Source organism: Numida meleagris, chromosome 2 (genome assembly GCF_002078875.1).
Source record: "Numida meleagris isolate 19003 breed g44 Domestic line chromosome 2, NumMel1.0, whole genome shotgun sequence".
Classification (NCBI taxonomy): Eukaryota; Metazoa; Chordata; class Aves; order Galliformes; family Numididae; genus Numida; species Numida meleagris.
In genome coordinates, this window is record NC_034410.1 from 110,522,694 (window position 1) to 110,576,153 (window position 53,460).

General features: G+C 39.6%; 1 protein-coding gene and 2 long non-coding RNA genes across 3 annotated transcripts; 1 reads left to right on the top strand and 2 right to left on the bottom strand.

The window, feature by feature from the left end:
• On the bottom strand, positions 18,846–21,436 carry LOC110393780. The gene is made up of 2 exons (XR_002435195.1): positions 21,297–21,436; positions 18,846–21,210 (listed from the first exon to the last, which is right to left on the bottom strand). It is a non-coding gene; the product is annotated as an uncharacterized LOC110393780 (long non-coding RNA).
• On the top strand, positions 21,470–38,327 carry UBXN2B (UBX domain protein 2B). Its single transcript, XM_021387063.1, has 9 exons — positions 21,470–21,800; positions 22,696–22,787; positions 25,190–25,261; positions 25,442–25,601; positions 27,377–27,454; positions 31,246–31,355; positions 31,803–31,940; positions 33,251–33,412; positions 36,672–38,327. The coding sequence occupies exons 1-9, from the start codon at positions 21,501–21,503 to the stop codon at positions 36,832–36,834; spliced, it is 1,275 nt and encodes a 424-aa protein (XP_021242738.1). The 5' UTR covers positions 21,470–21,500; the 3' UTR covers positions 36,835–38,327.
• On the bottom strand, positions 44,145–46,555 carry LOC110393782. Its single transcript, XR_002435196.1, has 2 exons — positions 45,958–46,555; positions 44,145–45,851 (listed from the first exon to the last, which is right to left on the bottom strand). It is a non-coding gene; the product is annotated as an uncharacterized LOC110393782 (long non-coding RNA).

Below are 53,460 nucleotides of genomic sequence, written 5' to 3' on the forward strand. Positions count from 1 at the left end.
TGGTTCATTTCTCATGCAATATTTGGTAAATCACTGAAAGCTGCTGTTACATGGCTTACAGCATCAAAAATCACTAGCCATAGCATTTTCTATGTTCTTCAGAAAAAAAAAAAAAAAAGGCTAGTATTTAATGGACTCATAGGAAAGCATGTATCATAGTATCAACATAAATCAACAATACAGCTGTCAGCATCGAGTACCATTAAACAAAAAGGCACCATGAATGGACAGAGGATAAGTATTCCTTAGAGCATGCATTTAGTTTGTGCTACCTCCTGTATTAACACAATGCCCTTCAAAAATCAGATGAAGAGTTACAATGTAATTTTAGAGAGCTAAAAAGAAAATTAAGTCTTACTGGGAACAAGGAGCTGGAGAACACCGTGGTCTTTTATCTAATGAAGTCATTAAAATGAAACCATTTTTTACCCCTGGTAATGGAGGATGTATATTGACACAGTCTTACAAATCTCTCTGATTGATGAAATTAATCAAAAACAATGAGAGCTGCCCTCTTTGCACAGAGTAAGAGCCTGCAAAAAGCAGGCGAACTAACTTTGGACAGGACAAGGGATATAATTTTCAAATGTTGTGTCAGAGAAGTCAAAGCTAAAGTCCATCCTCAGGAAAAAGAAGCTATTGGCCTGAAACTCCTGGCAAAAGTTTATCATGGAAAGACTTGTCTTTGATGACCACTATACACTGTGAGAGACATTCATAACCCATGAAACACGCATGAGATGTTGTTAGCTTCACCCTTTCATACAAAGCATAATAAGACCAACAAAAGAGTGTCCTATTTCAGACTCTTCTGGGATGCTCTGAGGGTGATGAATCCATGTGAATTTATCAAATCTGGGAGTCTGCTCCAAGCTGGCTTGAAAGACAAAGCACACAGGAAAAGAGGAAATTCATCCCATCATTTCCTTTAGGATTTTAGAGGCTCAGATTTTCATGGGAAAACTTTCTTTTCGAATTAAACTCATCTACACTACATCCCACAAACACAGGACTGTTTCCTAAGAAATTTCTCTCAGACCAGCTTGGGGCCAGTGCATTTTACATGTTTGCCATCTGATCCATTGCCCAACAAGTCATTAAAGCACTGTCTTTCAGCCACATATAAACACATTACAGCAAGAATGGTAATGAGAACAGTAATGATTCAAAGCTCTTAAGTATTCCATGTATTTTCAGCTGTAGTAAATATTTCAGAAAAACTAGAATCTTGGTTTCTCATGTTTATTGAGTTATGGGGATACTGGTTCACACTGAAGCATGCAGTTACTGCAGGTATTAAAGCATTGGGCAGCATCAGACATATGCTTAAGTCAGACTTCAGTCATGGACCATGCTTTTAGTTCATCAGACTGTCATTGCATCTGTCGAATGTGAAAGAAAAATACTCTTCCCAGCAGAAGAGTACTTGCATTACAGAGCACTTGCAGCATTACATTTCAGTGTGATTTTCCTTTTGCTCTGTGCAGTATCTGGTGTTACGTATGTCCTCTTTATTCCCTTGCACTATTCACCCCACAACAAATAGAATGTTTCAGGACATGCTACCTATACAATTTTGAATATATTTTCCATACAGTAAGGATGTACGCTCTGCACACCTCAGCCTTATTCAGAATGATTTATGGTCATTAAAAAACACCAGCACTATGCTTCTTGCAACACAGTTCTCTAGGGTTCACAAGGAAATCAACAAAGTTAGAACCAAGGGACATGCAGAGACCAGATTGTTTTTCTTCTCTCAAGGACAGCAATATAGATTTTTTTTTTCACAGAATCATAGAATTTCCTAAGTTGGAATGGACCCACAATGATCAAGTCCAACTCCTGGCTTCACCTAAGACCACCCAAAACCCAAACCCTATGATGTCTGAGAGTGTCATCCAAATGCTTCTTGAATGCTGGGAGCTCAGGGCCGTACCCACGGCCGTGGGCAGCCTGTTCCATGCCCACCGCCCCCTGGTGCAGACCCTGTCCCTAACCCCACCTGCCCCTCCCCTGACACAGCTCCATGCCGTTCCCTCGGGCCCTGTCGCTGCCACAGAGAGCAGAGCTCAGCGCTGCCCCTCTGCTCCCTGTGGGGAGCTGCAGCCGCCATGAGGCCTCCCCTCAGCTCCTGTGCTCTGAACTGAACAAACCAATAGTTTCTCTAATAGTTTCATGGCCTTCTTATATTGTGGCACCCAAAACTGTACACTGTATCTAGTTCTACTTTTATTTATTTGTTTTAACAGAAAATATCATTTTAGATTTAAAAAAAAAAAATCTACTTAGTTTAGAATAGATTTGTTATCTCTATTTTAAAACAACAAAAACAACACATTTTATTTATGTACAGATAAGAACAAGTCAGTTTTTCTTAAATCTTGAGAAGAAAATGAATGTGGTTTAAAGTTCCTTCAGGTTGTCAGAAGAGTGTTTGAGTACCAGTGTAAACGAGAAGCAGGTCCTATGAGAATCTGGTACTCACAAATTCTGTGGATATTCACAAAAAAGGGACCAGAAAAGAATATAGACATGAATTGGTACCTGAAAAATATTGATTTCTTAGGCATTAGGTTAGGGAGGCAGTATGAATCCTTTCTTAACCACGTCTTCAAATGCAAAATTTGAAAATTCACTGTAATGCATTTCATGTGAACTAACAGTATGAGAATGAAATCAGTGTAGATGATACCAATGATCATCATTTCAAGTGCCATGCCAATTATTTAATGCAGATGTTTTCCCATAGCGTTAATCAGGAAATGTACACTAACATTAAAATAATATTTCTAAGTTAAAACTACGGTTGTACTGTGAAGTTTCCTAGAGGCTAATCAGATTGAAATTATTCACTCTGCATCTGTTGACATCAGTTGAAGATAAATATTAGGCATTTGGTCCTTCATGCAAGCCAGGAAACATGAGAATTTACTGAGAAGGAAGCAAGAGAAGAGAATGGAAGCATAGAAGTGAATTTAGACCCTAGACCGCTGGTACCTGCATTAATTCATTGTCACTCTGTTTTGTACATTTTTAAGGATATTTCTCCAGGAAAATTCTGTTCTAGTGAAGCCAAATGTTAAACACTACCAGAAACAAGAAAGTCAGTGCCACTTGGCCTCTTTTCTATAGAGGTTTACATGTAACTCCTGCTATATCCGTAACTCGAAGTGTCTTGCATGGAGAGTCACGGGAACCTGAGTGCCTGAGTTGTTTGATGCCTACATTATTGCCCAGTGTTACATGGATTTTACCATGCGGGGCAAGGCGCAGCCCAGGCATACTGTAACATGCAGTGACACATCACAAGTCACTGCCTGGTACCATGTAGCCACGGTGCTCTCATTATCGGAGAGTGAGGATCCTCTTCTGTTACTATAGAAATCTTGAGGATTCTTTTGAAACATTAGTCTTCCTAGCAATATCTAGCAATATCTTGATATTTTGTTTCAATTCCACTGCTGAATTTTCTATGATGTACATTCAGTGCTGCTTAGAAAAATCCCATGATATCATTTCCTTTAATCAAAAATTTTTATCTCTTAGTTTGGAGGAATAGTAGGGGATAAGTCTGATACTTCTTTCCCTGTAGAAGTTGTAGCACTTGCGCTCTTTGCTGGTTCTGTCTTCAATAACTGCACTGATATTTTTGGACACAAAATGTAATGAAGTCGTGACTGGCAAGTAGTGATTTAATCATATTGGCTTCCTCAAGTGTTTTCTGTCTCCTAATGTTGTTTGCCTGCTGAGCTAATGATAACATTTTCTCCAGTCATCTCAGCTAAGTCTGCTCTATTGCACACAGGCCTGTTCAATATGTAGCCACATGACATATTCTTGGAACAGCATAGAATGGGCTGTTGTATAGGCTTTTATGGCTTTGCTGCCTTTGGTGAATACAAATATAAATGTTTATGAAATAAGAGGGAAAAAAAGTTATCTATTCTCTTCATCATTTTTTTAACATAATAAAAATAACCATACTATCCTTAAGCTCATAAAATAGAATATTTACATTTTTTCAAGGTTTAGTCCTACCTTGACCATAGCCTTAAAAACAAATATTTGACTCCTGATATAAATAACCATAATACTCACAAAATAAATCCAAGTAATACATAACAATATCGTCACTTACAGCAGCAAGGTTCATTTGGTGCTTCATGGAACAAATTCCTCAGGCCTACCACATTTCATAAAGGAAACACAGGGAAGATATCTAGATGAAGCACTCTCAGATGAAATATTTATGGACCATATGTATATGCAGAAAAGTGAAACTGCAGGCGTTTCTTCTCCATAGGCATTTGCATGGCCTAATACCTACAGTTACATCAACAGAAAGCATTGCAGGAAGCCTCAGACTGGAATCCAACCAGTGTAGCTGACAAGACTGGCCCACCTGAAATGTTCCATTGTGGTGTTTTAAAAGCTGTAATATTTACAATGTAGGTAGGATATTCCAATCCTTCTTCAAGAATAATGTTTATCTCCAGTGGCTAGGACTTTCAAAGGCAGCTAAGGGACTCGGGCCTGCTGCTGAGAGCTTGCAAGATAGTAGATCCAAAATCCCTTGATGATTAGAAGATGTTGGCCAATCTACATCACCCAGACATATCTTTTTCTTGAATGTAGCCCAGACAACACAGATCTGGCATTTCTTTGGATTTTCTCTCTGGCACCTGTTTATTGCTTCAGCTTCACCAATTCCTACTGCCTCAGAGATAATTCCAGTTCTCCTATTTTAAGAAAAAAAAAATCCTCCTTCATTCCTTTTCTATGTATCAGTTCCTTCTAAAAAGAAGAGCCTCACATCCCTATGCAATATCCTGAATCCTTCTGTGTTTAAAAACCTTCTTCCACACACAGGAAAACCCACAATTCCTTCTCTTTCCCAAGCCCCATAGCCCATAGTACCAAGCTGTATGTTTCTGGAGCACGCCTGGGTGCCACTGTTTCAGATGGCCCATTTTGATTGCAGTGGTATGTGGATGCAAGGTTTTTAACTAGCACTTACAGTATAGAGAACTCTTATTGCTGCTGCTGGTGCTATTGAGAGTAAGAGGATATAGGGCTGTAAAACTGCCCATTTTGTTCAATCGGAAAAGCAAATGAGAAATCAGCATTTGGCTGCTACCAGCACCAGATGGAGATTAGAGAGAAGACAATAAGCAAAACAGCACAGATGCACCAGCATAGTCAGGAGAGGTTGATGAAGTGCCGCCTTCTTCTCCATGATTTCCTGAAGGTGTAGTCACACAGGACTTACACAATTCTCTTGTTAAATTTAAAGGGCCTCAGGTCAAGTCTGTTGTAGTGTTGAGTGCCTTTCCCCTCTTTCTGGCAAATAAATCATGCCACTTTTTGACATTTTCCCTGCTTGATAAGCAGTTGCTGTGTCTTACAGAGTGATGTGGGGCTTGTCAGATACTTGCAGTCTGAATTAAAGAGCAATTTGAACACAAATGCCAGCTTTCTGCAAAAGCCTTCCTTCAAGAAAGACTTGTTCCCTTTACATTCTCTGCCACTTCAAGGGGGCCTGTTCATGTAGTGCAATACTTATGGATTATGGAAGGTCCTGTTCTTTGGATTTAAATGTTTTATTTTTACACTCCAGAATTATTTAAGCAATTTCATGGTTTCATATCTTTAAACAACATAGACTGGTCTTTCGAAGTCTGGTGGGAACCACACTTATGGTTTTCTCAGAACAAAAGAGAGGCAGATGCACAGCATTTTTCCAGACTTATTTTGTATTCTACAGCCCACGTATGTTGTCTGGATGAAGGCATAAATGTCCAATAAAGTCAGCATTGCAGAAAAACACACCAAGCTTCCACAGTTTCTTCCTTTCTTACATAAGCTTGCCTAGGATTAATTTCTTTAATTAGAGCATAACTACCCAAGTGACACATATATTGCACATTCTTATTTTTTCTCAGATGCTCCTCTTCTGCAGAAATATCTTTCTTATCAAGTGAATTCTGGAACTCCTTCCTACTCATTCAAATTAAATTGTAAAATGAAATGTCGGAAATGAACTAAATGTAATTTAAGTATATTCATCACTAAGTCACAGAGGTTCCAAAGTATTTGTGGTGTCCCCAGAGGTCTCTTTCCCTTCCTGATTTTCCATGAGGTAGTCACCTAAACTTCTTTATGGATCCATGCCTTTTAATAAATGTATCCCGTGGTCTATACTCTTTTTAATTAAAGGTTTTCTTCTCCTTTCCACATGTTACATTTATTCATCCCTAACTTTATTTGCTGCTAAATCTAAAGTATCTTAGTTTTATTGTTAATAAAGAGAATTTGTATTTTAGATTCTTTAAATGTTCTGTCCAAATTTCCACATGGTAAAACATGCTGTGAACTTGGTAATTTCTGCCCATCCCCAAATTTATTAGAGTTGTACATTTTGATCAGCCAAGCACATTAAAAATAGTCTGTGTTGATTTGACCAGAAGTATTAATGTATCATGTACAAATTAATTCACTGTGTTTCACAACATTGCATGCAAATAAATAACTTAATGTTTGTCTTAATAAAACAAATATATTGTAGAATTTTCAAAAAATAATGTTTTATTTTCCTTTTAAATTGATTTCTTGTGCACTACATTGGAGCCATCATTTCACTTTCATTTTAGATCATTTTGTCTGTGACCAGTGGCTCAGAAAATTCTACTTTCTTTCAGCAGAAATATTCACCTCCAAATTGTACCATAATACAGCCTTCCAGATGCACACTGAGGGTAAGAAAACTGTTAATGTACTCTACTTCCTAACTTATTTCAGAAATTGTCTTGGCATCAAATATGTAATTTGCAGAAATAAGCATGAGTTCTGCTGTTCTCTGATTGATTTCTTGAACTTCTGAACATCTCTTAGGAACACAGTGACCTGTTTAAAGTCATAAGAGTACCTCCTCAGCTTTCCCTACTTCCTGTACATGTTCACAATTTGGAGATTTTTTTTTTAATTTAAACTTTCTCTGTATATTTGCACATCTCTCAGCCAATCTGTTGACCTACCTGGAACTCTCACAGTCAGGCACACCAGTTAAAGACTCTCCAGGCAATGAGTAACAGCCTCAACTGCCCAGGTGTCTGGGGTCTCAGACAGAGGAAAATGCCTTATTTTGGAGAAAAAAAAAATCCAATGGAAACAGTACAATTTTTCTGAAATGACATTTTTTACACCATTTACCTCTTTCCAGAACACTCCTGTGCTCTGTTCAAAGTCAGAAAACAAACTTTCTTTGTAAGTGTTGCTATTTCCACAGTCAGAAAAATCTACCTGGGGACAGGAAAAGCCTGTTCAGTCTTGCTGAAGCCATCTCTGCCACAACCTTGGTCTGAAAGCTGAGGACACTGGCCTGGTGGGATGCGAGTAAGTGCTAGCTAGCAGCTGCAAGGTGGAACCTCTGTCATTCCCTGGGATGCATGTCCTGGTGGCAGGACTCAGTGGTGGTGATCTGCTCATGCTACACATGCACACATGCCTGACACTTACTGATACTCACAGGAGTAAAAGCCCTATTGGCATGTAACTCTCCCATAGAGGTGCAAGTGGTCTTGACAAACACATTGGTACTGTGATGGCTCACCTGTCTGTGCAACGTTGGAACTCCTGGAGCTAAACTTGAAAAAAAAGAAATATGAAGAAGATACTTCTTGTTTCATCCTTGGAATCTGCAAATGCTTCTGCTTGGCACTAAAATGCTGAGACTGAGCATGAGCCTCACGGGTGCTTACATATCACAGTTTGCATGAATGTTGTATTGCTAAACTAACGCTAAAATACTCTTCTAGTGACTCTAATAAATGTTAAGCATTTCCAAAGGAAAAGCTGTTGATAACAGCATCATGTGAGATGGGAGGCTAGACACTAAGTCCTGCAGTATCAAATGTAGATCTGTATTGTATAACATTAAAAAAAAAGTTTCAATATCCAGTAGTGTTTTAGTGTTTACTCTGTCAAAGCCAATCCTACGTACAGCAGACAAAAATATTCATTAACTTTGTCTCATCTTTTCCTGAAAGGAAGTTGCTTACTCTCAGATAATCATGTAGTGTTCAAAATGACAAAAGAGACTTTAGTCTGGAGGAAATCAACAGATTTTCTGTAAAGTATTTTAATATCTCTTTGGTAGAACTGAAAAGTTTGTCTTCCCTGAAACTGGAACAGCATGTAAGAAACTCCAGAATAGTAAAGCACGATGAAACAAAAAGTCATTTCTAAATGTTTGGCCTTCACTTATATTTTTGGGACAAAGCATTTCACAGAATTTGCACTCTGAGTTCAAGTTATAAATAGAGCATTTTGTGTCATTTTAACATCTTGCACAAGTCTCAGCAGACAGACTCTATAATCCAACAATCACAATCAATGCCTTGTTATATTGTCGAACAGAAAGGGGTTCTTTGACAAGATGATTCGGTGTTATACATGCTAATGTGAGCCATAGCATCTGCAGAATAGCTCATGAATGCCCCAAATACTGTTCAGCACTCCAGTCAGAGTTGTGTTTTACTTAGCTATAGTGCCAAGATGCAGTTTCGTTAACCTTATTTCTCTTTCTTTTCTGTAAGGAATTATTCTGTTGTAGCTTAGACTCACCAGGAAACAACGTCATGGATACCAAGTAGAGTAAATAGTATTAACATAATATGCACAGCCTCTGCTTCCAATTTCCACGCTTCACACAGGAAGATGTGTAACGACTAGAATCTGACAGTTTAATTTATTCAGCCCTATTACACTGGTGTGTTAAAAAAAAAAAAGAGAAAACACAACAAACCTTCAATTCCAGATTCATTTTCCTTTTCTTAAGCCATGAAGAAGAAAGTAATGTGCTTCCATGCTGCCTTAATTTTTAACTGACCTGTAGTGCATACAGTTAATGGAAGAGAACAAATTTTTAAATGTCAACAGGGACAAAGTCTCTAGACTATACTTAAAATGTATTTAAAATTCTGACCACTACTTGATATTGACTTCATCCCACGGTTGCTCAAAGTCAAAGAACAAATGGGTTAAATGTATATTCAGAAAATGAACAAAATTAGAAATATTTTATTAGATATGAGTTTCTAGGATGCAGTGAGGTTGTTTGTAATAACAGGAAGTTGTTTCACCTTCAGTTTTAGCAAAGTTAGAAAACAAAGCAAAACAAAAGAGAATCTATAGTATGTCAGAAGTTGATGGAAATAAATTCATTTCAAAAATTGGCGTATGTTAGTATGTGCTTCTGGAACTGAACTTTTTCAAAGAGACCAAACCTAAAACTTCAGATTAAGTCTCCATCACAGGTTCACTCTGTAATCCTAGGCAAATCACTTATGGACAGAATCTTTAAAGTAATTAGACACCAGATCCCATTAGGCATTTTGCTGCGCCTGTAGATACTTAAATAAATTTGGAAAAAAATAAATCATTCTCCCTGTGTCATGAAGTTCATTCCTAATGCAGGGCAGACAGATACGCTGACTTTGCTCAGGGGTGTTAAGTACATTAGATACTGGAGTAACAAATAACTTTGGCAAATCAAAACACAAATAAAGGAAGTTTCCTTGTAAATCTCAACTTTCCAAAATTCATGGAGCTCAGATTTTGAATTTCAATTGTGCAGTCAATTTCTAGAAAACTATTCCATTAGTCATAACAAAAAAGTACTAGAATTATGTCAGAATACCTAAAATGTACAGATCTACAGGGTTTGTCTACATGAGAAATGGCTTTGGAAGTGCTACCAGGATAATTATTCTGATGACTGAATCAAGGCTGTTACACTGTACTTCTTGCAACACTCTTATGTTTAGTCCCTTCTGAAGTATCACAACCTAAATCAAAATCTTCAGCTTTCTTACTCAAACAGTTTGTCAGTTTAAAATATTCACGTAAAGATGGGTTTTCTAAGTTATGATACTTTTATTTTGTCACACTAAGAGCATGCACAAATGGTTATCAACGCATGGCTAATGAGTAGTAACTCAGCTAGTCACAGATCACAATCTGAAATCCTGAAATCTGTGCTTCACTTTAAATTTGCATAAACTTTTCATGCAGTCAAACCTCTACACTCCAACACAAATTCAGCATAGTGGACTCCTCACTTAGCATCGAAAGCACCTTCTGGTGAGTAAAATGATCCAGAAGTTTGATTGTGCAACCCAATATTACATTCAGAAAATTCAGGGGATACTTAGACATGGAAAATTGAGTTTCATGTCATTGCTAGCAGGAGAAACACAGAAAAGCCCCTCAATGGCCAACAATATACTCATTTTGAATTACTGAATGCAGCAATATTCTGTTGGGTAATTCAGCATGTTTTTCTCAACAAAAATTTGTTTATCTATTTCTTAATACAAATGTAACAGCTAATTGCTTCACAGACATGCTGTGCCAGTGGAATGACTGCAGAAGAAATCTCTGTTGATCAAAGCTCTCTGTCTTGTTATTGTTTCCCACCTGGAAATGGCATCCTGTCACTGCTCACCCTCAGCACTTGCTCTGGCTTTGATAGTCCAGTGTCTAATGGTGATGCAGCTTGCTAATGTCTCTCATTCCTGGGCCTTGGTGAAGCAACTAAGCTATCCATGTTGAATGAAATTCCACAGCCATAAGTATAGAGATACGTAAAAGCATTGCTTAATAAATCAACAGCTTCTAACTGTGCACAAATAGAATGAAAATCCAAGAAAATAAGAAGCTATACCATGTCATACCAAGTGGTTTCAAAGAAGGCAGAGGATGCCTACAACCACTGACTACTTGCACAGCTACACATAAGATTTGGACTATGTAAAATATTTCATGAGGAAGAGTCCTTCCAGAGAGTTTGGCTCCATCACAACTGCATTACCTGTATGTCTGTCCAGGGAAGGCTTTGTCTGGGCTGGTGCTCAAAATGTAGCACCAGTAAGGCACTGGGGAAATTATGAACGTTCAGCATCTCTGTTATAAAGTGCTTTTCACTTAAATGCAAAACAAATCAGAGAGGGGAATCAAAGTCTGTGTAAACACTAGAAGGAACTCCTCCAAATCTGTTTTTGGAAGACAGGCTGCCCTGTGAACTGCTCATAACTCCTAAATGACTGATTGGAATAAAAGCATGAGCTGATTCTTCAGAAATTTTTTCAGTAATCAAAGACTTGCTAATGCTTCTTGCCAGACCTGTAGCAGGCAGCAGCTCTCCTGGGGTAAGTGGTGAATGAGAGGCTGTCCAGCTTGACACATCTCCCAACTTAGAACCATTTTACCATAGTCTTTTATCAGCTAAACCACAAGTTAATGGATGAATTTGACAAGAATATGATTTCATATTGGATGAACTGAAATGTAGTGCTACAACATGACAGATAAGCAGACAGTCCTCACTCAGAGGTGGGCTTCTAGGTGGATGCGGTGCACCTCAAGAGTATTTGCACAGTCACCTGAGGGGAAGAAGAACGATGAAGCAGAACTGGCCAGTTCTACCCTGCTATAAATACAGTTGTGCAGAAATTCCTCACTCAAGAGATTTTTTGACTGCAAAATCCCAGATAGTCAAAACTGCCAAGTTAGTGAAGAAAGGGCTTTGATTTCAACAAATATTTGCTCCTGGAAACATTTTTAGGGAAAACAAAACAGAACAAAACAACAACAACAACAAAAACCAACCAACCAACAAACAAATAAAATGCTCAACATTTTGAGCCTGTCAGAATATCCAATAGCATCATTATTGCCTGGGGAGATTCCAACTTTCCTTTTCTAAGTGACTTACTCCAAAATTCAAGCCACTTCAAGCTTTCCAAACTAACCAAACAAAAAAAAAAAAAACCGAAGGATCTCTAATTTTGTTCATGAGCGCTTTTCAAGATTTTAATTTTTCATCCTTATTTGAGAAAGGGCCAAAACTGACATTAGAAGAGGAGGCAACTTAATTCAAAAAAAGTGAGTCACAGTTGACTCCCTGCTGCGCAGATCTACAGAAATCTGCAAGCACAAATCCACCAGCTTATGCCTTACCAAGTGAACTTCCTTGCTAATCCTGTACTTTTGTTTTGTACAGGACACTTCAAAGGCTCACTGGAGAGATTTATTTTCCCAGGAATCTTTCTTTATGGAAATGTTTAGGTGATGTCCTTTTCCAAAGTTCACATATCCTGTAACAACCCAGGTGGTGTTCATCATCTCCCAACTTGCAAGGTGTGGCAGGTTCTATGACCCTACTGTGGGTTGCCCTACTAATGTAGATTAATGGGAGGGAGATTTGTAGATTTGTGGGTTTCTGTCATTTGTCTGCAAGTGCCTAGAAGATAGTGTCTGGGCTATAAGAGTAGCAGTCAACAGCTGCCTCTTGTTATTCACCTCCTTTAATTCTTCTTTCCCTCCTCATTGTTTCCACTTACTGATTCAGTAGTGAGGGAAGATTAAAGAACTGCCAAAGATGAGAAACACAACATGTAGAAATGAAAGGAAAGGTTGCACGGACAGGGTGCCTATAGATGACATTCTAGACCTTGTGCTGAAGGGAAGGGCAGAAGTTTAAGTGGATGTGGATGAAGTATTGTTCGTGTTCCCTGGTGCACTCTAATTTCACCCACTAGAAGAACAGAAAGATCAGGTCAAACTGTATTCCAACAAACAAGATGTAATAAAACAAAAGAAAAAAACTCAAAAGGAATAAGCATCCCTAGAAGACTAAGATACGGCTGAAATGGTTTATTTCTGGTTGTGTCTCTTTGAGTTACTCTACAACAAAGATTTTTATTAAAAAAACAAAGATAATAATTCACTTGTTTCCAAAAGAACTCAAGGTTTAATAAAACTTTGTAACACTCAATGCAAACAATGTGAGAGTAGCATGAGAACTCTGTATAATTCTACTTACTAGTGACAGGAATTTAACAAATTCATCCTTAGCAATTACCTCTAGTAAATTAAAGAAAAAATTATTATTATCTGGGACTAAATTCCTTGTGATGTGTTGCTTGTACTTCAAAGTTGTATTCCCGAACAACTTACCTTAACCCATAGTAGAGCTATATGCTGACAGACAGGAAAAAGAGGCTGAAGGACATATGGTGGTTTCCACAATTGGGTAACAGATAGTTGCATTAAGAGCATTTTGCAGGAAATATACCTAGAGTGCTCTGAATGTAACACCTCCTATTTAATTCCATGGAAAGTACAACAGATATAAAGTGCACAATAACAAGACTTGATAGAGAAAATTCTCAGCTACAAAACACTTTTTCAACACAGGCACCACCATTAGCTATGTATTTTCACCAGCAATGGATAGAGCCTGCATGTTGCGCTCATAAAAATCTGCACCGGCGGAGGTGAGCGGTTTCACAGCTGCTGTGACAACGTTGTTCCTTGAAAAATGTGCATGCAGTCCATCTTTCATCAGCCCCAACAGACAGAAGTCAGAAGGCACAAAATCCAGACTATACAGTGAGTGTGGTAGGTCAGTCCAGCCAAGATTGGTGTGGGGGCCTGGCATTATTGTGTTTCAAGAGAAAGGTTGTCGTCTTCTCTGGCCTGACTCTGGAAGTTTGAGCCTTCAGTTTAGTCAGTAGTGGTCAGAGTTGTTGCTTTGTCTGGGTTCCAGGAAATCCAGAAGGATTTCCTTTCCTTTCCCAAAAGACTGTGCATATCACTCTACCTGCTGAGAGCTACATCTTGAACTTTTTCTTTGATGGTGAATTAATATGTCACCACCCTATGGTCTGCCATTTTGACTCTGGCAGGTAGTGGTGACACCACATCTTGTCATCAGTAATGATGTAATCCAGGAAGCTGTCACTTTCAGCCTTATGTTGGTTCAACAGGTCAAGACAAACTTGCATACACTGTTCTTCCTGTTTCTGGGTGATCATTTGTGACACTCATGTGGCACAAACTTTGCAATATTCCCACATTGTTACCAACATTTGCAACACATTGAAGCCGATATTCAGCTCCATACACAGTTCCCTGGTCATAATCTGCCAGTTCGCGTGGATGAGCTGATGGAGATGCTCTTCATTTCATGGTGTGACAGCTGTGCATGGCCATCCGGAACGTGGCTTGTGTTTTGTGTCACTGTTGCCACTGCTGAAACACACCACCCACAGCCTCACTGTGCTCACATCCACTGTTTGACCTCCATGTTCAGCAAGTGTCGATGAATGTAAATGAATGCCATTTTTTTTCTGCATGGAGGAATTCAATTGCACATCTTTTCTTCATACGCACTTTCATGTCAGACACCATCTTCTCAGACTGCCCCTCTGCTGCCACCTGCCACACGGCAACAAAATGTAATGGAATATTGGTGAGAAGGTTCGACCTCCACTGCCATCCCACCAACCCCACCTCTGATGCTGTGGGCCATTGTAATAAAATAGGAGGCACCGGTTTCAGAGGAGCCCTTATACTATGCTTTGAATAATGATTCAAAGGTAATGATTCAAAGCATTAGGGTTGGTGTTCTATGCAGAGAATTATTTCTCCACAAATTCCTTTTTAAGTGCCTGCTGTATAATTTAATTCAAGTTCCAAGCATGTCTCTTCGTGTATGTGGTAACAGAGAAGTATTCCTATAGGTGTGCACTATATCAAAGGGAAAGAAACCACCTCAACCTGGCCTTCAGATCATCGGCAACATTTCGTTAAAGCTTCTGAGAATTCCCATGACTGCTACGTAACTCATTGCTATCCTGCTTGCTTGAACTAGTGGGGGAACAAAATATTACAAATTGTCTATTTCTTCCATATGTTCTGTATAGAAATCAGTACTGCATTGCCTCAGTACATAGCGACAGCTCTTAGCCCCCACAGCAACAAGAGAAAATAATATTTAAAATTAGAAAATGCTGAAGTAATGGTATCATTTGGGGAAAAAAAAAAAACCTGAACCATTGCCATTCAAGCCAAACCTGCAGTCCCTGCTGCCTGTTGTGTCAGCACCACCTGCTGCTGCTTCTTTGCAACGCTGTTGGGAAACCTTAGCTTGACATTGTATTTCATCTCTAAAAATACATGGGAGACATTAGAAGTTTCTCATTTCTTATATGCTTCTGAGATCGCACAGAACAGTTTGTGCTGATGCTTTTTGTTGTACAGGTAGTACAATAAGGGACTGATCAAAATCTTACATCCTGATTTAGGCAAAGCTTGCTCTGAAACTAGCAAAGACATCTGAAGAGCTGACTTATGGTTTCCAAATTTTTTTGCAAGTAATCTTGTTCATCACATTTTCCAAATAAAAGCAAATTGGATTCCGGCATGGTGAATGATCCTGGAAAGATCTGTAGACAGATTTCGTTTCACCTGTTGAGACTGTGAATAGTCCCAGCATTTCAGAGAGAGGATTCATCTCACCTAACATAATCATGTCCAAGATCATGTCCTCCATCAGCTGAGTGTGCCTGACCAGACAGGACTCTCTCAGCTTGTCCCTTCTTTCTATTCTTAGAGCAGTACAGTACAAGTCACACAGAAGTTGATGTGCCTCTGCTTTACCAAAGGCAAATTAATAGATACCAAGAAGGGGCATTAACTGAGTGCCAAATGCTGGATTAATGATCCTCCTGAGGTCCCTCTGTTGATTTCAGTAGGAGCTCAACCAAACTGACTGCTAGCATGAAATGCAAAGTCAAGCCCAAGCATCATGTGGCTGTATCTAGAGGAAGTTTATATATCTATACATTTTACACACATTAAATTACAGACAGTTACAAGTTATTTTCCTGAAGGGATTACCAGGGTGTGTCATGAAAATTTACTAGTGTCAAAAACATTGCTAGGGACAAAGTTACTGGTAATTACCAGAGGGACTGGAAGGATGGGAAGGACCTTAAGGAGCACGATCGAAGAGGAGAGCCCAATATTTGATACATGGATGTGACTAAGGAATTGTAGGGAGATACAGTGAGAAAGGAGAAAGGAGAAATAGGCAATGCAGTACACAGATTTGAGGAAATCTGGCTTCCTGAGTTGTGTGGACCAATTTGTCTAATATTTTCATTACTGCAGCTTCCCCCTACTGAAGACTCTTGAATCTGTTTTGGAGCACCTGCTGCACTACAGACCATCAGATCTCTGAAACCTTTGTCTTTCTCTGTACTTTGCCTCCAAAACCATTTGTTGGCAAGGAGATAGCTACTAGAGCACTAGATGAATAAGCATTAGCACTGGAAAGATTAATTCAACCGTCCTGATTTACAAAACCGTAACTGGAAGCAGTTCGGTTCTGCTCTTGAGTGCTGCAACTAGAGCTGTAACTTTTTGGGTTTTCTTTTTTTTTCTCAACTGTATTCTCTATTCTTCATCTTTCATTTTATCCTGTTGCTGTTTTCTTAAAAAGCTTTACACATGTAATTATTGTCAAACAAAAGGCAAACACCTATGGGTCCAAAATTGAATACTACATTACTAAATCTTTTCAATACTGTAGATAAATATAACCAGCAAAAGAAGAAATAAATAAAAGTAGCCAGTAATGACAAGTTTGGAGACAACAAAACAGCAATGGAAAAACAGACAATGGCATGTTGCTGTTTTGCAATTTTTCTTTTTTTGCAAAATTCAGTGTAAGTTGAGAGTTAAAGAAATTCTAGATGGAAAAAGCAGAACATTATACAGCAAAAATAAATTCCTCTTATGTATTTTAACATAATGAATTTGAGAATTGTAGACCTTTAGAAATTAGTAATACCGATACATTTTTAATGAACTGTGTTCTGTTTGTTAAAGGGGTACTTTTTTTTTTAATTTATTTTAAATAGAAATGCGAATCTCTTAGCCCCTAAGAAATTTCCTTTGGTTTATCACACAATGTTATCAGTTGCAAAACAGCTGGTACACTGTAACCATAGGCCATGACAACCCATTGTGTTCACCCCAACCCATTTCTCATTCCTATGTTATTTTCCTATGGGAAATTTCCCTCTAACACAGTTTGCTTCACATCCACAAAGCACAGAGGTCCTCCTCCCTGCTCCACTCCTCTCTTTCTAGGGCAAGGGCCATGGGACTGTAGCTCCTGGAGAAGCAACAATACCTGCTGACCAGTACTCATAAAACCTCTCCTACAGGACTTCGCATTTTTAGCAGAAAACATATAAATTGATTTAAATAAAAATGTTATGTCAGCACTAATTAATTTGATGTTTGAGTATGAAAGGTACAAGCTTTCTAAACACAAAGATATTATACTTCACTGTGACTTCAGAAATGCCTTGAAAAGTTCTTGTTACATATCTCCATACTCCAATAATTCTCACATTTTTCAAAACATTTCTTCCAGCTGTCCCAGTTACCAGATTTCCACATTTGACACTTCCCAGTTCCAGCGATGAACTTGTGCCTTCTCATAATAGTGACAAAGTGCATACCATGGCAGTATTTACCTCTAGCTTTACCTTGTTGCTGGGAATCCAGTGCTGGCCAGTCCCAGGTCAGACAGGATCTCTCACTGTTTTGGTAAGTGATATCTGAACTAAGGCTAAATCTAAAGAAAATGGTGTTCCTTATATAAGTCTTAGCCTCATCATAGTACAACCTCAGCAAACTGTAGCAGTCCAGTTCAAGTTTTAGGAACTCCCATAAAAACCAATCAAAGTATCAACAGCTGTTCTGGCTCTGCTGAAGACACCTTCATTTCAACCCTTTTTATGTAGGAACATTGTTGATAGACCTTTCTGAAAACTCTTTATTCAGTTCCGAAGACAAAAGGCTTTTCCTCAAAGAGCAGAAATAGCTGCTTGGTGAGTAAACAATCCACACCGTTATTCTCTGTCTTCTCCAAGAAAAAGGTAGCAGATTGTATAAAAGATTCTAGACTGGATGCAGCTAACGCTCTGCCCGTTGAACTACGTTTAGTTAAGGAATGTACCATGACTCAGTAAATTAGTTAAATTCTCAGATCTTTCCATCTCTCTACATATACCATAGAATCATAGAATTATAGAAACATAATATCACACAATGATAGTATCACAGAATGGTTTAGATATCATCCAGTTCCAAGCCCCCTGCTATGGGCAGGGTTGCCATCCACTACTTTTGTTGCTATATAAAAAACTCAGAAGTTTTTCAATTTAAATATATACTTCTTATTCATTATTTAGCATATACACATTCCTGTTTTGTAGATTATTGAAAAAAAAATCCAGATTTATGTGCTGCCTAGCAGATAAAAAGGTGTCCTTTATGTTTCTGAGATTCATGGTAATCTCAGTGTGTTGATGTGTAACAGTTTTGTATCTTAGAGTTTTTCTGTTGATTTTTTGTAGACGGTAAATATAATTTGGCATCACCAGTCCTTGAAGTTCAAAGACCAGACTCTACAATGCCAGTAGTATTTTGATCTTAGTCCAAAAAGTATTTACTCATGTTAAGTCTCAGCTCTCTATCTCAGCCTCCAAGCCCAGTAGCGTAGTTGTTCCTTACAGTTTATAGGTCCTTTAGGTTTATAACCTAAAAATATAAATTTTTCCTATCCCTATCCTGATCACTTTTTAAAGTTTCTCCAATATTTTTATTTTAAATATCTTCCTAGGGAGATTGCTGTTAATCTTTTGTCCATTATAATTTTAATCTTCTTACCTTTTCTTCTTTGTTCTTATGTTACATCCAAAAATCAAAGAGGGGCTTGTTTAACTACCATTTTTCAATATTTTGTACTTGCTTTTCAATTATATATTTATTTCTGGACAGCAGCAACTGCAGTGAGATTTTGAAAATAAAAGACTCGTTGTCCATTACCTGAGTTATCCCCAAACAGAAGACTGTAAAATTATGTTAGTTTTATTAACCAGGAGAAAAATATCTCGGATAATTGAGGAGTATTTAAGACATAAAGAAAAATACAGAACCAACTTTATTTAAGGAACTAGAGCCAACAGATTGTAATTAGTTGTTTTCAATCTATAACTGTGCAAGAAAACACTGGTAACAATAACAATGTTATACAAATAAAAATGACTGCTTGGGATAGGCAGATTTAAATTTCCAGATGTCTGAGATTACATAAATTTCACTGAGAAAAAACATGATGTGCCAATCTATATTCAGGTGATCTCTGAAAACATTGCTGGCAGCCTTAACCAAAGAGGAGGAAATCACAGGAAAAGACATATGGAAATAATGCCAAAGTTTAGGGTAGATAGGCCTGTCAAAATATGAGACACTTCTTATTTATAAAAAAAAAGAACTGATTTAATAATAGAGTAATTTGTTTTTTTAAAGCAATTATAGTTTAGACATCATCTTTGCTAATTCTGTCTGTATCACCACAGGATACTCTTTCTTAGACAACAGCTGCACACTACTCATGAATCCAGGGAAGGCTGAATGGAACCGCACATGAGTGCCTTTTTATTCTTGACATATTCATACGAAGGCTTCAAGTGCAGGAGTCAGCTGAAGTTGAATCTTATTTCTACTCACTTTTTTCCCTAAATAAGGACAAAAGTTCTTTGCAAGCACGCATGATTGGCATGTAGAGTTGAGAATGTGAGAGCTACGTGAAATGTATTATATATGCAACCTTCAGTTGTGCTGCTCTTCTTTGTCAAACACCTGAAAGGATTCTGCAGGAAAAAGCAATCACCTGCACCTATGGTTTCACTCAGAACAACACTGTCACCACCTGTATAGCAGGTAGTATTGACCTATGAGAGTGATCTGCATGCTGGAGCGTAGTTTTTCCTTGCTGTTGATCAGCTGAAGCAGATCCTCCAGTCTGCATACTCACCAAGGACTCGGCTTACTAAGAAGACACAAGCACAAGTGCACAGTTCAACAACCTGCCTTAAAAGGTTCTTTGTGACCCCAGCTCCGCTAACCACAGCCTGCAGCGTTTCTGAAGTATCAGCTACGATAAGCAGGGTCTAGACAGACTCACTAGAGAAAGCGGTAGGTCTTTTGTCTGAATAGCATTGAAAACAAATGTTCGCTGGCTATTTCAACAGAGCGTGAATCACATCCAGCTGTCCGCTTCAGAAATATCTCAGCTTAGCATACAGGTCACCATCACGTGCTAAGGAAAGTTTCCCCTTCATTTCAGTTGAGGATTAATAGAGCATTTTGTGTGAATGGTGGATAATTAGTAATGTTAGCTGTCAATTCACAATTTCAGATGAAATTCCAAGTAGCCAACTGCACATTGCAATCGCTTGCACATTCACTAATTTGCATTACAAAACTCTTCAACTGCCAGTCATCTCAGCTGGCCTCACAGAGATTTATTTGTGTGCATATACAATGGATCTATTTCTTAACAAAATATCTAATAGGAACCAGTCTAATGATTTCTACTTGTATATTACCAATACTTGCTTTCCATTATATATAAAACATATTAATTACATATGTAATCTTTTATTCCTTCTTTCCTTTTTTTTCTTACGTTCATTCTTGGGAAACTGAATACAAGCACTTTCGAACATTACTTGTTCTTCATTAGTTGTATTTAGGGTCATTCCAAGTCTTACCTCTCACACTACATTATTTCAGTACAGATTAGGTCACGAAATGTTCAACCAAAATTTCAGGGGCTTATTGTACTGGATCTGTCTGAGATGGAATTAATACTCTTCATAGCAGCCCCTGGATGCGGTGTTTGCATTGGGACTAAAGCAGTGTTCATAACACAAGAGAGCTGTGGCCCTCTCTAAGCAGTGCTTTCACAGCATGGAGGTTTTCTTCCTCCCACTCTGCCCTGTTGGCAAGGAGGCTGTGGTGGGCAAGAAGGTAGGGGGGGAACACAGCCAGGACAGCTGACTTCAATCACCTGAAGGAATATCTCATACCATACAACACTGTGTGCAATGCTTAAAGCAATGCTTAAAGGAAGGCGGACATTTGCGGTTATGGCATTTGTCTTCCTAAGGAACCTTTGAATATGATGAAGCAGTGGTTTCCTGGAAATAGCCAAACCTCTGCCCACCAATGGGAAGATGTGAATGAAGAACTTATTTTGCTTTGCTTATGCATGCAGCTTTGCTTTGCCTCTGCAGGGAGTCGCTGTGGATCTTTACCTTGACCCATGAGTTTTTGGCTTTTGCTCTTCTGAATGGTGGAGGGTGAATGAGTAGCTGGGTGGGTGCTTGGTTCCTGGTCAGCCACAACATTACACGTCACTACAATCTTCAAGTTTTGACTTTTGTAAGTTTCTAGTTTCAGTTTCTGGCACATGACATCGTCAAGTTTGATACTCGACTGCAAAATAGCAAGATTAGAGAGACAAACTCAATTTCCATATTTTGAAAAAGCTTTTAATCAAGAGTCATAAACAAAAATCTCACCCTTTTCAAATGAACCTCTCATTTCGGCAGCCACGAGCCACCACGTGGAGCACTCGGACACGGCACTGCTCTGCTAACATCCCTTTCGCCTCCACGTTTGCTTAAGCGTTTCAGCGCGATGAAGACGAGGGGGAAGAGACTGAAGAGTCACTGTCAGCGCCCACTGGCAGGGATGTGGCAGCCACCGCCCGAGAGGACACGGACATGCCCACGGGCACGCATCCCGCCGCCCGGGCCGTCTCCGGTGGCGGTGGGCCTCCAGCCATCTCCATGGAAACAGCCCAGTGGGCGGGGCCACCCCGTTGCCATGGCAGCCGGAAGTGCCGCGCGGCGCTGGCCCCGCCCCCGGCGACCCGCGGGAGGGGTTGCCGCCCTCAGAAGATGGCGGACGGCGGGGCAGCTCCCGCGGAGCAGGAAGGGGAAATGTCGGCGGCCGGCCACGGCCTCCGGAGGGATCGGCAGCATCGCGGTAGCGGCCGCCCGCCCAGCGCACGGGATTTGCAGGTGAGAGGGCGGGGTGGGGCGTCCCGGTTCCTCGGCGGGGCGGAGCGTTGTCTCAGGGGCGCCCCCGGTCCTGCCCTGCCGTGAGGGGAGCGGCCGCAGCGCCGGGCGCCTCGTCAGGCCGTACCCCTCAGGGCCGGGCCTCTGAGCGGAGAGGTGTACCTGAAGTTATTTGATAGTCACTCTTTCCTGGCTTCTCCTCAGCGTCTGCTTAGGGACCCTGCATCTGTGAATTTATCTCGTTTATTTCGTGTATTAAATTGAGGGAAATTGTTGAAGCAGTGTAGAATGTTATTCAGGGCAGAAGTAGGTCGCTAAAAATGGTGTGTTAGATGTGCCTCCCACCATTTCCTGAAAAAGAACTTTCCATCGATATGGCAGCTTCTGGTGAGCCCTTGGGGAGAAGTTTCTTATCAATTATCATTGCAAATATTTTTAGAAATCAAGCCAGACAGCTGAGTTTGTATCTTAATCCTAGTACATACTTACTCCAGTTGCATTTTTTTCTTTCCGTTTCTGTGTCATATAGCTGTAAAATTTATTTACTTCCCAGTTTTATCAGAGGGATGCTTAGCAACTTTATTTCAATTTATTAGCATTGAAGAGATTATGTGTAATATATATGTGTGCGTATTCTGAAGCTTTAATATAGGCTGAGGGTAGCTAATGAAACTGTGTGGATCGAGTGCAAGTATCACATCACTCTGACATGAGCATATTGAATATTTCCTGCTTTTTTTCGTTCATAAGGTAGAAAGGAAGCTGAATTTAGAGAATTAGTTGAGTTCTCATGTTGATGTCTCTGATTTTCTGATGATGTGCACATTTAGCATTAGTGTGTCTTATTTCTGTTCCATATGTATCTCTAGACTTCTAAAAAGAGTACTGTTTCCAACAGTTGGCCTTGGCAGAGTTATATGAAGATGAAGCTAAGAGGCAGTCATTGCGTCCTGACAAACCAACAGCTACAAAGATGAGTAACTCAAAGGGGTAAGGCATGCTTTGCACTTCCAGAATGTGTCAGATGTACTGTATTAGCTAACAAAATGTTGTCATCATAGTTGCTTCATCTTCCTTTTGTACAGAAAGCGCTCTACGACAGTTCATAATCTGAAGTTTGGGATCCCTGTAATAATGCATAGTCTGTGTCTTCTCAAAATGGCTTTTTTAATCGTACTTATTTGGGAGCCTTTGTGTTACGTGCTGTTCCAGTGCACCTTAAACACACTTCACGTAAGATGAGATTAAGATGCTCCAAGTGAAGTGCAGTGTTGCTTGTTCTTTTCCACAGAGATAGAATTCAGGTAATTGCTGTGTCAGCAAAATGCTGCTTTTCTCTCCTTCTTCAAAATTCAGAAAATCGGTAGTTTGTGTGCAACTTGATGAGAACTGCTCTCAGTGTTGTATTTAGGTCAGTACTACTTAAGTAACTAGCCGGATAATTGAGTAGTGGCTTCATAGGAGGTGAGAGAAATGAGGATGACTTTGTGATAAAGTTGTTTTATGGAGTTGGGTGGATAGAAGACACGTTTCTAAGTATAAAGCCAGGTTTTGCTGTCCTGTAGTGTTTGCAGTTCACACAGGGTTTCAAGATTCAATATAGCTTTAAAATTTTTATAAAGAAACCTTGCCAGTTCTTAATTAATTGTTCTTTAAATTGTTCTAAAGAAGTCTTTAAATCATCGCTGTCAATGAGGCCATAACAAGGATTGTATTTGGCTTGTCTTTCATTCACTGCTGCCAATATGAATCTCCATTTCAAAAGAGGTCAAATAGCAGGAAAATGTGCTTAGTCAGCAGCACTTTACCTCAAGCAGATTTGCAAATGCAGATCCGTAGGAAGAGGGGATTTAGCGCCAGATGAGAATAATTGCAGAATAATAGTTTGGGTTTGGTTTGTTTTTTTTTTTTTTTGGATAAAACCGCCTGAGATCAGCTACATAGAACAGAATTTATAAACAAATTAAACAAACAGCTCCACTTACCAATGTCTATCATGATGTTACAGCTTCCTATTCCAGCTGAAGAAAAAGCTGCAATACAGTGTCTCAAATACTTAGCGTGACAGCTATTGGCAAGCGCTCGCTCTTCGTTGGCAATCATGCTGGAATTTGAGAATGAAAAGATGGCTGCAGTTATGCTATGTGCATGATATCCAAAGTGAGATTTTTTTTTTTAATTGACTTTAGTTTCCTTTTAAATGAGCAGTATTAATTATAAGGAAGCATAGCGCTGCTCTTGAAGTCATCCATTTGTCTTTCACAGTTGCAGGTATAGAGAATGTCTGTGGGCACCACTGGAGCAAGTGCCTTTATGTTTCGTAATCTCTAGCATCTTCACCAAATTTAGGACAGTTGGCATAAAAGTACAAGCCCCACAAAACCCACATTGTGTCAAAGAAAGAAAATAGAGGAGATTAAGAATAGAAGAATAATACCATAGAAGAAGCTTTTAGTGCCCATGACCTAAGTCTGTAACAATACATTATTTTTCTGAGAAGAAAATAAAAAGCAGATCCTCCTTGGAGCTGTAGACTCCCCTAGTTTTAACACCAGTACTTAAAAAAGTGATGTCCTGCTCCACTATATTTTGATTTGAAATGTGTTGTAGTGAAACATTGTGTAAGCCTGAACTAGCAAACTGCCATGGAGCATTGTGTGTGTGTTCTTACTCTGCTTCACGTAGTTCTTGCATCGATGAGCTTTATTGTGAAATACTTCAGGATGAGGGTTTAGATCAGTATAGCCTTTCCTGGCATATTGCAAACTAACAACTTTGTCTTCTGGTGGCTTACCAACTGGTCCTTGTTCTAAGATAGAATTAAAATGGCATTTAATCATCTTTTGAAAGTCTTTGCAGTGATGCCATTCAATGTGTTTTTAAAATCAGGTATGGTCAAAGAGAAAACTACTCCTTCTTAGTTTCTGGGAAACTCATAGACAGGAACTCCAGGACATCAAAGAAAATGGCAACAATGACTTCACTAGGCAACAAAATCAGCTAAAATGTTGCATGAAGAATTTGAAGTGAAGTTAATGCTGGTAGACAGGATTCTGCAATAGTTGGTCAGCTTGTAATGTTACCTTTGTTACCTGTGAGACTGCCAGCAGAATTCCACTTCAGACTTGTTCAGTATTAAGTGTCTGTGTACTTCGAACAAAAAACTAGAATGAGAAGACAAACTATCATCAAGGTGGATTTTCTGGAGCATTTTGTCTGGCTTAGAAATAAAATCGTTGTGTTTAAAAAATGGTAAAAAACAAAAAATGTCCTTCATTTTTAAAAATAAGTGGTTTCAGAAGTTGGATGTGAAGAACTTAGAACCTCTTATAACATAATGGAGAGTATGCACTCGTCATCTTCATAAATGTTCTTTCATTTTTTCTCAACAGTCTTAAAATAGATTCTTTCAGAAGTTTGAGAAAACCAGAGAGAAGCATGAGTGATGACAAAGAAAACCAAAGGTATTTTAAAAACAAAAAACTAATTTAACAATTGTGAAAGTAATTGTTATTTTTCCTGACATTGCTCCACCCTGTTTTTGAAAATGCATTTGTCCATTAACTTACTTTTGTTAATGAGAAGAGGAAAATGATGCTTATCATTTTAAGGCATTGTTGCTTATGAATGTTACTATTCTAAAGATTTTATTCAGGTGACTCAGAATATAGAGGATTACAAATTTCTGGGGCTTCTAACAATCCGAGTAAAATTGTTGCTGAACTCTTCAAAGAAGCAAAAGAACATGGGGCTGTACCGCTAGATGAAGCCTCAAGAACATCTGGTGACTTCAGTAAACCTAAGGTAAAAGTCAAAAGGTCTTTTGATCTGTATTTACATCAGACTCTTCAAAACTTGCGTAATCACATGAGAGCACGTGTGTCTTTCTGTGGTTTGCACATAGCAGAGGATTTGATCAATGCAGTTGTGTATTATATGTGCTCGGTAGCTTGTTCTAGAAAATAAAGTGATGGGATACCAGGCGATTTCAGGGAATCATAGAATCACCAAAGTTGAAAAAGACCTCCAAGATCACCCAGTCCAACCTTCCAACTACCACAAAAATTTCCCCACTAAACCATGTCCCTTAGTACATCTAAATTTTCCTGAGCGTTTCCAGGGATGGTCACTCCACCAGCTCCCTGGGCAGCCCGTTCCAGCACCTGACCACTCTTTCTGAGAAGAAATTGTTCCTAATATTCAACCTGAATCTCCCCTCGTGCAACTTGAGGCCATCCCCTCTAGTCCTGTCACTAGTTACACAGGAGAAGAGGCCAACCCCCACCTCACCACAACCTCCTTTCAGGGGGTTGTAGAGAGTGAGAAGGTCTTCCCTGAGCCTCCTCTTCTCCAGACTGAACAATCCCAGCTGCTCCTCATAAGACTTGTGCTCCAGACCCTTCACAGCTTCGTTGCCTTTCTCTGGACGCACTCCAGGGCCACAGTGTCTTTCTTGTAGTGAGGGGCCCAAAACTGAACACAGTACTCGAGGTGCCGCCTCAGCAGGGCTGAGTACAGAGGGATGATCACCTCCCTGCTCCTGCTGGTAATGCTATTTCTGACGCAGTCCAGGATGCCACTGGCCTTCTTAGCCACCTGGGCACACTGCTGGCTTATGTTTAGCTGAGCATCAGCCAACACCCCCAGGTTCATTTCTTCCACACAGCTTTTCAGCCACTCAACCCCAAGCCTGTAGTGTTGCCTGGGGCTGTTGCAGCCAAAGTTCAGGACCCGGCACTTGGTCGTGTTGAAGTTCATCCCGTTGGCCTCAGCCCAGTGATCCAGCCTGTCCAGATCCCTCTGCAGGGCCTTCCTACCCTCAGGCAGATGAACACTTCCTTCCAACTTGCTGTCATCTGCAATCTTACTGAGGGTGCACTCAATCCCCTTGTCTAGGTCATCAGTAAAGATATTGCACAGGACAGGCCCCAGTACTGACCCTTGGGGAACACCGCTTGTTACTGGTCACCAGCTGGATTTAACTCCATTCACCACTGCTCTCTGGGCCCAACCATCCAGCATGTTCTTTACCCAGCAAAGTTCTGTACTTATCCAAGCCATGGGTTGCCAGCTTCTCCAGGAGAATACTGTGGAGAGACAGTGTTGAAGGCTTTGCTGAAGTCTAGGTAGGTCGCATCAGCAGCCTTTCCCTCATCCACCAGGCGGGTCACTCGATCGTAGAAGGAGATCAGGTTGGTCAAGCAAGACCTGCCCTTCAGGAATCTGTGCTGGCTGCGCCTGATCCCCTGGTTGTCCCACATATGCCGTGTGGGAAGAATTGTTAGGAATCAGTTTGACCTGGGATTATTTGCTTCATTTTTAATTAAGTTGATTTTTAAAATCCCAGTCAAAGACTTGTGTTGAATTACTAATGCTTGAAAAAGTGTACAGACTAGAAGCTAAAATTCATCCTATAAAAATTACTAGATAAAATTTTCTGCTCAGAAAGTATGCAAGTTACAATTGTTTGCTTTTTACCATGGAAACAAGCTTGCTGTTGTTTTTAATTGTACCTTGATAAATTTAATAAACTATTTCAGATGTTTTTTTCAATAAGCTTTACTTTGTGTATTTTTCAGTCATTTTCTGGTGGTGGATATAGATTGGGTGACTCGTCTCAAAAGCACTCTGAATATATATATGGAGAAAATCAAGATGTAAGTATAATTCTGAATAGCCATAAACAGTGTCTCTGACCATTGCCTGCCTTTACTATGTTTACAGCTTAAAATGCCAGTACAACTTAAAATGCCAGTATTACTGTAGTTGTCTGTGGAGAAAGACAAATATCTTAAGATTAGAAATATATTTAATGGATACCATTAATGGCTGTGTTATGGATCTGTTGGTCAAGAGGACTGGATGACCAGATGCAACTTTGGAAACTTGAGTTGCTGGGAGCGTTCTGATCTCTTGACCTGAGTTGTGAGGCAGAGGTTAGAATTAAAAGCTTCATTTGATACAGAGAAGAGATGCAACAGCTATTAAGACCTGTAGGCATTCACAGAACTGATTTGGATTAATTAAAATCCCTTGGTAATTAGTGATTTCTGTTTAATTTTTTTTGCCATGTACACATAGTGGAAGTGACAGTTACTCACTAGTAAATACCTACCACCTGAATATCTTTACCATGCTTGGTTAAAAAAAAATAGTAAGTTAAAAGAATGATTTTGTGTAGTTCATAATTTAGAAAAGCAAGTCATCTGTATGTTAAATGATACCACAACTTTATTTTGCCAGTTACCTTTTTCTTAGTGTTAAGACCATGCAGATAGTTGAAATGTAGGAAAGCCAGAGAAATGAAGGATTTCCTCAGAAATGTGGGGAGAGACTGCCTTGATTATGACTGGGATGCAATTAGCGGGTACTTATCCAGGATTTCACAGAATAGGTGAGATTGGGAAGGTCTTTGTTCTGGTCCTATTCTTCTGCTCAAGGAGGGACACCTAGAGCCTGTTGCTGAGGATGCCATGTTCAGGCAGCTTCTGAAGATCTCCAAGGAGAAGACTCCGCAACCTGTCTAGGCAAAATGTTCTATTGTTCAGTAACCTGCAAAGTAAAGAAACACTTCCTGATGTTCAGAGGGAACCTCCTGAGTTCCAGTTTGCGTCCACTGCCTCTTGTCCTGGAACTGGGCACCACTGTACAGAGCCTGACTCTGTCTTGTTTGCACCTTCAGACTGGATCGTTGTTGGATCATGTTCTATTTGGTGTCCTCTAGGGTTTTGCCAAGCTACTTTCAAATAGGTTCCTCGCTATATGGTACTATCTAGGATGTTTTCTTCTCCAAATGATGGGCTTTGCATTTCTTGTTAAACTTCCTGAGGTTCCTGTCAGCCCTTTTTTCAGCCTGCTGAGGTCTCTGTGAATGGCAGCATGAAACTCTGGCATATCAGCTACTCCTCCCAGTTGTGTGTCATCTTCAGAATAGCTGAAGGTACACTCTGTTCCATTGTTGAGATCACTTAACAAAGATTCTAGACAGAACTGGACCTGTGGAGTACATCGTTAGTTACTAACCTCCAACTAGACTTTGTTCCGCTCATCACCACTCTCTGGGCCTGTGTGTTCAGCTAGTTTTCAGTGCAACTCACTGTTTGCTCATCCAGTCCATACCTTAGCAGCCCCTCTATGAGGATCTCCAGGTGGACGATGTTGACTGTTCTCTTCTCATCTACCAGGCCAGTCATTTCATTACAGAAGTTGGTCAAACACAGCTTCTACTTGGTGAATTCATGCTGACTGTTCATGATGAATTTGATGTCTTTCGCATGCCTGGAAAATGGTTTCCAGGTTCAGATGCTCCAATCCCTTTGCAGGAGTTGAGGGGTAAGGCTGAGTAGCAAGTAATCATTTGGCTAATTTATTTCATTTCTTACCATAAACAGGCCTTAACCAAAGACTTTTCCCCTGGATGTATCTGAACTACCGCAGACATGCCTGAACTCTGTTTCAGATTTATTTGAGCACATTAGTGATTTTGGAACCAAGCAGTTCTCATCCTGTCTATGGACTAGCTGAAAGTGGATTTGAGCATAGTGGCAGTTCTGTGAATGTCACCCTTTGCTTTTTTTAAGGTAAATGCATAAAAACAAAATTAATTCAAAATAAAAAAATAGCTACCTTAACACCTCTGAAGTGTTTATTTTTTATTAGTGGAAATTAGTTTTCTCTAGACATGATTCAAGTTCAAAATTGTCTTAAATTTTGAAGCTAACTTGAGGCATAGTAATTTCTGAGAATAGATCATAATCTGAAAGAATCCCATTCTTCTTTAATAATAATACTCAGCTCACTGTGTCTTTATAATTTTTATGTCATCTGCGTACAGTTTATGCTAGAGTCTTCTCTTTGCAAATTATTTTCAGTGTGGTAGAAAATACATGCTTTTCCTTTTATAGCAGACTGTAACTAGCAGGAAAGAAGGCTCAAGTCAGAGATAGGCTGCCCACCCACAGCTGAGAAAGCACTGATTTCACTACTTGAGAAACAGTGGGGGGAGGGGGGAAAAGAAAAGTTTTTCTCCATCTTTGCAGTCATCTTTTGCATGCCTTCATGTGAGCGGCTGAAATTTATTAAACCATTCTGTTGCACAAATTATAAATGGCTGGTTTTGTAAATCCTCTCTATGCAGGTTACTCAAATCTTCTCATCTTGACACTTCTTTGCTGTACTTGACACAATTTGTGGAATAGTCTACTCTGACTCAAGATCGAATGTGGGAAAAATCAGGTCATCTTTTCTTTTAAATTATTCCTCATTTTCTTCCTTATACAATTTAAATGCATCCTAGCTGATAATATCAAGATGGTAGAGACATCAAAAGCTTGTATTTGCCAGTTTTTCAGTATGAGCATGAGTTTCAGTTTTTGTTTCCCTGTGCCTTAGATACAGCTTAAATTCTTTCACTTGTTAATAAGAAAGAAACAAGGTTTTCTATATACTGCTAGTCTCATAACGTAAAGCAAAAAAAAAAAAAAACACCTAAGATGTCAGGTTGAAAGACAGTCTAGTCCAGCCTCTTGTTCCCACAAGCCAGCAGAAGTGATAAGTTGGATAAAGGAGATGATCCAGGTTAAAAACTTATCTTTTTTTCTTTGTCTCCCTTTTTTCTTGCCAGATTTATTTTTGGGTTTCGCATCATTGTGTGGAAGTGAGGGAGAGGAAAAAATACAAAGTCTTCTATACCTTGCCGTTCACATGGGTAGCTAGAGTTGACCTTAAGCTCATCAAGGCACCAAAGTGAGAGAAGCTGAAGGATGTGGTTTAAGCTGGGAACATATGTTATGGCATGCCAGGAAATGATGCCTTTTGCCCTCTTAAGTAATCCTGCTTGTTAAGTAATGGTCTGCTCTGCTGAGCCAGAAGCATGTTGCAGTGGGGTTACCATAATTTGAGGCAGGGCTAGTTTTCTAAGGGAAGCTCAGTTTTACTGATTAGGAAAGCATAGTCTTGCTGGACTGTAAGGCTTTAGTTGCAGGAAAGACGTGCAGACTTGTGAGAGTTGCAGTGCCTCTAGTGACACAGGCTTTGACTGGAATTACGTGCGGGCAGCAAAATCAGAGGGGAGTGAAGGAAGTTGGTGTCCAGGATGCTCAAAATTTGAACAGGGTAGAGCTAGTATCAACTTTAACTGCAGTTCAGCGTGTTGAGGAAGTAGCAATTATAGCTCTAACTGGTATATCAGCAGTATTTTGTAAATGTATGCATTTATTTCTTAATTTATGGACAAGAAGTGTTTACTGCTTTTAAAAGTAGTTGAAGTACTGTCAAGCTTGTTATAAAGCCATTGTATATCATCTGTATGTCATGGATAACAGCTTAATAAGAGATTGTTTTACCACAAATGTAAAAATGGTCTTGGAATAAATGGTAATCTGTAGGAAACTGAAATACCTTACTTGTGTATCTTCACTTTCTGTAATTTCAATATTTTTTCCCTCAGGTTCAAATTTTGCTGAAACTATGGAGGAATGGCTTCAGTTTAGATGATGGAGAATTGAGATCCTATTCAGACCCAATAAATGCTCAGTTTCTTGAGTCCGTTAAAAGAGGGTGAGTTAAAATAGCAATTTAACTGAGGCATGTCCTTCAAGTGAAGTGAAGAAAAATGTTTTCTCTAAATGGTTAAAATCATTAAAAACTCAAGGTTTCTGCTCTGTTTGCACCCATGAAATGAGTTCTGTATTTATCAACAGATGCATAGGGTACTTAAAATTTTGATTTCTTGGTTCCTTCTGGTGGCTTAACTCCTAATGTTACTTATTATAGACAGCTGTTAGTTTCACATATTTTGCTAGTGATTTCTAGGCTGATTTTTTTTTCTTCATTTTAGTTTTTCATTTTATCTGTTATTTTGAGATGAAACCAATTCATAAAACAACTGGACATCAATGGCTTTTAAAGTAAGCAGAGTAATAGTTTTAACTTGTACTGTACACAACGTTTGTGAGATTGTTCATTGCAGTAGGGAACATAACTGGGAACCTTTTTTGTATTAAGGGAAATTCCTGTGGAACTGCAGCGACTTGTTCATGGTGGCCAGGTTAACTTGGATATGGAAGACCACCAGGAACAGGAATATGTGAAGCCGAGACTGCGATTCAAAGCTTTCAGTGGAGAAGGACAAAAACTCGGAAGGTAAAAATCACGAAATTTTCTGTGTCCATATGTCATGCTAAAAGCTGGCTTTAACCAATTAGGAGACTTTTGGAGAACTGACTAGGTGATGAAAGCAATATAAAATTATTTTGTGCCATCTTGATTTCAAGGTCCCAGCCCTGATTTTATAGTCACTCATAACCATGGGAGTTTATATATAATCATAGTAAAAGGCAAGTCTGTTTGTTGTATTTACAAGATTTCTCTGCCTATTCTTACGTATGACTTTGTATATATATACATTTTTTTCTACCAGTGGAACTGGTGCCTAATAATGCAGAAGTCATTCCTGTGATTTGAGCGACTGCCTTGTCCGATTGTGCATAATCTCTGTTCCGATTAAATTAATGTCATAGTACAACTCTGCCATTCAGCAGGCTTTTTTACTTATCAATTACAGGTTTTATAACATGTTCTCCCACTGATTTGATATGGGCTGTTGAGTTGTGCATACTGCTAGGTTTCTATTCATGGTCACGCCTATTCATGCAATATATTTGTTTGCCAAAAAAGATATTAACAATATGCTGTTGCACACAATGTAATTCAGTAAATGCTTCTTAGCAGTTTCCAAACTGTATTGCCCGTGGTTTGTTTTTTTTTTAAATCAGGAAATGTGCTTATGAGGAATAAAAAGGTGAGAAGCTCTGGTAGAAGCGATGCTGTGAACAACTGTACACAGTAGCATCTTCACCTGAGCACTTATTTGGGCTATTTAAAGAAATAGAGGACAAAGATGGGGAAGAGAGGAGGTTCTGTGTAGAAGAATGTGCACATCTGTTTTAGAATTTTTTTTTTTGGTAGCTTGTGAAGTCTTAGCTATGTTAGCAGTGAAAGAAAGGAACCGAATAATTATCTCCAATCAGATTTATATTATTTTTATACTACGCAGGAAAAAAATCCAAGCTTTCTATGTGGTGATGCCAATTACCTGCTGATATCACTTGTGCTCTAAAAAGGTGGGGCATACCCAGAATCATAAAGCAGTGCTCACAACAGTGATTTCTAAAGTAGTTTGGGTCGATTAGTACAGTATAATGGTGTGTGATTATTCTTTTTAAATCCAGTCCATGAGTTCAGATATGTAAATCTGAGTATCAAAGACTATCATTTCATGTTCTGTATGCATAAACAAAGATGTTTTAGTTTGTACCTGATTACCTATTTAATAGCAGGTAAATGTAAGAATCTATGTAGTTACAAGAAAAATATATGTGGAATTTTACAGCCTTTGAAAAGAAACTATGGAAGTATTACTTATTGTTCTGTTTTTTTTCCCACTCGTCTAGTCTTACGCCTGAAATAGTCAGCACACCTTCATCTCCAGAGGAGGAGGACAAATCGATTCTTAATGCACCTGTTCTGATCGATGATTCCGTTCCAGCAACTAAAATTCAAATCAGATTAGCTGACGGAAGCCGATTAATACAAAGATTTAATCAAACACACAGGTAAATTAATTCTGCATCAATACGGGTAACAGTAACAATTTTGCTAAGTTTGTGTTTTATCATTAAATGAATATCAGCAAGGCACCAAGAAGGGGGAAATAAAGTTCCACCAAAATATCCCACCTCTGCTTCATTTTTGTAGACAGAGATGTATTGATAAAGTGACCATCAGAGCAGAACTCCGTAATTGAAAACACAAGATATTTGGTAATTGCAAAGTCACAAACTTTCCTGACCTGTGATGTCCTGTGATTGGTAAAGACTCAGTACCAGCCATAACGAGTTTCTGTGTAGGTATGAGATCCCCTCACTATTCCCGAGGAAACTGACATCTGACAACCTTCCAGTGTAGTCATCTCAACTCTGAGCTCATCGTGGTAGAAACCAGTGGCTGATTTGGATGACACTTTGAAGGCACTTTGTTTTAAGGCATTATGGAGTATAATGTATTCCACAGTATAGTCAGGGTTGCTCCTGTAATCTGGAGCTCCAGCTTTCTATTTCATTGTACTTGAAACTGACTGAACTATGACTGGATAAGATATGGTTTGTAAGTGTAGATTGCATCCTGTAGTCAGAAGGGTGTATGGTCACAACGTATTCATTTCAGTTCTGGTGTGTGGCTGGGCCAGTGCTGAAAAACAATGAATGGTTGTCTCCTAGGGATGAGTGGAGTGTGAAACTTGGTGAATGTTTAGATCCATTAGAATAGAATAGTTCAGTAGGAAGGGGCCTTCAAAGATCATATAGTCAGACTGCCTGACCTCTTTTGGGGCTGCCCAAAAGTTAAATATGTTGTTAAGGACATTATCCTAAAGTCTCTGGAGCACTGAGAGACATGGGTCATCAACCACCTCTCTAGTAAGCCTGTTCCAGTGTTTGACCACCCTCACAGTGAAGAAATTTTTCCTAAAGACTGGTTTGAATCTCCTTTGGCACAGCTTTGTGCTGTTTCTACAGGTCCTGCGAGTGGTTACCAGGGAGAAAAAGGCCAGCTGTCACTAATTGCTTAGTGCTTTTAGATCTCTCTAAAACCCTCTGCAAGGCCTCTCTTCCCTCTCAGTGGAGTATCATCAGCAAACTTGCTGAGGATGCACTCCAGACCTGCCTCCAGGTCATTGATAAAAATGTTGAGCTGGCCCTAGAATCGAGCCCTGGGGAACACAGCTGGTGACCGTCTGCCAGCTAGATGTAGCTCCATTCACTACAACCCTTTGCATGCTACCATCAAGCTAGTTCACCACCCAGCATGGCATGAAACTGTTTATCTCAGAATTGGACAACTTGTCCAGAAGGATGCCGTGACGGACGGTATCAAAGGCCTTAGTGAAATCCAGAAAGATTACATCCACTGGCTTCCCTTGATGAAGCAGTATTGACTATCCCTGATAATATTTTTGTTGTTTAAGTGCCTTTCAGTATCCCACAGGACAATCTTCTCCATAACTTTTCTAGGGACTGAGATAAGATTGATAGGCTTGTAGTTTCCCAGGTCTTCTCTCATGCCCTTTTTGTAAATGGGTGTAATGTTGGCTAGTTGCCATTAAGCAGGGCTCTCTCCTGACTTCCATGACCTCTGTTAAAATCTTGAGAGAGGTCCAGCTATAGCATCTGCTAATTCCTTCAGCGCTCTGGAGTGAATCCAGCCTGACTCTGTGGACTTAGGAATGTTGAGCTAATACAGTTGTTCCCTTACAATTCCACTGACAACAAGTGTAAAGTCAGAGTTGTCCAACTCTGGGGTCTGGGCACCCCAAGATTTGTCGTTGCTATTAAATACCGAGGTGTTAAATATCTCTGCCTTTTTCTCCTTACGTATTAGATGACCATCTGCTCCAGTCAACTTAATTTGGAGCTTAGTTTGGAGCTTGCCATTGCTTTTATTGACATTGTTGGGGCATTACCACAAATGGTGTTGGCCAACCTCATTTATTTGTCTAAGAGATTGTTTTAGAGCAAAGTTCTGTGAAGTTATGCTTTACAGTTGCTGCTCTACGTGGCTGAGAGAACTTTGAGCAGAAGGCAGAGATTTGAGCAGTAGTTCTACCCACACTTGACAGCAAGCAGGGCTCAAGTTAGCCCACTCCAAAATCTGCGCTGTTGTGTTAGAACACAGCTGAAACTCAGCTTGAGTCCTGCCTTGAAGGTGATCTTAGTGTGGACTCAGTTTCTTTACAAACCTGTTATGGCTATGAGAGTTCACAGGATCTCTCTTTTTTTTTGCTTCTGGCTCGGAATAAGGGCAGAGCCAATGTGCGACTTTGTTCCCCTGACAAAATACATATGCTACAAGCTGAGATGCCAGTAGAGAAGGAGTTGCAGCAATAATGTCTCATACTTGAGTAGACTTGATGGTACCAGCCCAGGCTCTTCCTTCCCAGCACCAGTTGGAGAAATTGCTTAAAAGTATGACTGCTAGAGAGGCTCTGTAATCATGATGTTTTGTGATCCCTGTATTGAAGAGTAGAAACTGTAAATTCCCAGTAACATCTGTAACAGTGGGTGTGTTGACAGAAGCTTATTTAATAATGACTAGCTTTCTCTTAGTTATTTTTGCTGACACATGATCAAAATGACTTACTAAAGTGCATTGCTTGTATCATAAGCCTTGAAGATAGAAAGCAAAAGTCCCTGTTTACTTGGTTACAGGAAATCTGCCTACATATTAGTTCAATAGACCTTCAAAGATGTTATTCTCAGTTTTATCACTGAGTTGTTTTTTATCTCTAAAAATCATACTTTCATCCATGTTTTATATAGCAAAATTATTTTTGCTATGCTGTGTCTGTTTTATGAACTATTGTTTGCTAGTTCAATGCTAAGTGACAGCAGGGGAAACCTACTTGCTGTTGAGGTGCATTAATAATTTCCCTCTGCTTTCTCATCACCATATGTTGTAATATTTTGCCTTCTATTAATAGTTTAACCTGTTTGGTATATACTAATTAACAGGGATGTTTTCGGACATTGGGATTGAAGTCCTTCCTGTGTTAAGTATCAGTTTACAATACACTTCTATGTTAATACTTTTATTTCTCTTATTTGAGAAAACAAGCAACATTAAAATTCTTCAGGCCTTGTATGCGAGAAGCAAAACATTTCTAGGCTACAACCCTTAGCAATATGGATAAAATGGAAATGTAAAATCACTAGGACATTAAACCTTTTGTAGTCTGTTAGAAGGTTGCGTTCTTCGTCTTCAGAGGTTTATGTTGGAGTGGAATCATACACAGCTTTCATGTCCATATCCCTTCCACAGGATTAAGGATATTCGAGATTTCATTATCCAGTCCCGTCCAGCATTTGCAACAACTGATTTTGTTCTTGTGACCACCTTTCCAAATAAAGAGCTAACAGATGAAAGCCTGACACTACAAGAAGCAGATATACTTAACACTGTGATTCTTCAGCAATTAAAGTAATCTTACAGCTGTTGCTGCAGTATGGAGCATGTGCTGTATTGTCATACAATGTTTTCAGTAGATGAAAAAAAGAAGGATCGATGCCTTCATTCTTCCACTTCCACAGACGAGATTTTTGGGTTTCGTGTCTTCCAGCTATAGCATATCTTATTTTAATTTCTCGGCATTGTTTAACCCCTTTTCAGTGTTAAAATTGAGCTTCCCTGTGTTAGTGTGTTTCAAACAATGCCATGTATGAGATGTGGGCTAGCGCGGTGACTCTTCAATGTTTTATGGCGGGGGACGGGGGAGGAGAAGCATTTTTCAAGAGGGGACAGTGTATTTCATACAGCTGGTAAGATTTGCACTATGGAAAAGTTTTATGCTGCATTGACAAACAGCCATGTGAAAACTTAGCCTGTAGGTGATGTTTACCTTCCAAACTGTATTAATATTAAGGTATTCCGTTTGATAGGTTGACGGATAATTCGTGCTGTATTATAAATTTTGTATATTCTGTTTCTAGTGCTTCATGGTGTAGTATAATTATTTATATTCTAATTTTTATGTAAATGTCCTTACGTTGTTGCTGTTGAGTGGATCAGTATCAGGAGATGCAAAGCTCAGCTCTTGCAGACTGTATAATAATGTTCTCATTTGTATTCTGGTTGTTCTACTTGTGGTGAAAATAAGTATGAATTTCTTTCCTTCTGAAGTTAGAGAAATGAGAAAGACCTCTGTCATCTGAAGAACTGCTGTGATTTAGACTTCATGAGGGTAGGTCTGTGGTTACTTTGAACTTGAACGTACAGTTGAACCTTGTGCGGCTGTGTGATTCTTCACACGAACGGTTACTTAAATAAAAACTTCCAAGGTGCACAAACACAGAACTTGCTTATTCAGTCACTTGCATGCATAAAAGTAAACGTGTTAACTGACTGTGTATTTTTGACCTGAAAGTCAGGTCTTTATATTTGGAATTTTGGCTGATGACCTTTTGTAACATTCCGTGGGGATTTGCCTGTGCAACTTACCATTATACACTTCCATTGGAGGTTGTACAATTAAACCTCTTAATCTTTGAAATCATATATTTTTTTTCAAATAACGTGGTCCTACACTGCAGTATGTAAGCAGGAATCTTACATTGTGGGCGGTCTGGCTGCTATGCTTTAATAGTATGCAGATTTATAGTATTTGTGGCTTTATATCAAATGAATGGATCAGACTCTAAAGGAGAGTAAATGGTCTGTATTCTTTGTACAAATATATGTATAAAAAATACTGTTTTCACTGATTATTTTCTCTTGAAAATATCAACACATTTATTTATGTGTAGCTTTATCTTCAGTTGGTACATTAGATTAAACTTAACTTTTAATCTCCAAGTAGAAGTTTGAGTAAATTTTAAATGTGCAGCGGTATTTGAAGTCGTTTGTTTTTGTAGTCTGTCTGCATGATTTACTCATAATGCATTTAATGTGCTAAGGAAATAAACTTTTAAGCTAAAAGACCGTAGGAAATTTTTTTTTCTTCCCAGTTTATGTTGTGATGAAGTGGTGATTATGTTGTGTGCCAAATATAAAAATACTTAGGCCTAGATGGAAAGGGATGGACGCATACTATGCATGTATTTTATTATTTATAATAAAAATATGTATTTTATTATTTATAATATATTTATATTCTGTCTATAAATGTGAGGTCAGAGTCAGTATTGTGAAGTAGACCATGGGCCATCTGTGGTTTGGGTTTATTTCAGCTCAGAATGTAGGTGCAGTTACATTGCTTAGTATTTCTGAAGACTGAAATTAAACACAGTATTTAACCAAATGATATTTTTTCCTCTTACTATGCCAGAAAACGGCTCTTACTATGACAATGTTTATTTCAAACAGCTGGTAAATGTTAATGTTCAGTAGCAGCTGATAGTATCTAGGAGCCCCAGTAGTTGAGTTTTTTGTCAAGCATTAGGAATATGTGTCCGTGCATGAGTTAAAACATCTCACTGCTTCTAAGTTCTTGAAAACCTCTAGAATCTCTTCTCTTTCATAATTGTGTTTGTCATCCCTTTTACTAATGTCAAATTCTCACTCTTGATGCTAACACAAGATGCAAAACCATTCTTGGAATAAAGATCTACATGAACATGCAGCTAAGACTGGCTACAAGGAAGATGGGAATATGGAAGTGGAACAGGTGGAAGATCTCTCTCAGGGCAAGGCTACTGAGCTTCTTGGAAATTCCTCTTCGCTCCTGTGAAATACAAGTGATAATGCTGTCACTCTTCTAGGCAGCTTATGAATGGCTCAGGCTTGACCTCTGCTTGTCTTTTACAGAAATCCTTTATCATGCAAGACCCAAACAATCCAAACTTAAGTGTTTTCTGTTGAAAATCTGGGCTTGAAAGCTTGTGCTTTTTTTGGACACCGCTCCCATTTTTGTAATTGTTTATTCTGGGTAAATGTAATCAGGTTTGTTGATTTAGATTTTTTTCAGCAGCATTTTGAGAAGCTTGTAAACATTCTGCCTTAGTCTAACTACTGGATGCACTTGTTGCGTGTGCTAACAACTAGATTGTGCTGTTCTCACTCTTAATGCAAATCTCTCTTATTATTAAATGAACCAAGTAAGAGCTTGTAAGTGCTCAGAGGTGCAGCGACTAGCTCCCTGCTTAGTTGCTTGCACTAAGGAAAAGCTCCCACGATCTTTAAGTGGCATTGTTCTGCAGGAGGAACGGACTGCTCCTTCCCTTTGCTCCTCGTGTTGTTCAGCCCTGTCAGGCCTCAGCCAAGGCACGTGCAGTTCTACAGGCATACAAGGCAGTGAGTGGCAAGACTATAGAATAATAACTATCAAATAGATGTCACACACAGAGCAGTCAGCTTGTGTTTTTTTTTCTGTGGGTTGTATGTAGATGGAGTGGGTTCTTGAAGTGCTTAAAGCTAGGATTGGTACTGGTCGGCAGATCATCAACTGTTTGAAAGTCAACTTCAAAAACCTTGCAATGCAATGATAAACATCAGCAGGCAGTAACTGTGTCGAACACTTAGTGAATTATAGCAATCTGATTGAACTGTATCCTTAATGCAGCTAAATGTCAAGATATGAAGAAGCTGCAACTAACTGTGGAAGACATTAATAGTCTGGAAAGCACTGACCCTGAAAAGGAGATGGATGGCAGCAGGGGGGGAAAAAAAATTCAGCAGAACTGTTTGTACCCCGTTGAGGTTTGCAGAGTTGTCTTTGTGGCTGGGAGATTATTTTTATCCATATGTTTGTTAGCGGTGAATTCAATACTTCTTATAGTGCTTGTCCTGCTTTAGAGCTTTGGAATTAGGGAGACAAAATAAGTGGAAATGATTTAAAGGCTGAAGAAAATTACCTTAAATCTCAAAACAGGTAGCTTACCAGGTAGAAAAGGGAGGGCTGAGCTGATTGACAGTGGACATTTCCTTCGTGGGAGGGGAGGGAAGTATTATAGGACTCTAGTAGAAAAAAGCATGATGAACATTGGCATCTTGCACAAAGATGGAAGATGAATTCAGATATTTTCAAAGTGAAATTAAAACACATTCTTTAATAAATGAGCTATTGGAATGAACTCACCTTGAAAATCAACTACTCTGCCTTCTGTTTTTTCTTTAATTCTTGTTATTATGCTGGTTTTATCTAAGATTTGTTTGTATGGGTTTGTTTGTTTGTATGGGTTTTGCTTCTGAGACAAGGTAGAGTGAAATGATTTAGTATATGGAGAGCTTAATTGGCTTTTGGCCGGTCATGCTTGCAGTTAATAAGTTGTGATGTATGTTTCACATTTAAAGGCAGAAAATGCTAAGTACCTCTCTGTGCATCTTCAGTATTTCCAATAAGAAAAGCTGGACATGAGCCAGCAGTGTGCGCCTGCAGCCTGAAAGGCCGACGGTATCCTGGGCTGCATCAGAAGAGGGATGACCAGCAGGGAGAGGGAGGGGATTGTCCCCCTCTACTCTGCCCTTGTAAGACCCCGTCTGGAGAACTGTGCCCAGGCCCAGGGCTCCCAGCACAGGAGGGATGTGGAGCTGTTGGAGTGGGTCCAGAGGAGGCTGTGAAGATGATCAGAGGCTGGAGCACCTCTCTTAGGAAGAGATGCTGAGAGAGTTGGGCTTGTTCAGCTTGGAGAAGAGAAGGCTCCAGGAATACCTCACTGTGACTTTTCAGTACTTGAAGGGAGCACATAAGCAGGAAGAGGAGTGACTTTCTGCATGGTCTGGAAGCAATAAGACAAAGGGGAATGGCTTTAAACTAAGATGGGAGATTTAGGTCAGATATTAGGAGGAAGAATTTTTTCACACAGAATGTGGTGAGGTGCTGGCACAGGCTGCCCAGAGAAGCTGTGGGTGCCCCATCCCTGGAGGCGCTCAAGGCCAGGTTGGATGGGGCCTGGGCAGCCGGAGCTGGTGAGGGGCAGCCCTGCCCACAACAGGGGGTTGGAGCTCAATGATCTTTGAGGTCCTTTCCAATCCAAGCTATTCTATGATTCTAGTAAAAAATATTTAAAAAAAAAACAAAAAAAAAACCAACCTGTTTACTATCTCTACCTCCCAAAATTACCAGATAAGTACACTTTGTGGATAAAACAAGTTTCCTGACTTTCAAATTTAATTTTACTTAACTGTTTCATGTTAATAGCTGTCTACAGAGTTTTGGACCAGTTAAAGTCACAGAATTTCAGGGTTCATATTGTGGAAATGTTTCAGTGAACATCATTCACTTGTGTTTATATTACAACTGATCCTAATCGAGTTCAGTTAAATCATGCAGAGTTTCAGAACATAAATGACCTTATAGTCTTCTGCGCTCACTTAATTATTTCAATAGAGACTTCACAGATAAAAATTTCTGCCTGAATATGGAAGTGCAAGTGCTAGTTTTATGAGAAAGTTTGCAACTGATAGGGAAGAACTCAGATAAGGAATTCATTTGTACTTGTGTTTGAATCCTTCATCTGTTAACAAGCCGGTTCTTGTTAAAATCTGATTTATCTGAATTTTACTGCCACACATTGTCCATAAATGAGTATGTCAATCCTTGTGAGCCCTTGTTTCCATTTGTATCACTTTGTATTGATTATTTTGTTTTGAACATGTGAATGCTTTCAACTCCTGTAAACTATAAAAGTATTTATGAAGAAGTATAGCCTTTAAAGCTGCATATCTTTACTAAAGCAGTGATACTTCCCATAGCAGTCTTCACATCCCCTAGTCTAAAATGAATTGTTGAAAGCAGAAGACCAAGCATAAGTGGATGCAGACAGATGGTTATGTTAAGGTGTTTTTCACTAAATGATTTGTTCCTACTCTTACTTACAGTCCAGTAACTTATTTGGTTTTCTAAGGAATCTTTTTCCTGGTAACAGCCACAGGTCTTAGACCCAGCTGAAACTGCTTTGTAAATGTGGTCAGCACTCAAGATAAGCCTGGTCTGTGTGAAGGGATGGAATTCTTCATCCAGAAAGATCAGACAATTAGACCTTAAAAGGGTCTGCTCAGAGAAAGAAGGTGAACTGAAATCCTGTCTTAAAGGCTAATGCTGGGAAGGCTCAGCTGTATCACTGAGTGGTACAGGTGTATTTCAGGTTTATCTTTTCAACCACTAAAAGGGAAAGTAGCCGTTCTTTGTTAGTACAACCTGAAGCTTATTGGCCGTTCTAACTTGATTTTAGTGTTTGAAGATGCTCTTCCCTCTATGCTTTGTAAAAAATGGTAAAAAATAAAGTTGTTTGCAATTGGCTTGCGAAGAGAGAACTAACTCCCTGCCCTTACCATACTGCAAATTGGTTTTAAGTCTGACATCAGTCACAACCATTAATGAAGAACTGTGATCTATTGTTAGGGATATGGCTAGGTGAGGTTCCCATTTTTATCTTGTCCATTGTGTTTTAATCAAACCTGTCTGTCACATGGGCTAGGGAAAATCGTAAGTACATTCTTTGCAGTGTGTTGATTCTAAAGTTGATATTATCTCAGTACTTTCTACTTGCTGACATCCGCCATGTGTCAGTGCTCTCAGAAAACTGTAGTGGTTTGCAGGAAACTGTTACAAAGGCAGACTTCAAGTCTTCCACTTCATTATCTTTCTTCATCCAGTTTCTTCAGTGCAAGGTCCCAAGATAAACCAAATTTATACATCGTACTTAACCTGGCTGCATTAAGCAAGTTTGGATTGTCGGATAACAGCATTGCTTATAAATATTATACCTGCGCTATTTTCATTTTAATTGGTTTCAGTATCTGTGCCCCACACAAAACAAATTAAGCAGTTGAAATTTGGACATCTACCCTGTGACCCTTCTGATAAGCTTCTGCTGCTGGTAGATAAGGACTGCCCAAGGACTCCAGCCTTCTGGAGCTCTCATGAACACAGCTCTTCTGTCTCACGTTTGTACTTCATGAGGACAAGAAATTTTTATTCTTTGTTTATAAGAAATTACAATTCAGATAGTCGTTCTGTATTCCAGGCTGAGCAGAGATGTTTTTGTTGGGTCTTCCCCAATGTTTTTGTAGGGTTGTCTGCCCTACCTCCCTCCATTCTTTGTTGTTTTGATGTTTCACATTTAAATCTGGCCATTCATGGACTTTGTCTGCAGAAGGGCTCAGTATGAGTAAGCAGTGCTTTTTGTATTCCCGTTGTTGCAGATCTCAGCCTTTGGATGACAGCTCTGTTTTTGTAGAATCTTACAGGCCAAGTTAAAAAATAAAGCTTAGGTTGCACTGTAGAGTAGGTTCCACTGTCAGCAAGTAAATGTGAGAAAACTAGATAGAACTTTGGAAGAATTTTAGTTCTCTGTGTTATTCCTGTAACCTGCAATGACCTCTTCCTCAGAGCAGTTTTTGTTATTTACTCAGCAAAACATCCGTGTACAGAAAATCCCTTTAAGTTGACCTTGCAGTTCATGACATCTATATGTAATTCTGTGCTCTGAGCAATATACTGGAGACTATTGGCTTGCCTGTAGACACGTGAAAAGACACGTGAAAATAATTAAGATTGATGCTTAGCTCATAAGGTTTTTTTTGTGGTTGGCACTGTGTCTCTCTGCCTACAGTTCCTAAAAGTACTGTCTAGTTATAGTTGCAATCTTCTAGCCTGACAGCAGTAAAACTTAAACTGATTTATTATTATTATTATTTAATGGGTACATTATTGGTTTCTCCAGTTCTCCCTCCTAGGGCCTGAACACAATTGAGTGATATTGCAACAAGATTGTTATTTCCACGCATCTTCAAGTTGAAGCACAGATGTATGCAATCTCTAGTTTTGGTGAAGAGAAAACATATGTCAGATAAATACTTGTTCTCTCGTTTCTTTCTCTTTTGAAATGGCAGTTTAGCTGAACACATAGGAGTTAGAACGCGCCAACCTGGCAAGGTCTGTTTGCCTTAGTTGTCTTTATAGGCTTTATTACCCAATCTACTGCGCAAGCAGAGAAGGTAGAGGTGACCTGGAGTTAGTGATTTCCAAATAGCCTTCACTTGTTGCCAAGGCCACCAGCAAACACGCTCTTCACTTCATGAACATTCTTAGAATAGTACCATTTACAAGCTGCGATAGCACTGCTGTCTCTGTATGAGCACAGAATGGTTTGTTAAGTATTGTTACAACAGTAATACTACTTTATTGTAGAGAAGACTATGTTTTGATAATAGACTGAAGTCTATGTTTAGATGAGCAAGTTAGACTCCCTTCCATACCGTAACAATGTGATGGTCAATAACATGTAGTTTTTGTAATATATTCAGAAAAATTTGAATTTCTGTTGTAACAGTTGTATTGTTATTACGGAGAGCTTGTCTGTGGTTATAAGAATATTTTAATTTCTGCAAGACAGGATGGAAAAAAATCTATAATTATACTATTAGATAGGAAAAGATAATTTGAATTAGGATTTTACAGGAAAAAAAAAAACGATCAGGGGATGCTAAAGCTACTGGTCTAAGGAATCAGACTAATCATCGAGAATCATCTACAGTATGGTTTGTCCAGGACATGGTAGTATTTGTCCTTCTCTCATCAGTGGAAGAAAAAAGATTCTGCTTGAAACTTGTGATTCCTACCAAGAGGGAAATGTTAGATCTTTAAGAAATCAGAATATTTTGGAGATTTGAAGGCCATACTTGAATGTGGCAGTTAAGCAACTGGGAAGCAGCTACTAACACCAGGGAAGAGCGGAGTTTTACTTTCTGGTCTGTTCTGATATAGAGCAGCTAATTAGAGAAACACTGTGAGTTGATCATAGCAAATAAAAAGGGGGAGATTTCTCTTTCCTTCTTATGCTGTCAGTCTGAGGAACAGATCATGATCTGTAGCAGGTATTTCTGCTAGAAAAGCTCCAACAGATGTGACAAGAATGGATGCCTTCTTACCCCAGGCCTCATAACACTCGTTGAGCTTGCAGCCTACACTTCCCATGCTATATGGCTACCCTTTCATAGTTGTCAAGCTTGTTCCTTGTATTCTTGCCTACTTCAGCATCTGTCCCTGTAACTGAGGGAGTCTTCTGACAACATATTTTCATTCTGTGCTCTCAGGGTCTCATTTAGTATGTTGCACCTTGTCCATTTTGCAGCTATTGATTCTACTTGAGTAAAGAGTACTAACCTGACTAATGCTTTGCTTGGGTGGCTAATTAGGCTGATCATGTAGCAGCATCTTTTCTACCTAAAATTTACTTTCCTTGGGAAACTTTGTATTCCAAGGATTCACCTTCTTTCTTGAGAGCCTTTTTTTGGGGTGCATGTTTACGAAGTCATTGGCAGGGCATCTATTAATGTTGAAGGAAGAGAAACAACTCATCCTCAACTCAGTAGTGGAAGATTGTCATATTTGATGCAAGTGTCATTAATGCATTTTGATTTCTTCCCCTTTTGCTAAGCTAAGTTTTTCAAGTTAAACATCTCACATCTCTTTTGTGTTGCTTCTCTGTTGCTATTACTCTGGACGTATTGACATCTGAGAGCTTCTCAACCCTTCTCTTTCCAGAATGAAGTCCTTTTAATCTGAAGGGAGAGGTAAAAGGTATGAATTGCTTTGAAAGTATGAGTCTCATCTCTTACCCAGTGAACCAGAATATAGGGAATGCAGAATGAAGTTGGCTGCAAATACCAGTAGACGTAATAAGCAGATGCTCTGTTCAATGTTGGTGAGGCCACTCCTGAAGCACTGTGTCCAGTTCTGGTCCCATGAGAACAAGAATGACATGGTCATAATGGAGAGTGTGAAACAGAGGGCCACCAGGAGAATGAAGATGCTGGAACACTTCTCCCGTGAGGGGAGGCTGACACTGATCTGGGGCTGAAGAAGGGGAGGCTCAGGGGGATCTCATCAGTGCCTGTAAATGTCTGAAGGGGGTATGCAGAGAGGATGGATCCAGCCTCATTTCAGTGGTGCCCAGTGCCAGGACAAGAGGCAATGGGCACAAATGGGAGCACAGGAGGTTCCCTCTGAACACCAGGAGCACTTCCATGGTGCGTGGGTGACAGAGCACTGGCACAGGCTGCCCAGAGACTGTAGAATCTCCTCCCTGGAGATCTTTAGCAGCTGTCTGGATATGGGGTTGAGCCCCCAGCTCTGGGTGTCCCTGCTGGAGCGGGGGTTGGGCAAGATAAGCCCTGAGGGCCTTTCTGACTTCAGTCATTCTGATTATGTAATAACAACAAAAGACCTTGTTTAGTATGAGAGAATGTGGTGGCTGGTCCCTACTGTCCCTACTTATGAATTTCTCTTTTCCCATTGCTTTTCCAGCTTTTGCATTCTAGAATGATGTTGAAGTCTTCTGTTTTTCCACACCATTTTTGTCTAAGTGGATGATTATCATGTTTAACCTAAGCTAATGCACTTTCCCATTGTTAGCTCAGTAATGGGATTTGAGATCTTATTGCAGCTGATCTGTCAACTCATGTCATGCCAAAAACTGCTGATATTGCAACCTAGCTGTGGGAGAACTTCTCCTTGCTGATTCTTCTGTTTTTTTCTTTATTTTTCTTCTCTTGCTTCCCTATTTTCCAAAGCAGAGCAATCAGTCTGTATTGCTGCAGAAGTCAAAAGGGGTTCGTTCTCATTTTTTAAGCCCCAAACCACAAACAAACCTGTCTAGCAGCAAAATGTGACTTTGCTTCTGAACCTCTTCCTATAAGCACTGAATTTGTTGCTTGAAGCTCTTCCTTTCTTGCTAGCAATACCAAGACTGGTATAAAAGAAGAGGAATGGAATTGGAATCGCTTAGGTCAAAAAACTCCACTAGTTCATTTGTACCCTAGAGTTCTTTCTCTCTACTCTGCAGGCTTAGTAAGGGACCAAGAGATTGGGCAATCCACAGAAGCACAGACAGAAATCATGGATGTGATGTACATGTCAAATGAAAAGGTGAAGGTCTGGGGATCAGTTGGAACAAATGCCACCAGAGAAAACTCAGAATGTGGACTTGGTACAACTCGTTCTATAAACGATGGGAACCGGTGCTGAGAAAGGGAAGGAAACCAAAAGCTAAAACATAATATTTGCACCCCAAAATTATAACTTTATTTAAGAATTTTTTTAAAATATGAATCAGTTTTCAATCTGATAGGATTGTCATTCCGGGTTAAATGTAGTCCTTACCCAGAAGAGTTCTCCAGGTGTCTTTAGATTTCTTTAAAATTCTTCCTCTGAAGGGTATGATTGATGTAGTTTCTTCCTGTGTTTTGGGAGTGAAAACTAATGACGGAGGTGGATAGCCTTGCACCACTGAGCCTAGCAAGTTGTTTCTTTATGAATAGGGATTGTTCTTAATTGCTCAGTGTAAAACAAGCAAATTAATAAAATTCTTATACTGATAAGAAACATCTGCATCACCAAGCATAAACATGTAGAAGCTTATCAGAATAAACAGCAAATAAAACCGAGTAGTAGTGTTTTGAAATGTCAGTTGTTGACTTTGCTTTGCTTTTTGATTAGTAATTTGTATCTTTTTTTGCATGGGGTTTTAAAATAAAAATGATACAGCTCTGCACCTTTAAAGCTCTTTCTTTTCACCTTAAAGGCCTGTGCAATGGGCAACTCGCTACCTGATTTGAACAGGGAGCCTACCCCAATCGTGAGACTGTGGTTGGACTTAATGATCTTGACAGTCTTGTCCAACAGTAATGATTCTATTATTGTATGTCTCCGGGTGCCCAAATTTAATGGCAACAAACAGGAGAGGTTTGATGAGTCCACATTTGTGTATAGAGCAGGAGATACAGAATTGACGTTGGAATCTGTCTTGATATATATCCCTCATGTCATTTTAAGTTAACAGTAACAACACTCCTTTCTGCCCTTGTAATAGTGATAACAAGGGAGAATTTCATAAGCTTTACAGATTGAATTCTTTCATTGAGAAGCTGTAGTACAAATTCCTACTGATGATGATGGGATTGGAAGCAGGCTAGTCCTTGTATTTTGGGGAACTTTTACTGCTGAAAAACTCCAGAGTGGCTGGTAAATGTTTTCAAAAGAAAATGCTGTATGAGTTTAGGTACATTTCAATGTATGAACCCACACTAGGAGAAAGTTAACTGTTCTGTGGTTAAAATAGAAAAGCAGAAGTTGTAGTTACTATGAAGCTATATAATTCATTTCAGAAGGAGCTGGATGGTAGTCATTCCGCAGATCTGAGCTGAAGCAAAATAGATGAGAATGTTCAGCAAATTAAAACAGCATGACAGCCAACAGAGATCAAATGAAATAGTGCTGTTTTTCATCTTTAATCCTTTAACTAGCAGTAATTTTGAAATGAAAGAGCTTCTCAAATGGGAGTAAAACTGGAATTGTTTCATTTTGAACAAAGTGAAAGAAAATAATTTTTTATTCCATCCCCTGTGATTCATTACATCAAATCATGCATAACATTTTGAATTTTGCATTTTTCTACAGAAGCATTGTTTGAAATGTTTTGCCAGATCTGTGCAGTCTTGATTCCCTTGCTTTTTCACAAACTGCCTAATACGATGCGTAAACCAAGAACACTTTATCTCCAGGATTCCCTTTCAGAGGGTGACACTGAGCAATAGCCTCCAGTGCAGGATTATTGTTTGACAGTTGTTTATCTATTGTTCGTCTAACTTTGTTTGAAAAATCAGCGACCAAAGCTGAATTCAGAGACTGCTGTTTTTCGGCAGTCCTCAACGATGAGAATAGGATTCGGTTCAGAAATTAGGAAGCTTAAATGCAGATATCTATCTCTATGCATTTCTAGCTACCATGATTGTCAGTGAAGGTGTAGGCTTGGTTAGGCTCCCACCCCATGGCCAGTCCACTGAAGACTTGAGATTTTTAAGACACTATGATGTTCACAGACTTGATACATGACTTAGAGGATCCAGATACCTCTACGAAGTGAGCCTAGAGATTACATGGGATATGTCAGGGCATTTGCAATGGCTGTAGATACCTGTATGTGGACAAACAAATCAAACCCCTTGTTAGTGCTGCTAACGTAAATTATTTCAATCTGTCTATACACTGCATGCAGTTTTTTCCTTTCCTTCTTGTATGCTCACCATATATTCTATGCTGAATTTATTATGCTGAAGGTAGGAACTTGAACCTGTTAACTTATGAAAAACACCTGCCTAAAAGTATAATAATTGTCCCCATGGATAAACATAGCAAACAGAGAAAATTCTGTATTTCTTTAGCTACTTCTTGTTGCCCAGCATAATTTTGGCAATACATAGATTATAATAATGGTTACACAGTGCTGCTGATAGTCGCATGTGTTTTATTTGGCAGGCTCCAAATATATTATTTTCTGGACAGTTTTACTGGTAGTCCTCTGCACAAAGGGTCAAGGCTGGTTGGCAGTGCAGTTTGGTGTACTGATCTTTAGCAATCACAGTAGTAGTGGAACACCTTAATAAATGCTGTTCAAGGCCAGCTTCCAAGGCTGCGCATTATCGCCTAATAACTTTGATCAGAGCGCTCACAAATATTTGTGTAAGTACATGCATGTGAATTCAGTCCGCAGTATTTTATTTACAGCAGTAACTGTCTGGAGCAGAATCTGTCTGAGATCTGCTCTGGAAACCTACGTTCACTGTTTCCACTAAGGTGTCACTTATGGACCTGTCCTATGTTTCTGCTGACTCCATCCTACTGTACCTCCTGGTAGTCCCCCTGTCTCTCATTTCTTCCCTTAACTTTTGCTCCCCCTCACTGTTTTGTTTCCTAATACAAGCTTGCTTCAGTTGTGGTCATGCCACGTTTCTTTCTCTCTTGCTTCTAAGCCTGCACAAGTGCTGTTCTAGCTTCCTACAAGTTGTATTTACATTTGCTTCATTCGTGTGACACTTCTTCCCAGTGTCTTCAGCCGCATCAAAGTCTCAAAACCAATACCCCATCCTCACCCTTGGTCACTATCGGCAATCTGCCACAGTCAGTGGTGCTCCTCTTCTTAAAATGTTATCTCTTGGCTTCTGGGTAACTGCCGCTGACAGCCTTCCCTATCCATCCTCTGAACAAAACACTCATCCAGGTGCTCCTTTCTAGCTTTTTTTTGTCATTGTTGCCATTTTCTGGTGTTTTCCTGTCCTACTCCATCCATTCATATTTTTGTCTTATTTATATCATGACCCTGCCGTGCTGACTTCTCCTGCACCCTTTGTAGAACCAAAGACAAACTGCTCTTTTTTCACTTTCAAGTAGCTTCACAGATTACTCCTCACCTATCTGTCATCTGGTATCTTGTGCTCTAGCTCTGACCAGATGGAGATAGATGCTTTCAGTGCTGGTGATGAACTTGACCTTGATCAACCTGTTGGTCTCTCAGAGCACTAGTTGGCATGCTGGCAGCACTGCCTCCTTGTTTCCTTATCCTCCTCTAGATGGATGCTTTTCACCTTGTCTTTTGCTTAGATTATGATTTCCTTGGGAATACCATTTTTATTCTGTGTTCGCATAGTTCTTACAAGTCCAGATCTGTGTGGCAACACTATAAATAATAAAAACAATAGTAAAAGCTCTAGGCCAGGAGGCCAGGGAATAAGCGCATAACTTGTGCCACCATTTAACTTTAGAAACCACTCCTGGGGTGAGATTGGGGTAGCCCTTGGCTCTGCTCTGCTTGCACAGGGAGCCTCACCTTGGTTACTTGAATGGCAGCCAGGCATCTACCTTCTGGCATTGCAGTGCCTCCAGTAGGAAAATATGGTCAGGCACCTGCAGGTAGCTCTGCATAACCACAGTACCCAGTATATCTGTATCCAGCACCCATATCATTCAATTATGATTTCTACAAATTCTGCAGATCTGCTAACAGTTTATCATATCATCAAATTTCAGGAAAGATCCTTTGACAGTAGTCTCTTTGTAGACCTAGAACTCCAGATATGCAATTTTAAGCCTTCAGTGGACAACATTTCTTGATCTGTTTATGCAGGTTCACTGCATCTGAATAATACCTGTGAAAAGCTAACGTATGAGGCATGCTCAACAGAACCCATATAATTGACTGTGGCTTACATTGGTGATGGCTTCCCCATCATTTTTAACACCACCTTCTAACTCTTATAAGGATATTAGTTCTTGTTCTGAGTTCTTACAGACAGGAAATAAATTAGCCATGAAATGAGCTGGTTCCATGTAGAGGATGTATTTTCAGAGAACCTCCTCCTTCCCTGAGGCTTTTCTTACTTGTGCCAGAGCATCCAAGCTGAAATGTTGAACAGAATAAAGAGGAAGTGTTTCTCCCTCTGCTTAAGGAAAAGTTGTCTTTGAAGATGGGTGTAGAGCTGAAATCATGGTAAGTAAGCAAGGCCGGGATCACCTCCTATCTGCTAATGCAACTCTTTGGGCCGTGTTCATCAACCTGTTCTTCCAACCAGTCATGCAAATTTGCGGTGGTGAGTGATGAAGCTTTTTAGTGGTACTAAAAGTTCACATCTATCCACAATTCTCTTGTAGGCTCTGTGTGGTACAGATCAGATACCTGCACAGAGAATGGGCTGAGAAGAGACAAGGGAGCTGGCACTGATTTCTCTACAAACTAAGTTAAAGGTGAAACTGTCCATGGTGCAGCTGGCACAGCAAATCACAGGGACAACAAAAACTTGCTTTTGTGATCCCATGAGCAAGCACTTCATGCAGGGCATCTGCCAGCAGTTAACATTAGAGCAGTGAATTCTGGAAACATTCCAGAACTTGACAGAAAATAGTAATTCTTTTTTGAAAAATCATAGAATTGTAGAATCACAGGATGGCTTGGGTTGGAAGGGACCTCGAAGATCATACAGAGTTGCTACCCATGAGATGAGGCTGCCCAAAGCCCAATCCAAACTGGCCTTGAGCGACTCCAGGGATGGGGTGCCCACAGCTTCTCTGGGCAGCTGGTGCCAGGGCCTCACCACTCTGAGTAGAGAGTTTTCTGGTAGGTAGGGCTGGTTATGTTGCACACTTCTGGTCCTGAGGAGGTTTCAGTTACATTTGACATACTCGTGTATCCTGTTGGCACTGTGTGGTGTTACTCCTGATGGAAACTGAAGATTTGTTAAACCTTCAGTCTGATCTCTCCCGGTTGATGGTTTTCTCATGTTCTTGTGGATGTCTGTATGTCTCAAGTCTGTAGTTATTGGAGACTTTGAGACATTTAATCTCCTATCAATCAACAACTGCACAAATGCTTTTGAAAAATAATTACATGGGTCTTCACACTGAATTGTTCCCAGATGATTTAATCAGCCAAGGTGTTTTAATCTTTCAGAATCTCTATGGGGTCCTTCTGTCTGAGGAGGTGGATTTCAGAAATGATTGTTTTCTTTAAAAAGATAAACAGAGAATCTGCAGGATATTGTTTATCAGTGAATTGTGTAAAATTGGCTTTTCATTTAAAAAATCTTTTGCTTTTCAGTGATTGCTCTGAAGTGACCTCTTTCTTTTCTTAATATGTGAAACAGTGCAGATTATTTGATTTTGGTTGTTTGATTTTAAGTGCGTGTCACAGATTTGTCTGTCTTGGCAGAGAACAAAATAAAGTCAACAACAGTTAGCAAGGCGGGTATTTACTTTGACTACTGGACAGTAGTCCATTTAAGAACATGTAATCTTTTTATTGTTTAATTCTAAGGTTACTCTGAGGCAATGACTGCTTTTACCACCAAACCTGCTGTATACAGCTCCCTAAACGGGGACAGGCCACAATCATTGTTATGTTCAAACCCTCTCTGTGAGCTGTTTAAGTTTGCTGACATAGGTGCAGGTATTGTGATGTGAATGAGGGCAGATCTTAGTCCTACGGAGTGGGGTCCAGGGGAGGGTCACTAAGTTGATCAGAGGGCTGGAGCATCTCTCCTATGAAGAAAGGTTGAGGGAGTTGGGCTTGTTTAGCTTGGAGAGGAGAAGGCTCTGGGCAGGCCTCATTGCAGCCTTCCAGTTCTTCAGGGGAGCTTAAAAGCAGGAGGTGGATGAACTTTCTACATGGTCTGATAGAATCATAGAATCATAGAATGGCTTGGGTTGAAAAGGACCTCAAAGATCATCGAGTCTCAACCCCCCTGCCAAGTGCAGGGTTGCCAACCACTAGACCAGGCTGCCCAGAGCCACGTCCAGTCTGGCCTTGAATGCCTCCAGGGACGGGGCATCCACAACCTCCCT

Coding starts and splice junctions, on each gene's coding strand:
- UBXN2B (XM_021387063.1), top strand. CDS start 21,501: ATGCCCACGGGCACGCATCCCGCCGCCCGGGCCGTCTCCGGTGGCGGT. Junction 21,801..22,695: donor CCAGCGCACGGGATTTGCAG/GTGAGAGGGCGG, acceptor TGTTTCCAACAG/TTGGCCTTGGCAGAGTTATA. Junction 25,262..25,441: donor GATGACAAAGAAAACCAAAG/GTATTTTAAAAA, acceptor ACTATTCTAAAG/ATTTTATTCAGGTGACTCAG.